We start from the raw sequence: 67249 nt of genomic DNA on the forward strand, positions 1-67249 counted from the left end.
GACGATGAAATCGATCAAAACTTGTGCCTTCATCGATGGACGTAGGTGATATTGAATATCAAACTCGCTGAATTTTATTATCCACTTCATCATTCATCCTGAAGTATCAAGTTGGTATAAAACCACCTTCAATGGCTGATCTGTCAAGATGATAATGGGATATGCTTGGAAGTATGGATGAAGTCGTTGCGATGATATGATTAGAGCATAGATCATCTTCTCCACCTTTGAATATTTTATTTCAGTATTATAAAGCACCTTGCTGGTGTAGTAAATAGGTCGTTGAATTTGATTTTCATTCTCTTGGATGAGTATCGAACTAACTGTCTCTGTCGAAGTTGCCAAATAGAGATACAAAATTTCTTCCACCTTCGATTTTGTAAGTAGCGGTGGAGATGCCAGATATCTTTTTAGATCTTCGAAGGACTATCGACGCTCGTCTGACCATGAGAAATCTTTTGCTCATCTCATGTTCTTGAAGAAGGACTAACATCTTTCCGCCGACCTTGAGATAAATCGACTAAGTATGGTGATTCTTCCGTTGAGTTATTGTATCTCTTTTTTGGAGCTTCAATGCTTCATATTGATGATAGCTTTTATTTTCTCGAGATTGACTTCAATTTCTCATTGTGACACAAGAAATTCAAAAAAATTTTCAAAAATTACTCTGAATGCACACTTGGTCGGATTTAATTTTATCCGATGTCGTCGAAGTATGCCGAAGGCTTCTTTCAAATCTCGAACACAATCAAAAGTTTGAGTATTTTTTACCAGCATATCATCCACATAGACTTTCATATTTCGTCTGATTTATACCTTAAATAGCTTATTGACTAGCCGTCGATAAGTAGCTCTGGCGTTCTTTAAATCAAACGGTATTACTTTATAACAGTAGATGTCTTTATCGGTTATGAAGGCTGTGTACTCCTCATCTTCAGATACCATCCGAATCTGATTATATCCTATAAAGGCGTCTATGAAACTTAAGAATCGGTGTCTCGAAGTTGCATCAACTAGTTGGCCGATCTTTGGCAAAAGAAAACTGTCCTTCGGACAAGCTTTATTTAGATTCGTATAATCGATGCAGATTCTCTATTTTTCATTAACTTTTCTCACCATCACTACGTTGGCGAGCCAATCAGAATAATTAACTTCTCTGATGAAGCCAGCCGCAAGGAGCTTGTCGACTTCTTCGTCAATGACCTTCTGCCTTTCAAAAGCAAAAAGCCTTTTCTTTTATCTCACCGGCCTAACTTTTGGATCAATATTTAGCCTGTAGGTTATTATCTCCGAAGGAATACCTGACATATCAATAGTCGATCAAACAAAAATATCGACGTTTGCTCTTAGTAGATTTATCAGTTGTTGTGGCCAATCCCTTGCTGCGCCCATTGTTGAAGAAGAGCACCTACAAAAGAAGTCCGCACTGATTGAAATTGTATCCGATGAAGACCTCCGATACTTAAGTCAATGGAGAGTGATGAACAACAGATAAAATATTAAAAATGACAGAGTATCAGTCCAGAATTATCTTATCAATACTATTCATTCACCTTCCTTTTATAGATGATTCAGATGTAACCGTCGAGCACATGGTCTCGCTTTTCATGGCACTAAAAGATAATTATCGGACTATAATCCTGAAGTTAATAAGCTATTTATGCCCACTAATGATCGTGATATATAGTTAATAACTGTTTATAATAGTTAGACACGTGGGTTCCGTACATTCCGGCATTATGTGATCATGGGATGGATGGTTACACCCACCACTGATCATGTTGTGACTATTATGCATTTTCTGCGCTGGTAGTTTCAAATAAGCCGACTATATATTGATAATAATAGTATGTCGATAGTTATGGAGATCCAAATGAGTATCAGTCAGTAACTCTGATATGCCGATAGTCATCAATCGGATATTAACCAAGTTGCTGTGGTTGTCCGTTGATGGCTGAGAATAGCCGACTGTCGGTCGGTCAACTGATTGTTAGTCGGCATATTGTGTTTATGAGAACCGTCTTCTCAGGATCTTTTTCTTTTAGCGGGATGGAAATCAGTTGTTCGGCTGGTTTATCCCTTTCTTCATTTTCTCTTTGGTCTAATTTATTGACGGATAAAAAGTCTTCAAATTGATTATTTTGTGTGGAGATGAGGAAGCAGCATCGAGCAAGCTATTGATCTCCATGCATTTTTCTGACTCTATTTCTTATTAGAAATCGGATCAATAAATGGTATGTTGAAACTACTGCTCTCAAGGCATTAATTCCAGATCATCCGAGCATGACATTATAAGCCGAGAGAACTCGGACAACTGTGAATGTCAAGAGAATAGTACTCTGTTGTAGATTTGTTCTTGCGATTAATGGGAGAGTGATTTCTCCTTCCACAGTAACTGCATCCTCAGTAAAATCGACTAATGGCGTTGAGACTCTTTTGAGTCGATCAATCGGTAGTCACATCCAAAAAAAAATCGAGTAAAAAAAAACATCAGTTGAGCTTTTATTATTAACTAAAATTTTTTTTACATCATAATTTGCTATCGTCACCGAGACAATGACAGTATCATGGAGAATTTGTATTCTCCGGACATTATCTTCCAAAAAAAAATTATATTATCAAGTCATCATTTCTTCGCCGACTCTTCTTCGAAAGTTGCCCTCTGGTCCTTCTATCATCCAGAAATTATATTGATAACTCCCGTCGTTGGTTGATTGTTGATCATTTTCTCAGCATATAATTGAGGCTATTGGTCGGTGAAAGATTGAGTCAGACGATCTTATCGAAACTTTTCGAGATAGCCTCATCGAATCAAAGCTTCTATTTCGTCCCTGAGTTGGATGCACTATTCGGTATCATATCCGTGATCATGATGGAACCGATAGTACTTCTTCCTGTCACGACTCCTCGGTGGCGCTTTCATTGGCGGGAGGTGTCGAATATACTCCTCTCCTTCAATCTCCATCAAGATCTACGCACTGAGAGCAGAAAGAGGAGTATAGGAGTCATACCTGCCATAGCTATTTGGCTTTGAACTCCGTCATCGAGGTGAAGCTCGTTTATTAGTGGTTGGCCGACTTGATTCGGCCAGAGCTCTATTTTTTTTTCTGTTTTTTTTTCTGATCTTTTTCTTCTATTTGGCATCGATCAGAAGTGCCCTCATCCATGCAGATATATTTATATGTGCACTCCAAAAGCTCAGCATAGATTTAAAGAAGAGTTTTATCCAAAGAATAGGAGAATCTGGATCCCCGCAGATCCCTTTTCATGGCCGATATAGCCATATCTTCATTGAAGTCCCTGACCTCAAGTATGGCCGCATTGAAACGAGCCACAAAATCTCTCAACGTCTTTGTCTCGTCTTGCTTAATGGAGAAAAGAATGTCTAATATCCATGGCACCTTTCAGCTAGTGTGGAAATGGGTCACGAAAGAATGCTCGAGCTGCTCGAAAAAGTTAATGCTCTCCGGTTGAAGTTCAGAATACCAAGCTCGAGCAGTCTTCTGAATAGTCATCGAGAAGCCGATGCATAAGAAGACGTCGGTTGTCCCCTGGATCATCATGAGAGCCTTATAGCTCTTCAAATAGTCGATTGGATCGATGGAGTCATCGTATGGCTCTATTTGCGGCATCTTAAACTGAGACGGAATCGGTTCGTCCAAAATATGCTCAGAGAGAAGTTGGGCAGTGTGGAAGTCATAGTCGTTGGAGGACTTCCGACCTTCCATCTGAAGTTGGGCAAGTTGGCGGTCGATCTCCTTGAACTTGCATTTGTAGTCATCGAGCCACCATTGTCGGGACAATCCGGGGGTAGAGTTCCCTAAAGAATTTGAGGATGGAGAAGCAGAAGGTGTACGCGGCATTTTCTCCTTCTTGATATCATGTACATGGGAAGGAGAGGGAGAATGCCGTGAAGGATGGGTGGCACGATGGGAGTGCTACGAATGCAGTTGTCCGTCTCGGTGAGAGTCCCAAGACGATCGCCGCTCTAGAGATGAGGAGGGTGAATGTCATAGAAGACTGCAGTTGTGTCTAGATAGCACTGAATAAGCCACCGACTCCTCCACCGACAGCTGTTGATGCTGTTGTGTTTGTTGCTGTTGGAGGCTGTAGACCGCCTCCGTTAATACCTTCATTTACTGCATTAGGGCAGCAATTTACGCGTCCATAATAACTACAGGACACGAAGAGCTGGGCTCTGCCAATGAAGGTGGGAGAGGAATATCTTTTCGACAGAAAGATTGTCTCGCAAATCCTGTTGAATATTGAGCTCTGATTTTTGCCATGGTTGCTCGTATCATCCCCTACCTGATGCGCCAATCTGTTGCGGCCAATCCTCTGTTGCGCCCGTCGTCGGAGAAGAACACCTACAAAAGAAGTCCGCACTGACCGAAATTATGTCCAATGGAGACCCTCCGATGCTTAAGTCAGTGGGGAGGGATGAACAGCAGATAGAATATTAAAAATGATAGAGTATCAATCCAGAATTGCCTTACCAATACTGTTTATTTACCTTTCTTTTATAGATGATTCAAATGTAATCGTCGAGCATATAGTCTCGCTTTTTATGGCACTAAAAGATAATTATCGGGCCATAAGCCTGGAGTTAATAGGCTGTTTATACCCACTAATGATCGTGACATGTAGTTGATAACCATTTATAACAGTTAGGCACGTGGGTTCCGCATATTCTGACATTATGTGATCGTGGATGGATGGTTATACTCACCACTGATCATGTTCTGGCCATAATGTGCTTTCTACACTGATAGTTTCAGATAAACCAACTATATGTCAATAATAATAATATGTCAGTTGTCATGGAGATCCAAATGAGCATCGGTCAATAACTCTGATATGCCAATGGTCATCGATCGGATATTAATCGAGTTGCTATAGTTGTCTGTTGATGGCTGAGAATAACCGACTATCGGTCGGACAACTGATTGTTAGTCGACATATTGTATTTATAAGACCGATCTAGAGTCAGAATCGAGGGTCGGTTGAATTGTCCTAACATATATATATACATACATACATACATATATATATATATATATATATATATATATATATATATATATATATATACATACATACATATATATATATATATATATATAACAATACTCTGTGAATGAGTATTGGAGTGTTGCCAACTCAGCTTCTCAAATGAGTTTTGTTGTGCTACCTGAAAAGAATATCTCTTTACATTAAATAATATTATTAATGTATAGTATTATTATATTTTTATAATTAAAAGTTATTTATATAGGTAGTTCAGAATATGAAACGATCCTAAAAATTTGAATGAATATTATTTTATTAAAATAATATTCTGTGAAGGAGTATTGCAGTGTTGCCAACTCAGCTTCTCAAATGAGTTTTATTGTGCCATCTAGAAAGAACACCTTTTTACATTAAATTATATTATTAATATATGATATTATTATATTCTTATAATTAAAGTCTATTTATATAGATAGTCAAGAATATGAAGTGATTCTAAGAATTTGAATGAATATTATTTTATTATTTATATATAATTTTTTTTCAATCTAATCAGATTTAGAAGAAAAATTATTTTCGTACATCCGATCCTGCACAATGCGTGGATCTTCGACTAGTTATAATAAATAGATTGAATCGAACCAAGCTTGTAATAACTGAATTAAATGGGCCATAGACGGATTAAAGAATACGAAATATTTGTGCACCGCGAGCGGTGTTGAAAATCCGATGTGGAGTGCACCATTTTATCCGATTGGTTCACATAGTCATCATTTTTCAATACGTATTTAATACCTGCAGATCGATTTTTTTGTTTATAAATTTTGTATGGTGAAAATATTTTTATTTTTTAAAAAAATTATGATATTTTATATCCATATTATGATATTCTGCATACAAAAAGTCATAATTTTTATCCATAAAATGTCATAATATAACGCAGGATGTCATAATTTTTTCAAAGAAAAGAGGTATTTCATCATTCAAAATTTTTAAATAAAAAAATCGATCTGCAGGTATTAAATACACATAGAAAAATGATTGAAAAAAATATCTCTTTCATATTATAATATTTTAGACCATATTATAACATCCTGGATCATATTATAACATCCTGAATCATATTATGCCACAGAATGTCATAATTTTTTTTAAAAAATAAAAATATTTTTATTATATAAAATTTTTAAATAAAAAATTAGTTTATAAATATTAAATATTTTTAAAAAATAAAAATATTTTTATTATATAAAATTTTTAAATAAAAAATTAATTTATAAATATTAAATATTAAATATTAAATATGTATTGAAAAATTATCGCCAACGGTGGATAAAGAATTCCACGAAAAAGCGAATTTGGAAACAGCACCGTGGATAGGCTGGATTCAGGACAGTCGGTGCGGGTCCGTAGGCCAAATAACGGCGAAAGTTCTAGGCTGCAGTGACGGCCGGGGTGTAAACCGCCACTCCGGCGAGAGCCGTTTGCTTGTCCCCTTCTACTGTTGCAGGCTTTCAGTGACGATTCCATCTTAACCTGGACCGATAATTGTCTCCAGCGGGCGAGAAGGTATCACCTCTGCCTCGCGCTATGTTTCCAAGATTTTGAGATTTTTTTCCGTTCTAAAAAGAAAAATTCTTGGATTTTTTTTTTTTCTTTGTCTTCTGTCTTGTGATTCAGATTTCTGTTGATGGTTTCTAATGTTCTAAAATTTTGGATTACTTGTATATTTATTCTTTTTCCTTCGTTAAAATCTAGAGTTTTTTTCAGTTGCAGCTATGTCTGCCCTTTTTGTTCCTTTTACCTTTTGGTATTGTTTAGTTTTAGATCGCTTTCTCCACCATTCTTCCGTTTGTGCCCTTTTAACCATTCTACCCTAACCCTAATTGTACCTGAAAAGGAACAAGGAAAAAACAAGAATTGTTTTGAATTGGAACTAATTTTACCGGCTAACCGCATGCATGATTTGCCAAAAGTTTTACCAATATATATATTTTTTGAACAATTTGGTTTCAGAATTTTTCCTCATAAGCTGCATTATAGTGTTCCTTAACACCATTGGTATATGGTAAGGTTGCTAACCTTGAAGGAAATGAAATGATCTCAAATACAAAATGAGTGCGGAAGACTTACTTGGATGGTTGAGTAAGTTAGAGGTTGAAATAGGATACAATTATAAGATCCAATATTTTTGAGCATTTGAAGAGCTGTTTGGAGTGCCGAAAGGGGTCTATACTATGACATATGCTTGATGGATGTTGAGCAGTTTCCATTTCTTGAGGATATTGTTAGTCTGGCAATGAATACTGATTGAGGCCAACAGATGATATTAAGTCAGGGAGGGTGAGTAATAGGTGACTGACTGGTCAAAAGGTTTTTAGAGATCATGAATTCGAAGAGCTCATTATTGTGATCTGTCTGGTGTGTGGGGTGGCACAAGTCTAGAGATTATAATGAAACAGCTGCCATATCATTGTGCGGTTTTGGCAGAAATGGGCTGAAGTTTATAATATTCTTGGTTTGATTATAGATTATGCTTAGAATGCTAAAAAAATTCTAGGAGTTTAGTCTGTGACTGCCAGGGGAATCATCACTTTTGTGGCTTAAACTTATACACTTAGGGGATGTTTGGTTGGGAGGAGTGGAGGTCTGGAATCGGAATCAGAATGGGTGACTTTCATTCCAACCGTTTGGTTGGAAAGAGTCCCATTCCGATTTCGATTCCGGGATGGAATGGGAATGGATCAATCTATATAGAACTCAATCCCCACTCTCCTCTATGGATTCAATTTTCTATTCCAATTCCGATTCCGATTCCGGTCACGAACCAAATGCTTCGGGGGATTTGGTCATTCCGATTCCGCTTCCAAGCTATTCCGATTCTCATTTCCATTATAATTTCGGTTACGAACCAAACGCCCCCTTATGTTTTCTTGCAAAGTTAAGGAAAAAGTCAACAACATACTGTATTTATTTACTGGGAAAATTTTGAGGGGACCATTTCAATCATTTGCAGTCATCCAAACAACTTATCATACCTTTGAACTTGTTGGAATTCCAACTAATTTGCTTCTTTACATACATGTCCTGTGCAACTTTCAAGTCAGCAACCCTAGAAACTAGAAGGAAAAAGAAGAAAAATTGTGAGGAGGAGGGAGATAGAATTAATGTTCACATCCTTTTAAATTTAACAGCTTTTATTTAGTTTTCTTAACTGGCTTGACAATTCAATGTCATAAAACTATCACTCTTCGACATTGTCCAAACAACATATGGATCATGGTATGGTCCAACATAGCTTGACAATGTTTTGGATCATGGTATGGTCCATCATAGTTTGACAATGTTCTGGATCGATATTTAATAAATGTGAATCCTCAGAATCAGTATTGAATTCCTCTAGCCAAGACAACTTTATGCAATAGAGGGTCTTGCCATTGAACATGAGGGCACTTGGCATACAGTTGGCAGATGCCAAGTGCATACTTAGTTAAGTTTCTGAAACTGAGGAGTAACATCCCCGGTCTTTTCAAAGTTGGAAGGAGCTTAGATGAGGGAAGCAAGTGTGGTATAGGAAACGGCGTATATGTTTGCAAGGACATATTTTAAGATCAGGTTATAACCTGATGCATCGAAAGGGGATTTCAGATTTGGTTAGTCGCGGCATTGACTAATCATGACAGATTTTATTACAGGCTTGTATACTTCACAAGATCCAAAGAGCACCCCTTGAACTTCTACTTCATCTTGAAGGATCTCTTTTAGCCAAGGGGGGCATGGTTAAGGACAAAAATGAACTAAAACCACACACTGTAGTTATATGGCTTTATTTCTTCTTATATTCATATTTTAAGGTTGCTGGTAAATTTATTGTTAAGTATAATTTGGTTCTGCCCATCAAGTTTAGGCTGTGGGTTCTTTTTCTGTTCAGTGGTGCCTAAAGTTTAGCTATTTAGGTAAAATCTTCACACAAGAAAACTTGCATCTTGTTTTCTCTTTTGCACCAAATATTTGATAATATGAGTGCATCTTCATTTAATATTTATATGCCTGTAATAGAATTAGGAATGATTGTAAGCTGAAGCATGATAGCTGTTGGTGATCTTCTAGGAGAAAGCGTAGGATAACTTGAAATGAAATTAATATGGATGCCTATATATAGAGAAGGTGTTAGAGTTGCATGAGCCATGCTGGATGGTGGACTTTGCTGCATTATATTCATCTGTATTTTTGGGACAAGTTTCCTTCTTGCATATGAGTGCTCATTTGTTATTTTAACAAATTTTTACTTTTAACTCCATAAAGATCAGGGACTGGTATTTCCAAAACCATCATCATTTTGTAAGAGCTCAAAGGAACTGCTCATTTTATCTTCATCCATTCTCATTTGGGCTCGAGTCAATTGGATGGCTGGTCTTGGTTTATCACCATTCTTCTGACTCCTTACTATTTTGTAGGATAGTTCTTTCATGTACCATTATAGCCAAACTCTGTTCCACAAGGAGGGCTGGGATGCTGTCCTCTTGCCACCATGGCGCACTGGTACATACTTCTCTGAAGAAATGAGCAAGTTTAAATTATCGAGAAAAATATGGCATGATAGAAAGTGCTATGGTTTTCGGTTTGCTATTCAAAGTTATTATCCGTAGTTCAGAATATGCTATCTGACGATTCGACATGGAAGGTTTTTTAGTCGCTTGAGATCGATATCCTCTCTTTTTTCCCTCCAAATGCTCTTATATGGTAGCCTTTGTATTTTCCCTTTCATTGACTCCTGTAGTCTCTTTTTCTTCCAATGAAAAAAAAGGTCAACTAAAACATTACTTCAAAGGAGAATAAGCATATAGCATTGAGATATCCATGTTTTGCTTCTGTCTTCTGTATCAAGTTGGCATCTTTTAGGATGTCAAGTTTTCATATAATTTATGTTATATTTATGTATCTGTCAGTTTCTAAAAGTTCGCTGGGCCATCATGTGTTAACATGGAAGTCCAAGTCCAGTCAAGCTGGTTTTGGAACCCAAACCTCTCGAACACAGAAAATCTCAACAATCAGTTGAACCTATTCTTTTAGTTCTAGAGGTGTATTATATCCTTCTGGTTTCTAAAGCGACTGTAATAACATGAATCTCATCTCTTCACAGGGAATAGAACCATGGCCCACTTCTTGGACTTGCAAGCTTTCATTGTCCGTGCTCGCGTACTGAAGCTCTATAGGCAGGCGCTCAGGACTGCTCGACGGGCCCCTATCCATTCTAGAGGTGAAGCTTTTGAGCCCAATCTTTCCTGTTTTTGGTAGTAAAATATGTCTGCAGCTTCTAAGACACTAGAGCATCTGCAGATGAGCTGAGACAGACAATAAGACAGGAGATAGAGAAGAATCGACATTGTGAGGATAGGCAGAAAATCCGCTTCTTGGTTAGTGAAGGATTGCAAAGATTGAAAGGTCTTGATGAAATGCTTGATATGATGGGTCATGGTTAGCTGAGGTGTTTGTTGCTGGTGAGGCATTCTTCTCGTTCCACATGCCTCTTGATTGTATCTTAGGATTGAGGATTCCAAGGTCCTGATATTTTTTCAGCCAGCAGAGGATTGAAGCAAATACCTCAACTTGGATTAGACCTTTTCTTATCAAGCCACTTGGTTTTACTAATTCAAACACTGCCATGCAGCTCTTGAGCATATTGTGCCAAAATACATGCATGAAAAATAGATTTGAGGAATCAAAGCCCAATTGGCACCACTGGATAATGTTGCTATTTGTCAGCTTTTGCTTTGTCATTTGTTTACCCCTTATAATTTTTGTTCATCTAAGAAATTCAAGAATAGCTATTGGATGTATTTCAGAATGCTCATGATCATTTGAGAATGTTTTCCTGGAATGAGGACGATCATGAAAACAAATGGGTCAATTGTTATTCACTCTAGAATACAAATATTCTTTCTGTCTCGCTCATTCATCTACGTTCTCTCAGCACAATGTTTTGTAAGTTTTTGTTTGAGTTATTTCAAAGTCCTTGTATTGTTTACTTATTTCTGTAATTTATTTCACTATTTAAAGATGCATGTGATCATTCAGTAATAGCATATGCCAAAAGTTTTGGCCAATGTTTGAATATTTGGTCAAATCATCAAATAAATATGATCCAGTGAAACATGATGTTTTGCTATTGTTTGAAGCATTATTTTTATGAAATGTTTATGCACATCACATGCATAAAAAGATTATTGAAAATGCATGTAAAAATTATTATTTTATAGCATCATAAAGAAACCATTCATGTTTGTGGTATTTTAAATTTTTCATTATTGTTTTTCTATTATATGCTTGCTAGCTATATAATATGTATAATTTTGTTAAAAGAGTTCAGGTTATATCTTTTATGCGAAAGAAAGATCGATCTTCTTTCGCAACATCAACTATTGTATCCCATCTTGTATGGATCTCAAAACATTTCTATCCTTTTTTTTTCTATTTATCTGCACATATCTCAAACGGACCATGGCACAATCTAAGGATTGATGTGGTAAAAAGTCTGAACCTGCAATGCACAAGAATTCGAGTTGTTACTAGTTTTTTTTTTTTTTTTTTTTTTCTTTTGAGTTTTGTGCATGTACACCCTCCTAAACATTTAAATTTGTGTGAATATTCTTTCAAAATTAATATTTACATATATACCTTCATAAAATATTTATTTTACATAAATATCTTTTTTTCTTATTTTACATATATATCTTTTTTTTTATTTTTTTGCATATGTACCTATATCATTTAATATTGTTAAAAAGTTAATAGTTTAAAATTTAAATGACTAAAATATCCTTATAGGTAGATGTGTAAAAAAAATTATAATAATATATATGCAAATAGTAATTTTACGAAGATATTTATATAAATTTGAATATTTAGAAGAATATACATGCGAAAAGTTCTTACTTAATTTTTATCTATTTAATCTAGATGGATTAGGACCATCTTACTCGACAACATAGTAACATATTATATAATAAAAATTTTTGCATGTATACCCTTCTAAACATCCAAATTTACATGGATATCCTTTCAAAATTGATATTTACATATATATTCTTATAAAATATTTGATTTACATGTATATCTTTTTTTTTATTTTTTGTATATATACTTATGTCATCTAACGCCGTTAAAAAATTAATGGTTTAAAATTTAAATAACTGAAATACCCTTATGGGTATATATGCAAAAAAAAGAATTATAAGGATATATATACAATTAGCAATTTATGAGGGTATATAAATAAATATTAATTTTGAAAGGATATTCATGCAAATTTTGACGTTTAAGAGGGTATACAGGCAAAACTTTTTAATTTAATTTTTTTTCTATTGTCTGTTATTTTAATGAGATGGAAAGAATTTAAACTCATTAATTAATGTCATAGTAAGGATGATTCAAGTACATTAATTTTTATCTATTTCTTCTTTGTTGGATATGATTTTTATTTTTATTTTTATATCATATTAATTTTTATTTCGTATATGATTTATCATGAATGGTTGCTTATTCCATGTCCAGACTTATTAAAATGGAGCAATCGCTTTTCAAGTTGAAGATGAAATTTGGAGATTATTTTAAGAAAATTAAGAATTCTATAAGAATAAAATATTATTTTAGGAGATAAAAACGCTGGTTAGTTGATATTGATCGCTATTCTTACATAGATCTATACGATGATATAGTGCACATATTCAATTTGAAACTTGAAAAGGCCATAAAGATTTGGTCTGTAGTTAGACATTTATCATCTAAGTCTTATATGATTCTACATATAGATCATAAACTAATGAGTTTGTTTGAAGAATATAAAGATTTGATGGAGTGCTTCTTATTTGTCACAAAAGAGAATAATGATATACAGTTTTCTCAATCAACACTAGGTAGCCATGACTAAAGTAGAGGTGAAGTAGCTGCAATAGGGAAGGTTCGAGTGGATAACCAAAAGGAGAACCAAAAATAGAATGAAATTGAGCGTCCAGCTGCATTAGGGACTGATATCTTAGCTATTGCTATTGAGAATCAAGACAATAGATGAACAAAATCTTTAACAAGTGAACCGTCCCTACTATAAACACCAATAAAGAAACAATAGATAAAATTAATGTACTTGAATCACCCTTACTATGATATTAATTAATGTGTTTAAATTCTTTCCATCTCGTTAAAATAACATACAATAGAAAAAAATTAAATTAAAAATTTTTGCCTGTATACCCTTCTGAATGTCAAAATTTGCATGAATACTGTTTCAAAATTAATATTTATTTGTATACCCTCATAAATTACTAATTGCATATATACCCTTATAATTCTTTTTTTGCATACATATCCATAAGGGTATTTCAATTATTTAAATTTTAAATCGTTAATTTTTTAACGGCATTAGATGACGTGTGTGTATATATAAAAAATATAAAAAAATATATATACATGCAAATTAAGTATTTTATAAGGATATACATGTAAATATCAATTTTGAAAGGGTATCCACGCAAATTTGAATGTTTAGAAGGGTATACATGCAAAAATTCTTATATAATATAACAATATAAAAATAATATTATATAATATTTTATATATTAGAATATGATATTATATTTTATTTTTAGATAAGATGGGATAATTATGTCTATCTTATAACAATATGATATTAAAAAAGATAAATTTGAAAACTCTTATTTTCATATAATTTTAGAAAAGATATATTTTTTTCATGATAGGTTTGGTTTTCTATATATTTTTAAGATTTTTTTTGAAAATTTTGAATAAAGCAGAGCTTTCTGTCTTTTATCCATTCAATAGATATAGAGCTTATTATTGTAATTTCAGGCATGTCTTATGTAAATAAAAGTATTTTGAGAATATTCTCAGATAAAGGGTTTGGGAAGGTTTGAAGCAAAAAAAAAAAAAAAAACTTCATGGATCATGCGGGTTAATATACTAATATTTTATATATTAAAATATTATATTATATTTTATTTTTAGATAAGATGGGCGACTATGTCCATCTTATAGCAATATAATATATCTTATATATTTCATAAATATATTTTTGATAAAAAATTTAAAATAAAATATAATAAGATTACAAATTTTTATTGTTATGTAATATTCAAATCCACAACTTTATCTATTATGTGTAAATATACAAACTATCCATCTATTATCAGGTTTAAACACTTTTCTCTTATACATTAGAGAAAATATTAATGGTCGTGATCTGTTTATTTTTTAGATAAAATAATTTTGATCTATTATTTGATAAAAAAATTATTTTATCTATATAAATTAGTAAATAAAATATTTTTATTATTTTAATCATGTATGTTAATTTTTTTTTATTAGAATAAAGAAAAAATTAATAAACCAAAAAAGATGTATTACATGTAAAAAATTTTAATTTAGATTTTTTATATGTATACCCTTTCAAATATTCAAATTTATGCGAATATTCTCATAAAATTATTATTTATATATATCTTTATAAAAAAAAATTTGTACATCTATCTATAAAAATATTTTAGTCATTTTAATTTTAATTTATTAATTTTTAACGATATTAGATATTGTGGGTATATATCTAAAAAAATATTTTATGAAGGTATACAGGTAGATATCAATTTTGAAACGATATTCATATAAATTGAAATATTTAAGAGAGTATGTATATAATTTTTTTTTTTAATAATTGAGCCGTTACTAGCTTGCATGGATAATATATGTGTGAGCCTAGATCAGGTGGTTGTTGATCAAACAAACAAACAAACCAATTTTATAGAATTGGATCTGGATATGGATTCGGATCCATTATCCATAGACTTGATCTCTTTTGTTTTTTGTTTTTTGTTTTTTTTATTTGGACTCTGGCTGCTTTTTAAAGAGTCATCTGTTTGTCACGTGTTCGACCGCGTCTCTCTCCCTCGGCGCAGTCAATTCCACGGGCGGCAGCGCGACGAAATCTTCTAGGTTTCCAGAGTCCTCAGAAAAACCCACTTCCAAATCAAACCAAACCCCTCGCCATCTTCATCCCCTACCCATCCCCTCCTCCCTCCCTCTCTCTAATACATCTTACCGTCATGGCCACCGTCTACCGGTAAGTGCTCTTCTCCTCTTCCTCTCTCTCGCTTTCTCACACGGATGAGGGGTGTTGATGTGGGTGCGGGTCCGCAGGTGCGCGGAGTGCAGGGCGGACCTGAATCTGAGCACCGCCCACCTCTTCCCGCCGGACGCCTACTTCGAGGCCGGGAACAAGGGCACGCTCTCCTTCTCCTGGGTGGACGACTCCAAGCTCCGGTTCTCCAAGGAGGACAAGATCCGCCCCTTCTTCGAGACCGTCAACTACTGGGGCATCCAAAGGAAGCGCACCCGCATACAGTGCGACTCCTGCGGCCGCCTCCTCGGCTACGTCTACGACGACGGCCCGCCCCTCATGCGGGGAAACGGCCAGCTCGGCTTCGGCCCCAGCCAGGCCATCCCCCGGTGCCCCAGGTACCGCTTCAAGACCAAGGCCCTCGCTGTTGCTACCTCTTGATGATGATGATCCTGATGATCTCTGGTTGCTTTTTCTGAATTCGATTTGAGCGAGATGAATGGGATTGTTGACTCTTTTGTGATTATTGTGAATATTTTTGTGATATGGCTCATAAAAAGATCGGATTGGATTTCTAGACATGTACTCTCTGACTACTGATAATTTATATGATGCAGGTAATGAAAAGATCGGATTTTTATGAGTGTATTCTGGGATTATCGTGAATGTATGTGATGACGGTGTTGAGAAGTTGGGATTTTTAAAACATCTATTCTGTGATTATTGTGATTTTATATATTGTGGACATTTCAAAAAGAAAGAAAGAAAGAAAAAACATTGGGATGTTATCAGTATAATTCTATTATTTTATTCTCTTTTACTGGATTGTGCTCAATGAATGTGTGCATTCTTTGTTTTTTGATGATTGTGAAAAATTATGATGTGGGTGATGAAAAAGATAGGATTTTTATGTCTATAATCATGGTATGATTTTTGTGCTTTGTGATTTTGTTGTTATATGAAGCTGTATTTCTTAGAGTCAATACAGCAAACAGTTGATGTGCAAGAAAAGAAAGCAACAACAACAAGAGAAAAATGGATTGAAATTCGTCACTTTTCATTACATTTAAACCGAACGTACAACAGAGATATATATAGACTAAAAACATAACTGACAGACTGCAAGAAACTACCCACTAATGCAGAAATTCAGCCACCACAAATAGAAGTTACATAGAAACTACCTAACTACATTAAAAATAACTGTAAATAACTGCCTATGAACTTGGAGAGGGATAACCCCACTACTCACAGGAACTGCTAGCCATGTTTAGCATTCAAACATGTTGCACAACTGCTCATGCAGTTTCTAAGACACATGAACAACACTCTTCCTTGCATTAGGAACTGCAGATTCTGAGTTTCTTCCTCAGAAACTCAAACCTACTGATAGGAAGTAGCTTGGTGAAGATATCAGCCATCTGGTCCTCAGTGCTGCAATGCAGCTGAGTAACTTCACCATTCCTCTGTACCTCCCTTAAGAAAAACAACTTAATGTTGAAATATTTGGTCTTTTCATGAAAAATCGGACTGTGTGAGATAGAAATAGCAGCCTGATTGTCTGCAAATACCTTGGTGCTTCCTTTTTGCTCCATATTCAGATCACACACGACCTTCTTCAACCATAAAGCTTGATTAACTGCAGCTGTTGCAGCTATGAATTCAGCTTCTACGGTTGATTGTGCCACGATCTCTTGTTTCTTGGAACACCATGAGAAAATATCTGAACCAAAAATGAAACAGTACCCTGAGGTACTCTTCATGTCATCTAGGGACCCTGCCCAGTCACTATCAGAATACCCAAGCAGCTTGGAATTTTGATATTTGCTGAACTTGACACCATAGTTAATAGTCCCTTTGATATATCTGACCACTCTTTTTGCAGCCTTTAAGTGCAACTCACTTGCACAATGCACGAACCGAGACAAAACACTCACAGCATACAAGATATCAGGCCTTGTTGCTGTGAGGTACATCAGGCAGCCAATTAAACTTCTGTAGAATGCCTCATCTACTTTCTTAGCTCCATCATCTTTGCAAAGCTTCTCCTTTTGATTCATAGGAGTACTCATGACCTTGCAATCTTCCATGTGGAACTTCTTGAGGATTTCTTTGGCATATTTTCTCTAACAGATGAAATTTCATTATGATTTTGCTTGATCTCCATTCCAAGGAAGTAAGCCATCAATTCGAGATCAGTATCTCAAAAGCCTTCATCATTTCCAGCTTAAATTCATCAATGAGACCTGCATTACTTCCTGTAACCAAGAGATCATCAACATAGAGTGAAATGATAAGAATGTCAGCACCATAATGCTTGACATAGAGAGTAAATTTTGAAAGGCTTTTCTCAAAGCCTAAACTCAGCAGATGCTTATCAATTCTGCTATACCAAGCTTTTGGTACTTGCTTTAAACCGTAGAGAGCCTTCTTGAGCAGATAAACTCTGTTCTCCTATCCTTTTACAGCAAAACCTTAAGATTGCTCGACATAGATCTCTTCTTGCAGAAATCCATTGAGAAATGCCGACTTGACATCCATTTGATACACTTTCCTGCCTTTATGTGCTGCAACAGCAAACAGCAACCTGATTGTGTCAAGTCTAGCTACTGGTGCAAACGTGTCCGAGTAGTCTACACCAAAGATTTGAGCATAGCCTTTCACCACAAGCCTTGCCTTATGTTTGTTGATAGAGCCATCAGCATTCAGCTTGGTTCTAAACACTCATTTAACTCCAATCACTTTTCTGTTCTGTGGTCGATCAACCAGCTTCCAAGTCTTATTTTTTTCGATCATGGATCGCTCCTTCTGCATTGCAGCTATCCATTTTGGGTCCTTTTCTGCCTCCTCATACCCTGCATGTTCACATACTACAATATTGCATCTTTGATAAATATCAGAGAGTAATCTAGTACCTCTGATCAGAGGTTCATCCACCAATTCATTTGAATTCTGCAAAGGATCAGCATTCTGATTCTCCTTTTGATTCTCCCAGCTCCACTGCTCATTCTCCATGAAATGCACGTCTCTACTTATCACCATGTTTTCTATTTGAGGCTGAAACACTTTGTAAGCTTTTGAGATTGTGCTGTAACCTACAAAAATATCAGGAACAGCCTTCTTATCTAGCTCATCATGCTTAACCTGTGGTACATAGGTAAAGCATAAGCAACCAAAGACTTTCAGGAATTGCAGTGAAGGTTTATACCCATGCCATGCCTCAAATGGTGTCTCTGATCATTCACTGTTCTTGTGGGAAGTCTATTTTGAAGAAACATAGCAGTATTTGCTGCTTCTATCCAAAATTTCTTTGGTAACCCTTTCTCATGCAACATACACTGGCTCATCTTCATGATGGATCTGTTCCTCCTTTCACTAACTCCATTTTGTTGTAGAGTATAAGGAGCAGTAAGTTGGTGTTCAATTCCAGCTTCATCATAAAACAGGTTGAATTATTCTGAGGTATACTCCTTGCCATTGTTGGACCTTAGAACTTGAATTTTGCAGCCACTTTGATTCTCAACCTTTGCCTTGAATCTCCAAAACACAGCTGCAACCTCTGATTTGAACTTCAAAAAGAAAATCCAACTCATCCTGGTTAGATCATCAATAAAGACAATGCAATAGAAACTACCTTTGAGTGAAGGTGTTCTCTAAGGTCCTGCTAAGTCTGTATGAACTAACTGCAGCTTTTGAGTAGCTCTCCAAGTTGATTTAGGAAATGGCAATTTGGTTTGCTTGCCATATTGGCAAGCTTGGCAATTTGGTAGCTGCTCTTCGAGATGAGGTAAGTCTTTCACCAATTCTTTCTTCTGCATATACAGTACTCCTTGGTGATGAAAATGGCCTAGCCTCTTGTGCCAAACCTCTGGGTTGCTTTCTGAAGTAGGGAAAGCAGCCTGCTCCTCCATTGGATCGAGGGAGAAGCTTTTGCCTCTCATCTTGACCTTGAACATCTCCTGACCAGCTGCGTCTTTGATGAGACAATGTCTGTCCTCAAAGAGTAATTTGAATCCTTTCTCGATTAGCTGACCAACACTCAACAGATTTTGATCAATATCAGGTACATAGAGAACATCAGGGATAGTTTTTGTACCTGAACAGCTTTCAATTGCTATTGTGCCCTTTCCTTTGACGGCAATATGATCTCCATTGTCAATTCTGACTTTTGTGATTGCTGTCCTCTCTAGCTCTTTGAAAAGCCCTATGTCATGAGTCATGTGATTAGTGCAACCGCTATCAATGAGCCAGCTCTCACTTGAGCTCTTGCTGGCGAAGCATGTTGCCACGAAAAGCTGATTCTCCTCTTCTTGATCTGCAATCTGAGCTTCAGCTCCTTGTTGGTGATTTTTGCCTTTGCAAATCACATCCTCATGGCCTAACTGATTGCATTTACTGCATCTTGCACCGGGTCTTCTCCAGCACTGGTAATGAGGGTGACTTTTGCGACCATAGTGTTGACGTGGAGGGAATTTTTTCTTCTTGCTGCCACCACTGCTGAAGTTGTTGTTTGCAGCAGATTCTCCACTTGCCATTGAGTGTTTCTTACCCTTCTCCATCTTGCCCTTGCCACCATTCTGATGCTTAGCTTGTAATGCTCCTTCAACGGTACCATCTTGCCTCATGAGCCTTCTTTGCTCTTGTGCCTGCAGAGCATTTAACAACTCTGCCAAAGTAATCCTAGACAGATCCTTAGCATTTTCTAAGGAAGAGATGATTGCCTCAAACCTTTCAGGCACTATAACAAGAATTTTTTGAACTATTCTAGAGTCAGAAAGTTCAGAACCTAACAATCTTACCCAGTTGACAATGCTTAGAAGTCTATCAGAATACTCTTTGATTGTTTCTGACTCCTTCATTTTCTGCATCTCGAACTCCCTTATCAAATTCAGCACCTGCATTCCTCTAATCCTTTCATCTCCTTGGTATTCCTCCCTAAGATAGTCCCAGATAGCCTTTGCTGAAGCAAGGTTCATGATTCGGGTGAAGATTGTTGGTGAGACAGCAGCAAACCAGCAGGCCTTTGCCTTCGATTTCTTTGTTTTCTTCTCCTTGTGATTTCTGATTTGAGCCATGGTGGGATTGTTTGGTAGAGGAGGAACCTTGTAATCCTCCTCTACTACTTCCCAAAGGTCCAATGCATGCAACTAAGTCTTCATTCTTACAGCCGACACCTGATAGTTGACTCCATCAAAGACAAGCGGAACAACAGACGAAAAATCAGCTTCCGCTTCCATGGCTTAAAGGTTTTTCACTGAATAGGTTTGGTTTGTGTATAGGTTCACTCGGATACTCTCACAAGGTCACTCACAGATCCCTTAAGAAGGGGGCTCTGATACCAATTGTTGTTATATGAAGTTGTATTTCTTAGAGTCAATACAGCAAACAGTTGGTGTGCAAGAAAAGAAAGCAACAACAACAAGAGAAAAATGGACTGAAATTTGTTACTTTTCATTACATTTAAATCCAACGTACAGCAGAGATATATATATAGACTAAAAGCATAACTGACATACTACAAGAAACTACCCACTAATGCAGAAATTCAGTCATTACAAACAGAAGTCACATAGAAACTACCTAACTACATTAGAAATAACTGTAAATAACTGCCTACAAATAACTGTAAATAATTGCCTACGAACATGGAGAGGGATAATCCCACCGCTCACAGGAGCTCCTAGCCATGTTTAGCATTCACACATGTTGCACAACTGCTCATGCAGTTTCTAAGGCACACGAACAACAGATTTGAATGTGAATTATTGGGTATTGGTGTTCTGACTCATTTGACTTAATGACCACTCTTCTGGTCTGTTTTTTGGGCATTGTCTTCAAGGTAAATGAAGGTGGGTTTTCCTATATTTTCTTATTATTGTTAATTTTTATATTTATATTTGGCTAATAGATGGATTGGACTTTTAAAGAAGAATTGTTGATTTTTGTGTTTGTTTGGTGTAAGCTGGATTAAGGTTATGATAATTGGTTTTATCAGTGGAGTTTTTAGAAATCGCTGATATTGATATGGTTGGTAACAGGAGAGGTTGAAGGCATTGTTTGATCTTTCTTTTTTCTCTCGTCTTTCGTTGGTAACCTTGGCCTTCTTCAATTATATACATCCTTGGTTTGTTTGTGGAGCATAATATATGTTTGTGTCATGGGGGTAGGGAATGCTTTGTCTTCTTCTGTTTTGAACATTTTGAGTTTTAAGGGATGTCTGTTATTGTAACATACATCTGCTTAATTAGTCATTTCTTTTATAGTGTTTATACTTGTAAAAGATAATGTGTTTTTGCATTGTTTACATTTTAGTGTCAAAAACTATATAATGAGCTGTTTGAGATGAAATTCTTGTTTTTCATTTGAATATTTTTTGTTTTTCCTTTTCTATTTGGGGAGGTTCATGTCAAATATTACATCAGTTATCATGGTATGTTCTGTCATTTCTCCTTATAATAAATAATCTTTATGCTACAGTAATTCAAAATTTTGGCAGCGTATTAAATATGGACTAGGTGATGTTTTGTCACTGTGTTAGGATCAATGGATGTTATGTTTATCTTCACCACCATTTTTATACAGTACTATGGGCAAAACTATAAAGCCATTTGACCTACTCAATGAACAAATTCACCACCTAGCTTTTGAAAATAGGTAAAAGTTACAAAATACATCTCGACACTCGACCATGCAAAGTGATCAATGATGTTATAGTAACGTTGTCTTGTTAGCATTTTCCTCATTTAGTTGTACTTAGGTTCCTTCCCACACATTTATTATCTGTCTTTGACCACATGCTATCTCTAGATGTGTCGAACTAGTTCTAAGTAAATGCACACTTAAGTTTGTTTGATAATGATCTTGGTATATGAGACTCAATCTGACTAGTTTTTAATAACAAATTGGAACCAAATTCGTGGGCTTGGAATCCATTTTACATAGATGAGATCGGTAGATTTAACTGGCAAATATTTTTTCTCTGTTTTGATACAAAAATACAAGAAGGAAATAAATATTTTGATGCCCAAATCTCAATATGCTTGAAATCTGGGTATTCTTCAACTCCAATTTTGGAATCATTAAATTGAAAGATGGAATGTGTGAATTACAATAGGAGCTATCTAACCAATTATGGATATAATTGATTTGATAATTTTGTACATGAAAATTCAAGGTTAGTTCTTTTCAAGAGGTATTGAATGTATTTGGGAGGCAAGTGGTTGAGCTGGAAAATTAGGACAGAGATGCCAAGTCTATGGAGTCCTAGGGCTAAGGAGTCTTGAGGTGTGCAGAAAGACTATTCACTTGATTGAGTTTCGCAAAGGAGGATGAAACATAATAGAAACCAAGGTTTTAAATCCATGTCTGGGAGCGGCCTGGTTTCTCCTTTGAATAAGAAGCCCCTCAAGTTGCCCCATCTCGACGGCTGTCCGGTCGAGCATCCCGGTAGATGCACTCTATCTTTTTCTCCTTTTTTTTTTTCCTGTCTTTCTTTCTTCCTTTCTTTATAAAGGATTGACATGCATAATTTGATTGTTTTGCAAGGATTTTGAATTATGGATGACTAATAAGATGGTCTATGATCTTTCTAAAATGAGTTGGGCTTAATAGACTAGAACACAAGTTTAGAGTTAGCTGGCTTTTGGGCTTTTGGTGTTATGCCATTGATTAACAAATGGTAATTGATTGCGCTCTTTTTCCTCAAAAGGTAGTTTAGTTTTCTGGAACCTAAAAGCTTCATGAGGGTATGCTCATGTAGGTCATCTTTAGAGGATTCTTCCTTATGACCATTTTCTATATAAGTAAGAGATGCAATTGAGGCAAGGGGATTAATCTGCTATTAGAGTTTTCATTGTTGCTATTTTTTGTAAAAGGTCTTGGAGTCATCGAACAATGAGTGGACGTTTGTTGCACTTCAAACATTGACTGCTTTGGTGGTGGACTGGGCTACTTCATCCCGTTCTTGTCATTCCAGTTAGGATAGTATAATCTGCCACTTTTCTTGCATACACTGTTACGAAGCGTGGAAAAAAGACAAGGGAGACTTCCAGTTTACTGGACAAGGTTAAGAGAGGACTTAGAATCTTATTTTAGTGTCAGTTTCTGGTTAATTTTTTCTGCTCATTGTCCATCTGAGGTTTCATTTAGGCTATGGTAGTTCCTTAAGGCTTGCCTTTCATTCTTTTGTGCGAAGGGAAAGAGAGGTGCGGGATGGTTTTCCTTATCAATTCCTGCTAGCTGTCTACTGACCGTAAGGAAGCCTAGAAGATAAAGAAGTAGGTCACCTGCTATGTCTTGCATGATAATAAACTGTACAAGCGGTCATGCCCATCTGAGGCAGATTATGTGCTATGGAAGGTCCACGAAGAAATCTGCGGAAACCACTTAGGGGGTAGATCCCTCTCTTACAAAATCCTTTGGTAAGGCTACTAGTGGTTCACTATGCAACAGAATTTAGGTGCTTTCGTCAGAAAATACGATCGGTGCTAGAGAATCTTCAATATTCAACATCAACTGGCAGCACTGCTAACTTCCATCAGCGTCCCGTGGCCATTCGCTCAGTGGAGGATGGATATTCTTGGTCTTTTCCCCTTCGTATCTAGTCAGCACAAGTTCCTACTAGTGGCCATCGACTATTTCACAAAGTGGATCGAGGTTGAGCTTCTAGTTCGTATATCCTAGGCCAAAGTGAAAGATTGGTTTGGAAATCAATCATCTACTGTTATGATCTTTTTCGAGTACTAATCACAGATAACGGTAGGCAGTTTAATGATGTCCGACTTCATGAATTCTACAGAGAATATGGAATAGAGCATCGTTTTACCTCGATTGGCCGTCTGCAGGCGAATGGAGAGGTAGAGGTGACCAACAGAACTCTCCTGCAAGATTTGAAGGCCAGAGTTGACCGAACTGGGGAGTCCTGGACGAATGAACTTCATCATATGCTGTGGGCTTATCGAACCATTCAGAGACTTCCAATGGACGAGACTCCTTTTAGCCTTGCATTTGGAATCGAAACAGTCATCTCTGTGAAATTTAGGCTTCCATCTCTCAAAGTCAAGAAATATAATGAAGATTCCAATTCTATATGGCTCTGAGCCAACCTCGACTTGATCGAAGAAAGCAGGGAGTATGTCGCTGTCAGAATGGTTGTCTATCGTCAGAGGGTGATCAGGTACTACAACGCACGAATCAAAACCAAGGAATTTGGAGTTGGTGACCTGGTACTGTGGCGAGCTAAAGTGTCACAGCCTAAAAAGTTATCATCTAACTGGGAAGGTTCTTATCATGTGGATGAAGTAGTATGTTCGGAGACCTATCGGCTTAAGCAACTCAACGGGACTCCACTCTTCATACCTTGGAATTCTGCCAACTTGCGCATATATCATCAGTGATGTTGTAATGTTGTCATTGTATATCAATACAAATGCTCAGATTCACTAATCCCTGCTTGTTCTTGCATCATAAATGATCTATACTTCTTTTGCTGAGGAATTTCTCTGATTGGAGCTATATCTAACAGATGAGGGCTAACCATAAAGATCCTTGGTGATCAACGACCAACCCTTGGTAACTTAGAGGCGGAGTTAACTTAGAAGACCCCATCAGAGCTCGAATTGCACGAGAAGTGGAGAGAGACCCTAAGGGACCTCTAGAGGGCTAACTTATAAGACCCTCGATCTATAACTTGACGAGCAAAATCTCGACGACTTGGAGGCGGAGCTAACTTACAAGACCCCATTAAAGCCCGAGTCGCACGAGAAGCGGAGGGAGATCCTAGGGGACTTCTAGAGGGCTAACTTATAAGACTCTTAGTTTGTGACTGTGAAATGAGTACACGCTGTCTATGGAGACACACTACCTCTCGCGTGAAGACGAGAAGTGCACACACTGCCTCTCGCACAAAAATGAGAAGTGTATATGCTGCCTCTCGTGTGAAGACAAGAAATACACACACTACCTACAGACATACGCTGCCTCTCACGTGAAAATGAGATGTGCACATGCTGCTCCACTCACAAGATGAGCCAAGCATACGCTGCTTCTCGCATAACAATGGGCACATGCTGCTCCACTCTCAAGACAAGCCGAGCACATATTGCCTCTACCCCACAGGATAGAGCCAAACCGCCGCCCATAGGGCCGAGTCAAGCTGCCGCCTACGGAGTAGAGCTAAGTTGCCGTCTACAGAGTAGGGCCAAAGTATCACTTACTGAGCAAAATCAGCGGCCCTCTGGATGGAGTCACCTTCAACAAGGTTCGTTCGGGGTAATTTTATCTCGAATCGGTACAAGCTTGTTTAAATGCCTAGGATCTTGATTGATCTAGATCGAAACAATTCTAAGGACCTTAGATCGAGGTCAATCTCTGCGTGTTGAGCTAAAATACGCAAACTTGTAGAAAATAAATTTTTATTCATTTTTGATATTTACAAGAAAAAGGATGATGCTTTCAGAGCTACCTTACCAAAAAGATGTTTACAAGAAGAAGGACGATGTTTTCAGCGCCACCTTACAAAAAAAAATTTACAAAGAAAAGGATGGCGTTCTCAGTGCCACATTATATAAAAAGAGAAGATTATATCGGTCCAAAAGTAGATCCTCGCCAGCCAGCAAAACCAGTCTGGAGCTCTCGTCATCATACATGACAGCAACGATCGGATAGCGGACACTCTCTTCGATCCCCAGTTCAAAGATGAGGAAGCTCAGTCCTCATCTGATAAGGAAGCTTCCTCGTCGCTATTCTCATATCGAAAGGAGTGGAGCTTCAAATACGGCATATTTACAGCAGGCGGGTCCTGCAATTCTTGAAACCATCGATAAATCTGCCGACGGCAATGTCAATGACCTCCCTCCTAAACTCTGCAAAGTTCTAGTACTTCTGAATGCAGTAGGTCCGGATGTCAGGACGAATCTGCTCGAACTAGGGGATGCCATAACCCCTGGGCCTTGACGGGGACCGTGAGGTGGAAGGTGCCCAGCAAGAGGAAGATGGACTAGCATTTCTGGCTCTCACCTTTCTCCATGCCTCTCTTATAAAGGCCCACCTCTCCTTTACTCTGGCCTGCACCAATGGCAAAAGAGGATGCAAAAGGGAGTGTGAGGGTGATGCCATCACGGCAGAAGGAAGGAATTTCTGCGAAAGAAGAAGATGAAAGATTGGGTTTCTCCATCCGTTGGTCTTTATTTATAAACACCAAAGCCTACATCAACCGCCAATCGAAAGCTGGAGTGGATACAATTGTCTACCAACTAATAAATTATGTTATCTTCCCATCGTTAAGAATAAATCCCAACAACGCTTCGAGAATCAAAATATGGCAACATGGCATCTGCCCACTGGCCCCACGTCTTTCTTTAGGCGTTATCCTAATGGAAGAGTCAACAGCCACTATTCCCATGACCGCTAGCATTGAAAAAAGGATAGAATGAACGTGCCTCTAAATATTCACTCCAGGTCGATGCATTCAAATAATTACCCCAGATCAGCTGGCGTAGGAAGTTATCTCAAATCAGCATGCACATCACAAATAAAGACAAGGTATGAAAGAAAATTAATTTTATTCATTCAAATTCAAAAAATTTTACAACAACCCCGAGGAATCCAAGGTACAAAAAGAAAAGAAAATAAAAATTTAAGAAGCCGCATTTGGAGCCGAGACACCTGTTGCAGGTTCATCGACTGCAGTAGGGTCCCAAACTTCATCTAAAAATTTTAAATTTAGTTTTAGATATCTAGCGGCGACCTTATCCCGAACTGATTGCCTCTTAAGATTATAAGTATCGGTAGCAAATTCGACATTCTAATCTTGACACTCTGCTGATGCTTGGAAGTCTGCAACGGCTTTGAAGGCGGCCTCCGCTGCATTCTTTTCGGTTGCCCCCAGCTAAGCTTCAAGCTCTTTTATCAATCCTTGTAATCGAGAGTTTTCTTTGGCTGCGATCGCACACCTCTCGAGCTGAGCCTCAAGCCCCTCTATTTTTTCTAACAATCGAGAGTTCTTGACGGTCTCTCTCAATGCCGCTTCAGCATCATCGGCTCTTCTTTCGGTGGTGTCGGCTCTCAGGAGGTCCTCTCCAACCTCCCTTGCTGTCTTGTTCTTGGCATCCCCAAGCATCTCGATGAGCTAGTACTTTTCGCCTCAGTCGAGAGGCACGACAGCTCTCAATGTACCTATTTAAATAATAAAAAAGCTGGTAAGAGGCATTCCTTGTTAGTAAGCACCGTAAACATATATGCAAGATAAATAAAATTGCAGGAGCCCTAACTTACCTAGATGATGCACTCCACGGCTCCTTTTCTTACCTCCTTCCACAGTACATTTAGTAGTTCGTTTGCATTGGTCGAAAGGAGAATCTCAAAGAAAAGCTCGCATGCCAGCTTGTAATCCCTCAAAGTCGAGGCCTCTGAGCATCAAATCGGCCAGTGCAGCTCCAGAATCAAAAACCTTGGGCACGATATCAGAAGTCCTAGCCTCTTTGGTTGGCTCATCTCCTAGGAAAAATTCAATGGCAGGAGGGGTCGGCAAACTCAAAATTACGTCCTCAGGAGCCCAGCTCGTTTGGCTCCTTCGATCTCCATCGGAGGTCGGAGAGGTCGAGCTGACTCTTACCATTCTGAGGTCATTAGCACAGGGAAGTTCAGAACCTCCTGATCCAGAAGCTAGCGGTGCTAGAGGACTTTCGATTCTGATGCAAATGCTCCAGCCGCCTGCAGACTCAGCTGTCCTTTTTCAACAGATCTTTTTATTTGGGTTATTCAGGGAGCCCGCATCTTTTTCCGCGGTCATCTCTGCAACAAAGACAAGTAAGTCATCAGCAAGAGCACAGTGAAAATCAAAGGGTGTAAGACCCTGGCAGTGGGCAGTATGCACCTTAAGGAGGAACCAGACTGATGCCGATGTTTAACAACGTCTGGACTGATAGCAGTTCCTTCAGCTTCGGAATCTTGAAGCCAGCACGGTTGCTAATTTCTATCTCAGGCGTTCGTTCATGAAAGGCTCTTTTAGTGAAGCCTCTTGAGATTCATCCCAAGCGACAAACCTCCAATCCTCGTTAGACGTCTGAGAGACAAAGAGGAATTATGGTTTCCAACCATAAACAATGGTGGGGATCTCCAGTAAAGACAGTGGGAGGACGTCCTTCTTCCTCCACGCATCACGTACCACCAGTCGTGGGACTCTGGATGCCTCTTGAGGTTGAAGAGGGAGTGGAAGAGCGCGATGCTAGGGTCAATCCCCGACCAACATGCATACTATAGTGAAGCCGCAGATATACCGCCACGAGTTCGGGACCACCGAGCATGGTGATATCCCAAGATATTGAAGGATAGTCGTGAAGAAGGGATAAAGAGGAAGCCGCAATCCAGTCCGAAAGTATTCCTCATAGAGACTCATCCGGTCTGAGGGTGAACAGCAAACTCGATCATCTGGCTCCGAAATTTTCAGCTGGAATGTCGAAGGGATTTGAATCTGCTCATGGAGTAGTACTATATCTCTCGTGATCAGTTTGGATCAGAATCCCAGCGATGCTTAGTTATGCTCTCTAGAGGCCATTCTTCTCACTTAGGAAGAAAATCGCGAAAGCGGAAGACAAAGGGCGAAGGAGAACCAGTGGAAGAGAAAAGAAGACAATCGAAAATCTAAAGAGACCTACGTCTGGCTTTGTCTGGGGCTTTAAATAGTCCTAAGTTCAGTAGAGCCTTCAAAGAACACCTCCCATCACAGTATTAATTGTAGGAGGCGTGAATCGATAAGGAGTGAACAGACGCTCGATACGTGGCAACCCTTGACGGCTATTATTTCTGCCATCGATTTGGTAGTTAATGCCAGCGGCAGGCAAATCACATTCTGCGTTACTTTCGAAGAGACGTACGGAGATGTATGATAGTACTAGCCATGCTGGCACGATTCAAATTTCTATTCCTTCAAGGCTTGCATGTAGGTACGGATCATATAGCTCGGATCAGTATCTGCCGCGTGGACATGATTTAAATTTTTATCCTTTCAAGGCTTGCACGATAGGTACAGGTCATATAGTTTGGATCAGTATCTGCCGCACAGATGTGATTCAAACTTTTGTCCTTTCAAGGCCTACGCGACAGGTGCGGGTCATATAGTTCGGATTAAAACTTAGTTCATGATTCGTACTACATTTTATTACTTTAATTACATTTAAACTCTCGAGTTAGCTCGAGATTTAACCATCATGGTCTAAAATTTGCATTCACATATCCAAACACTGGATGTTAATAAAGGTGAATTTTATTCATTTATATCAAAACAATTACAAAGTTCGGATTGCAGAAGGAAAAGAAAAGAGATACAAATTATCACCTCGGAGCTCCACCAATATGGCTTGTTTTCGAACGGCCTCCTTTAGCACCGATAACTTCTTCAGTTTGGATGGCCACGTTGATCTTGTTCGCCTCAGCAGAGTGGCGAGATGTCCTGATGAATTTTTTCACACTATCCACTGTAATGGTGATCAAGCTTTCATCCACAACGTCCGCTTGAAGAAGCCCAATGCTGTCAGCAAGGAGGTGCGCTTGGTCCATTCTTTTACACCTCTCAAAGCCTGCTGAGAATGTCGTCCTGCAGATCTGATTTATAGTCTCAACCTCCTTTTTCGCTAGTCGATCTGTCTTCTTTCGACATGCATGGTCAGAAACTTCTAATCTCTAAATTGACGCCAGAGGTGATCGTGATTTTTTTTTGCCTCCTTTAGTTCCTTCTTCCAATGCTCTGCCTCTGGCGAATCTTCTTGAAGCTCGACGGACGGCTCCAGGGTTGCCTGAACCCTTTCAGAAGCAGAATCTTTCTCCCTCTGAGGTGTTCTCTCGTTGTGACTTTCTTTTTTAGAGGATTGAGCCCTCTTAGCTGAGCTTTCGTTAGGACTCCTTCGAGAATGAGCCTCAGGGGAAGCATGGTCTTGACTTCTTTTCCTTCTGAGTGTCCTCCATAGGCACTCCAGGTCATCCCAAGCACGGTGTCAGTCTCTTTCAGCCCTAGACCTTTGCCTCTCAAGGTCTTTAACTCTTCTTTCAGCCCTCCTTAACTCATCATCTCGATGGTTGATTATCTCTTGGACTTCCCGACGGGCCTCCTTAGAGAAGCTGAGCTCTTTGGCTAATTCACAATTATTTCTTTCTACCTGCTCCAATTGATACTTCAGTAAATCAACCTCTTCCTTTGCCACTGTAAGCTCCAACAATGAGGTGTCTGAAGTAGCACCGATGAAGCTAGCCAAGTAGTGTCCACCTATGCAAAAAAATTTTGCAAACAGGCATCAAAATACTGCATGATACTGGAGATCAATAAAAAGATCCAAAAATTTCTTACATGCACGAGTGATCTCAGGGCACTAGCCATCCGCTCCTGAGCCCTTTGCTCGTCCATATTCAATTTTTCCGTAGGCGACAAAAAGTTCCTCAGAAAATTCACTATCGAATGAAGATTTTTCGTCGGAGACGGGATAGAAGATGTCAGTTCCGAGGGGCCTGCTTGAGAAATGGCGGGAGGAAGATGTCCAGCGAATGTCACCTGCTCCAAAGATTTTTCAGTTTTCGTCACCGCCATTAGAACTCCCTCAGGAAGGATAGTCGTGTCCTCCGCCCATATCACCGTAGTCGAAACTTTTGTAGGGCTACTCATTGCTTCCACCATCTGCGTCCTTTTCGCCGGCATTTTCTCTCATCAAAATTCCTTTTGGTGGATCTTTCCTCATATCCTCTGATGGAGCAATCGCCGGTTCAACAACTGGAGGAAATTTTCATCCCTCGCTGCCGCTGGAGTCGATTCGGTAGCCGAAGCTTGAGCACGATCACCCTCTAGAGCTGAAGGACCAACGGTCGGGGCCCTAGCCTGTTTCTTTTGGGCCAGCATCAGTTCGAGCTTTCTCATGAGTTCTGCGCTCATTTTGCTTCTAAGGGTCACAACAATGGGTTTGGAGCAGAAAAGTCTCGCGATTGCTTTTCCCTAACTAAATGTCTAAGAGCCTGATTTAAAAGGAGAACGAAGATGAAAATAAAAAACTATCGCTTAAGAAATTAAATTTTTGAGAAGACCCACCAGTTTTTGGGGTCCTATCGATTACGATCATTCTCAATGATCATGTTAGGATGATGTCAGCAGCTTTAAATATCGGATGTTCACAAAGGCATGAAAGCGCACATCCTTAGATCCGAAATACGACTTTTGGAATATTCATTTTGCCTGATTCTCAGACTCTAGAGTAGGGGGTAGTGTTACGGTGGTTACTGTGAGTACCTCAGGTCTTCAAGCTGTCATTAGGACTAAAGCATGAAGCTATATGCAAAATAGAGCTACTTATGCCTTGTCTGCTGCATGGTCTATCCGGTACGCCTTATTGTCTCGACGGACAAATGTCTTAGCACGTGGACTGTTCCTGTTATCACAGTCAGTTTACTTTATGATGTGCGCGACAGCTACTCATCCCAAGTGAATAGACTCAGACATAACCGACTCTCCTAATCTTGCGAGAGCAATAGAAAATTGAAATATCTCATCCGTTATAGCATGTTGAACGGTCCTGCAATCTCAGGATCGCACGATCTCACAATTGTTCAACCAGCTATCTATATAAGCAACCAAAACCCCGAGGACCAAGGTAAGTCAATCAATTCCTCTCAGAGAATCTGTTGCTGCTTCTTTGTTCTCTGAATCTAATGTGAATGTTGGAAGATCTTCGCTGAATCAAAAATCTTCAGTTTGAACTTGTTTTGTATGTCACTCCAGCACCACCTTCTCTGCACGAGGCTTACTCACCTTTTCTCCGATCTTAACCAAATCGAGCAGCAACACAATTCAATGATTGATATCATAAAAAAGATACAATCTAAATCCAACCTAGCCATATATGCACCCCAACTGCAACCCATTGATAGCTGATGAGTTTTGCTCGGATGCAGATCACAACGAATTCATTTATTTCTGCAGTTCTAGAATAATGGCAAGCCAAGAAACTACATCTCTACTTGTTATCAAGCCATGTGCACATAAAATTCAATATTCTTCGCAATCTCTGGGAGGAGACTGCATAGTTCCTTGGGCTTTGAAAGCATGACCATATGATCGGCACCTTCAATCTCCTTCACCACCACCCCTGGGCTTCTCTCGGTCATCCAATACTGGAAGTCCGCCATCAACGATCTATCTTCCTTGCTCACAATAAACACTCGGCTCACAGATCCATAGTTCTTCTCTGTGATCATGTCTTCGCTTGTTATTTCATCAAGGAATTGTCTTCCCGGCCTTCCTAGCAAAGTAGCCAGCGTTAAATCCTACAAACAAGGTTAGTATTGTTTGAGAACACCAAACAATTGATTTAAAAAAAGTCATGATGATAAAAGAGAAAAAAAGGAGGTCAAAATTTTGTTGCATATGTCACCTCAGGTGGGCTGAGCTGATACATGGTGGTTGCCATGTACTTAGGGCCGAAAAGGAATGAAGTAAATGGATTTTCAGGATCTTCGTTGACAATAATTTTGGAATCCATAGGTCCGGGTGGATTTCTTCTTGAGTACTGGTTTCACCAAATTGAAAGATAGTTAAGATTCTAATTCTTTCGACATTCTTTTTTCAAAACAATTTTATACAAATCGATGATGCCATTCAATTGCTTGTTTGTCCAAATGATTTGGATGTTCAGATTGACTGGTGATCCAAACTCAAGCTAGCTTTATATAAATTCTCCCCATGAAAGATTTGATTTTTTTCCTTTCTTTTCAACTTGTGGTCCAGCCTTCTACTGAATCCAATTCAATTTCCGATGAATCATGAATCAATCAAAAAAAGAAAAAGAGAACAAAAAAGACAGAAATGGTTTCAGTTTGACCAAACAAACAACCATAAAAATTCAGATTTTTTTTTATTTTTTCTAAACAGAAATTTCTTTTGTCCTACTTTTCATAAACAAAAACAGAGCGAAAGAGAACGTACCTCATGCATGAAGACAGACATGGGAGTGGAGATGCTCGGCATCCAGGCAGAGGCAAAGACCGCGACCGTGATCTTCTCAGGGAATTTTTCCATGGCAAGAGCGAGGTTGAATCCACCAAGGCTGTGGCCAACGAGGACCACCTTCTCATCGGATGGGATCGAAGCCATCGCCTCCATCAATGGCTCTGAGTAGTCGGCAAATCGCCGGAGCTCAACGAGACGCTTGGGGTTGATCCCACTGGCAGCGAGATCAAGCACCGTGACCCGATGCCCGGCCGACCGAAGCAAGGTGGCGAGCTGGTACCAGCACCATGCACCATGGCACATCCCATGAACTAGGATGTAGTGCACCATGGCGCATTCCACACCCATTACTGTTGCTCGAATGTGGCGTCTCTTGCGTCTCCTTGATGCTATATGTAACGACGTTTTTGTTGCTGATTGATGACAATTCATCGGACGGTTGCTAATGGCGTTTCGGAGCAAGTCTCTCTTTTTTATTTTAAAATTGCTTCCAACTTTGATAGGACTGATAATATTCAAAGTTTGCGTTGGGAGAATAAGTTTGCCTTCTGGCGAGGCCGAAGGCGTTGTTGCCGATTAAAAACAATATATTATTACAGGTGAGACCAAAGGCATCTGACCTGAAGAAGATAAGGGACAGATGTCGCACGCCGTACACGAGCGGATCCGCTGGTGATTTTGAATGGAATAATTAGTCTCCGAAATGAGAACAGCTGCAGTGAGCGGTGTAGCGACCTGAAAAAGGCAGCAAATACAAATAGCATTTTCCTAATGGCAGTTAGCAGCAACCCAGACACCGGAACCGTCCCAAACTTTAGCCACAAGTCGAAAGTAATTTGGAATACCATAATAAACCGAATCCAGTTATCTAGACTCCTAGAAAACATAAATACAGAAGCCACAACCTAATTAAATAATTTTTTATATATCTCAATCGATGCAGAAAAAATATATTATCCTATCTGATTGGATCACGTAATCACTCTTCAACATGCATTTAATAACTATAGACTTATTTTTTCAATTAAAATTTTGAATGATAAAAATTTTTTTTTTTTTCTGAAAAAAATTTTATGATCATATTGATTTTCTACACAAAAGATATCATAAAAAAAAAATTTATTATTTAAAAATTTTATAAATTTTTAATGATGAAATATCTCATTTTTATGATTTTTAAAAAAATAAATTATAACATCTTATATACAAGAACTCATAATTTGACCATAAAATATTATAATATGACTATAGAATACCATAAATTTTTCAGAAGAAAATGAATATTTTCATCATTTAAAATTTTAAATAAAAAAAAAATTACAGACATTAAATACACTATTGAGTATATGACTACATATTTAAATATGATTTGATGATGCGTTCTATGTCAATTTTATTACACCGCAGATGATGCACAAAGACTTTCTCAAACCCAATTTTCATGATGAATAAAGAAATAACATCAGAAGTAAGAGATTTGCAGACTAACATGTAAAACCCACCAGCAAGCTAGCAAATAGCTTCACCTGTGCTAGATGAAGGGGATGGCACGCTCACCCATACTTCCATCACTCAATATAATTAATTATTCTAACACCACATTCGCTACTCACATATCAAACAAAACACAAGGAGAAAAGAATAGAAGAAAAGAACAGCTTACAAAACAACACTCAATACATGGTTCAAATAAGTAAATGGCAACCACAGGGATGTTGAATTTTTGCCTTTCAGTATAAATTCTGTAACTTGTTGCGGATTCATGGCACTATTCCTCAATAGCGCTCAGAAAGGGATGCTGGAGCATACAGGAGAGTAAAATGTCATCAGAGGATGCGACACATCATGCTTTCTAGTCACACACCCTTAGATGAGCTAATACACGGAACTTAAGACATAGAAAGGATACTCCAGATATTGTCCAAGTTCTACAAAAAAGGCAAAATTCCTCCAAATGCAATATCTGTGGGTAAGAATTGTTTTCATTTGTGAGAGACAAATGTATCGTCCACCCTGTATGATGTTCATACAGACAACACCATCAGCCAAGCCCATGATCTTATACTACATATACTACATGAAAGATAATCTAAATAGAAATCAATTGCCAGAGCACGACCTTGATACTACATGCAACAATCGGAGTAGAAACTTGCCGAAACTTACCTTCATGAACAGGTTGTCGAAGTCAAACTAAACCACTTTCATGATCTCCGAAGTAAACTTGTTCAACATTATTACATGTTTTTCTTCTTTTCATTGGCCTGTATACAAAAAATGAATTTGCTGGTAAGCTCCGGAATATGAACAAAAAAAGCAGTTAGCAGCACAAACTAAACATTGGATGATGTCAAATCTACAAAATTTCTTGCCATATTCTGGATTGTTCGTGTGATAATATCCTTCAAATTTCAAACTTAATTTTCAAATGGTAACATTGTAACTTTATTGTTCTGAAATCATAGCAAATAATCTACTAATCTCATTTTCAACTCAATAGGAGGTTAGATCATCCTTTCAGAAGCATACCTACATGTTTCGTGCATCAAATATGGAAATTGGCATTTCACTTGGATTTCTTAATCAACTGTATACCACTTGAGCATGATAATACCGATACAAAAAGAATAATGGACTAGACTTTAAACAATTAATCCCCATATTTTGATCTGATCAGCATTAGTTCTGTATTACATATGGATTGTATGTTACTTTTCTTCAGGTGCAAAATTAGTTTTTATAAAGTTTTCTAGTTTAACGGTGGTTATACAAATTAGTCAGCAAAGCAATGAGACCTAGCAGCATTACCAGGTAGTTTTGAAATGGCAGTCAACCAAATTTGGGAAGGAAAAAGATTGCAATCAAATGTTTATTTGATATAAGAAAATCATTCCTCGTCCAGGTCCAGCATGATTCAAGGATCAACATGGGTTGCACAACCTGAATTGGTATTCAGTCTACAGTTTGGTCCCTGATTTAAACTCATTTCATTAAGGGTCACTTCTGCTTAGATCTGATTTGGATGAGGTTGGGCGGAATCAGAATTTTACAGCACAGGCCCAACTTCCAGATGTTTTGGGATGGGGTGCTTCTGCATTGGATTCAGATTTCCAAAGCCAAAGAGACCTGATTAGGGATAGGAGTCCAGATTCAAGGACTGTAATTAGCCCATAAGTTGCAATTTAGGTCAGAAGAGTGTTGATGTAGCTCTCTCGCACCAATAACTGTGAAATGAAATGTGATAAGATATTAATTTTGCAATACATTCTATGAAAGGGTAGAACTGCAATTATAAAACTACTATATTTTAAACTGAGAAATAAGGATGTCACCCATAAAACCAAATCGATTGGCTCTGGCATCTCATCTTTAAATGGGCAAACAGACAGGATGTTCCCAGTAGATCTTGAGTACACAATGATCAGTTCGACGGTGGAGTGCAAAATGATAAGGCCAAAGCAAGATTTTCCTATCAGAGATTTTAGACATTCGGCTTGTGACAGCTGGGTATCATTTTCATGAAGTCTCGGTTCCCATGGCTGAATTTTGAGGTGCTTGGGAAGGCATCATGGTGGTCGCTCAATTATTAAATGTTTCAAATATTTGGATTGAAGGTGATCCATCCACAGTGATCTCCTAGTTACAGGCCTCATACAGTGCAACTACTTCATATGATACATGTCCTGTAGACATCTTGATGCAGTGCAAAGGTGAATGGGGATCTGATCGTTGGAATTAAATTTTGCAGATCAGCACACAAATTGAAGATGGAATTAAAAAACCCTTCATATGGTGAATTAAGTTCTCTCCGAGAAATTTTGTTAATATATCAAAAGGCTGCCCCATGCAATACATTAGACATATACATAGGATATAACACATATACATAGGATATAACCCTTAACCATAATTCAGGCATTAAAACTAATACAAAATCATAATCAAAATAGACAATAATAAGAACACATACTAGAATCATTCTACTACAAAAACAGAAACTTGGTTCATATTCGATACTCTCTCCAATGAACAATTTATAAGAAAAACAGATAAAAATCTCCAAATCCTACTCCCTCACAGGATGGAATTAAAATCGAATACTTGCTTGTTAAAGTTGTGATTACGAATGTGCTGGCTTCAATGACGTTTGGCATGATCCAGCTAGTCATGATACCTGACGACCATACCCTATGTTGCAACATTCTCCCCAGGTTGGAGAGAATTTCCTCTCAAATTCAATTTCTTCATCAGATGTATCATCATGGTATGGCATGAGGTACTTGACATTAAAGACATCATGGGACACAACAATGATTCGGTAGCTTCAAATAGTAGGCATTATCATTAATTTTCTCTATCATCTCATAAGGTTCAACCTTGCGAGGAATAAGTGTTCCCTAGTAATGACAATCCACACAGTCACGGACCTTGAATATCACCCTATGCCTATGCTCATCTACATACTCGTCCTGCCTATTTGATGCCTCAATCTTCTCATGCACCTATTTGGTGCATATCTTGAAGCTGCTGCACCAAATCTTCAGTTTGCAAACTAGTTCGACCTAGTTGTGCAATTTGCACCAAGTCCAGAGCGCATCTTAGGTTCCAACCATACACAACCTGAAAAAGACTGAACCTATCAATCTATTGATAGATCTATTGAATGAAAACTCCACTTGGGTGAGAATCTGATACCACTGCCTGGGATTCTTACCAACCAAGCTCCACAGTATGTTGCCCAAGCTCCTGTTCATGACCTCAGTTTACCCATCTGTCTATGGGTGGTAAGCATTACTAAATGAAAGAATCATTCCAATCTCCATCATAAGTTCCTCAAAAAATGTGACATGAACTTGGAGTTCTGATCTAAAGAGATCAAAATTGGAACACCATGTAGTCGCACCACCTCTCGAAAGAAAGAATGGCCCTGCAATAAAAGATGCATCTATTGTCTTCCTGCATGCGATGAAATGGGCAATTTCGGAAAATGATCCACCACAAAGACCAAATCAAAACCATGCTAAGCCCACGGAAACCCCAATACAAAGTTCATGCTGATGCTGGCCCATACTGCATCTAGTACCAGCAAAGGCATGTATACTTTCGCATTGGACACTGTCCCTTTTGGCACCTAGCATGGATGACATCATTCGACATATTTCTCTATGACCCCCCTTAGCTTGAGAAAATAATATTGAATGGACACAAGCTGATATGTCCTCTTGTGCATAAGCGACCCTTGCCATACAACTCTTGTAGAAATTTATGCCTCAACAATCTGGAATACATAGGTGAGTCCTTTTAAACAAAAAGCCATCTTGTAATTGAAATTTATCTTGTTGTCGAGCTTGCACCTCATGAAGAACGCTAGCAAAGTATAAATCAGCAGCCAATATATCTCTCAGAATCAAGGATCGCTGACTCAGAATCGGACCCCATGCCAACTAGCCAACGGTACGAGTTGGTACATCCCCATACCGGAACATATCGAGCCTGAACAGACATAGAAACGAGAGATGAATCAGAGAGAAAGAGAGAGAGAAAGAGAGGGGAGGGAGGAAAAGAGAGGCCACCAGAGATGCCGATGATAGCCATCGGAGGGCCACCTAGGCCTCTTGGGCTCCGCGGTCCTCCGCAAGAGAAAATGAGAGCAGAGAGAGAGAGAGAAGAGAAAGGAGGGGAAGGCGATGGAGAGGCCACTGGAGGGCCATCGGATAGTCCAAAAATGCCCCATGGTCGCCACCGGTTCGAAATAGAGACGACACCCCTATTTCATCACGTTCGTTCCTATTTCATCAGCTTTTTTAAAAAAATGAAATAAATAGTGAAGCCGACAAACTCATTACCGGCTTCACTATTTATCATCTTTTAAATAAAAAAAAAACTGATGAAACATGGGTGTCACCCTTGTTTCGAACCTACGACAATCACGGGACGTTTTTGGACCGTCCGACAGCCATGATAGCCTCCCCGCCGTCTTCCCCTCTTTCCTCTTCCCTCCCTTTCCCTCTCTCTATCTCTCTCTCTTCTCGCATTTTACGGAGAACCACAAAGCCCCGAAAGCCTCGACAACCTTCCGACGGCCTTGACAGGCCATCGCCAGCCACCTCCAGCCTTCTTCTCTCTCTTCCTCTCTTTCCTTCTCTCTTGCTCTATTTTCACCAGTATTTCGAATCGAACATCCGAACTGCACCGGTTAGCCGTCGGTATGGTTTGGCATGTCCCAAACCATCCGATTCAAGTTAATTTGATGAATCCTACTTAGAAAATTAAAACCAACTATGGTAGCATGCATGATGATAAGCGAAGAAGTACGATGGCTCAAAATATTATCTTTCCGATTTTGTGCATTGAATTTTATACCGAAGAACGAAAATGAACTTCGATAGATAATTTGACCACTTAGCATAACATGAACTGAGCTGGTCCTGGCCACTAAGATATTTGTGAGCCTCATAGTTAGAAAATAAAATGAATTCCCGATATAAAAGATAGTGACACCAAAGCCTAAATGCCTAGACCACAGCATAAACTCAACAACATATGTAGAGTAGTCAAGCTTCGACCCACCCAACTTCTGGCTAAAGTAACCAGCCTTCCCTTTTGGTTCAAAGACTACCCAAAGACCCACCTTAAAGGCATCACAATCCATTTTAAAAACTTGCTCAAAATCTAGCCTTGCCTTAAGCTCCATGAAACTTTATCGAGCATCAGGAGCAAACTCAAACCGACCCACCTTCATCCTATGAAATTGTAAATGCATCTGCGATAGAACGAGGCTAATGTATGAAAACTCTACACCTCATGAAGAGTCTCAGGTTCTAGCCAATCAAAAATGGTATGCACCTTGCATTGGTCCATAATAGTACAATCTCCAGATATAACATTTTGCAAAAATAATACTTGATTAGCCATAGTGATGCACTTCCTCATGGTGGCATATAACTTCTCTATGTAGTGTCAATAGTATCTCAAGTAAGTGCTACACATGCACCTTTGCACTTCGACTATATATATATATATATATGTATACACACACACACACATATATATATATATATGTATGTACGTGTGTGTGTATATATATATATATATATATATATGAGTATACCCTCAAAATAAATAACCACATGCCTGCCAATATATGGCTTTAAAATGAATGTACTAGATGCATTTCACAGTCCAAATGGCATCCCAGCCATTCATGTAACCCCAAGCACATTTTAAAGGCTATTTTCTACTCATCCCCTAGCCTAATCCTTTCAAATGATATCATTCTTCGATCTAGCTTGGTAAACACCTTGACTCTAGACAGCTGGTCTAACATGCCATCCAACCTCAGAATTGGGAACCAATACTTCACCATTATTACGTTTATGGCCATGTTGTCCCCCCACATACAATAGGTTCTTCTTGGGAGTTAAGGAGTGTTGGAACCGCATAAGGGCTTGTGCTATCCTAAATATACCCTCTCTAAAAGCTCAATCACTTGCCTAGACAACTCTGCATGCCCTATAGGGCTCATTTGATGATAGGTTTGATTCAGAATACTAGCTCCTAGAACCAAGTCAATGCAATGCTGAATATCTCAAAGTAGGGTAAACTAGATGACAGCACCACCTAGAAGACATCATCAGACTCCTGAATAATAAGTTGAGCCATCTTCAAAACAGTACTATTTTCAATAACCTCCTTTCCCAATGGAACCAATACCTCACCAAACTTTGAAGTATTCTTAATAAGTTGCGCTTGAGATAGAAATTTGCTACTCTCCCTACTTGTAGCTTAGGTATCACTTCCTTAGTCGTAGCCTCAATAAGTTGTGCTTGAGATAGAAATTTACTACTCTCCCTAGTTGGAGCTTAGGTATCCTCAATAAGCAGCCTCAATACCTTGCTACCTTTCTTTAGTCAGGCCAGCTTATATGGTTGAGGGTGCTTTACAATGTTCAACTTGATAATAGCCCTTTTTGTCACCAAATTGTCATAATAGCTGCCACCATCAATAATCATCTTGTACACCGTTCCCCCAATAGTGTAGGTGGTATGGTGAAGGTAGGTCTATCGTACGACCAGAACTTCTATGGCATCTTCACAAACAACCTCCTCTAGTTCATCCACAAAGTCATCAGAAATATGCATGGCTTAGTGACTTACAAGTTCCTCCCCTTTTTCTACAATCAATAAACACCTCCCCTCTTTCCCATTTGACTTCTTGCAGTCTACAGCTCTATGGCCTAACTCTCCATGCTAGAAACATCATATCCGGCCCTAGGGAACTGTTGTAGAATCCAATCTTGAGTTGAATTTGATTCTGATATACCCATAGCAATAGCAAAGCTACCTCCCATAGTAAGCCATCCTACTGCTCAAACACCCTGAGACATCATCTTTTCAACCATTAGGTCACATTGATGCACTTCTAACACCGACCCTCAACCCCTCAGCAACAATTCACCTTAAATGCTTTGGCACAAACCCCCAGTATATCTACAAACTAATTGATCTTGATATTTTCAATAACCAATTCATAGAATTTTCCAAAATAGCGTATATCCTGTCTTAGATTTCGCAATCTCTAATACAGAGAGCAAACAAAATCGTATGGAAGGAACTCATAATGCATCTCTTTCATCTTTTTTTAGTCGATAATTTTTGGCTAGCCTCTATGCTCCTGCATGATTTTCAATTGGTAACACCATGCAACTGCCCTACCTTGCAACTGTGTTGCCACTTGCAGCACTTCCTTGTCTTCAGGAACCTGCTTGAACTCAAGGATATCCTCAACCATATAGAGGCAATACAACAACTCCACGGTCAAACTCCTCAAGAATCCAAGCATATCGGTTTTAAGGGCCATACTCGGATACTCCCATCATCCTAGATCCCCTGCCAAGGTCAGCCTCACCTCTAATGCCCTTCATGCAATCTCATGGAAAGGGCTGGATATGCCCTCATCCTCCTTGACCTCTTCAACATGTGAGAGGGCTTTGATTACATGAAGCTGTTGAATAAGAGCTTCCATTTGGCATCAAATCTCTGTTGCATCCAATTGCTTCCTTCCACCTCTCCTGTTGTAGCCGCCTGCACTATCTACCTCTTCTTTGGAGCCATCCTAATCAAATCAGAAACTTAGGCTCTCCTATCAAATGATGCAGCATGCAAGATGAAGGGAGAATTGACTGCTGGGACTTGATTTTGAAGATCAACACTCAAAATTTGAAGTTGGATTACAGAACCCTCTGTATAGTGAAGGAAGTTCTCTCCAAGAAATTTTATTAATATGACAAAAAGCCACCCCACACAATATATTAGACACATATATATAGGACATGACCCTGAACCCTAATTTCAGAATTAAACCCGATTAATTCGAGCATTAAATCCACTGCAAAATAGTACTCAAAATAGAAACCTACCCAATATCTGAGACTATCTCTAATGGAAAATTTATAAGAAAATCTAATGGAAACCTCGAAATCCTATTCACTCATCCTCACTCATGGGATGGAAATAAATCAAATATTTACTTGTCGAAATCTTCACTCACGAATGCAATAGCTTCTATGAAGCTTCACATTGTCCAACTCGCCATAGCATAAGCTTGCTGCATCTTGTGCTGCATCACATCTGGCACATTCCCACATTTTTGTATACTTTCACAGCATCTCATATACTTAGGGAAGGAAACAAAGCTACTAATTGGCTCATTTGGAAAGCAATGGAAGATCAAGAGGATTTCATGTGGTTGGAAAATTTCCCTACGACACTCATTGATAATACTCAAACAGATATAAAAACATCGCATAGAAGGGAGTTCTTGTCTCCCTCTTGCTTACCAAAAATAAATAAATAAATGTAAAGAAGAAGGATTGATATTCACTTTTCAAATGTATGCTTAATTCTTGCCGATCTTAATAATGGTAAAATATCAATATAGAAGATATGACAGCTCTTGTCTTGATCTAGCTCTAGTTTTTATATCATGATTTAAGGATTTGAAGTGTCTCTATATGGATGTGCTCAATAATTGAAATATTTATGAATTGCTCTGTGAGGACCCATGCAAGCATATATTATTTCTCATATTAGCTATGTGTTAGGGTGGTCTTAGGTAGTTAAGCAAGGTCTAGGACCCCAATTAATAACTCCTACTAGCATCTACTCAAGTGAGGTTCTACATCATTGCAGATGGTAGCAGAGCCAGTGAAGCCTATGGTCCATGTGGGTAGAAGGCACTACAACACAGACCCTTTTGTGGCAGACCATAAGCTAATCTAGCATTTGAGATTGGACCCCTACCTTGGCAAGGATGTCAAAGCTTAAACAGGAGGAGTGCATGAGGACCCACATGGGCGTTTGTTTAGCGGGGAGCTCTTGGTACTTAAGTAGGGCCAAGGACCCTAATTAATAACCTATCTAACTTCTTTTTAGATGATGTCCTAGTTTAAGTTGCAACATAAGATGTTCTTTCACTTATGGCCAAGGCTAAATCTTCAATGATTCAATTTTCATAAAGTCAAAGTTCACATTAGCCATGTTAGATTTTGCTAGATTCTATCCAATTGTAGAACTGTTCTTTTTCTCTTTTACATCTTAGACATCTAGAAGGTGCAGACATCTTGAATTTTTAAATCATTACTTTCATGCAAGATAATTAACCCTTTTAAGTCTTTAGAGTCATCATACATGAGGAGTTTCTTCATGAATGTGGATATATTCAGAGAACTGGTTGTTGCCAACAACAATAGTGCTTCATCTTCCAACTATTGGCTAGAATATTTTGATGGCAGTAAATCTCCAAACAAAGAGAAGAAAATATTAACCCGAACAGCATTGATAAAGCTAACATCAACAATCAAAAACATAAGCCTTCCCTTCAGGTTGTAGCTGGCTTTCTAAATTTTTTGCTTAAAAAAAGGGGTTGCATTGCCATGTGCCAATAGGGCCCTGATGCTTTATGCCATAACCCAATCACACATCACTATGACCTTATAAGCTGCACCAATCACCTAAACATGTTGCATAAATAGATTTTTATTTGTACTACAGTTTGGCCCCATAAAATTACTCTTTATGTAGGGGTGGGTCAAATGGAACCAAGCTCAAGTGGAGCTTGACCAAAGATATTCATGCTCAGCTAGTTTGTTAACAAACCTGAGATTTGACAAGCTTGTTACTAATACAAGCTAAGGATCTTCTATATGTTTTTGCAGGCCCAAGGCATTGAGACTCCATTCATCTGAGTTGAGCTTCCAATGATGTTTTAGATAGGTTCCTCCCCTAATCAAATTAGCTCAATCAAGCTATTTATCAAGCCAATTCAAAGTTACTTGTGAACAACTTGGTTCGTTTGTAGCCTGTGATCAGTGTGCATGCCAACGATTTAAGTACCGATGCATACTCTATGAGCCACAACAGATGGTACCAATATTGGCTCCCATATCAATACTACACTGTCACATGGTATTTCACCTCTATTTTGATGTCTTGGCGCCATAGTGTACCGTGTGTTGGCACTATACACTTCCATAGCATATTTCTAGGTTATCAATATGGATGTCGATATTTTCTATTATCTGATTGTATATTATGAGAGCCCTAGAGGGAAAGGCAAATAGTAAGTAAGAGCTTTTTTAGAATGAAGATAAAAAAATTCTGACCAACATAATGTATAGTTTAAAGGACATAATAATTTTTATCACCAACAAAGTTGAGAGCTTGGGCATTTTATTTTACTAAGGACATGATTAGGGATATATAGGAAAATATTCTGGACCATGCCATTGGATTTTAAAAAAAGAAATATGAAGCAAAATGTAGAACTCAAAAAGTGAACGAGCAAATATAAGTCAAAGAGGTTGGATACATAATTATCCTTATGGCATTCAACGCCAGCTGAATGTAATTGATGTAAGTAATTAACATGGAAATACATTGCATAGTGTCTTTGTATGTGACTTGAAAAAACTTTTGCAAGCACAATCAACCAGAAGACACCAAAAGGCACAAATTGAAACACTAATCTTTCCTAGAATTTGTTTCATCATATCTAGATATTTGATGTGCACCTTGATTGATGTGATCACCGTGTGCAAACAATGCTTGAATTGCACATAACAACCTTGATTATCGAATCATTATAAATCCAAGCCAGTGTTGGAAGATATTTGCCTCAGATAATCATATTAAAATAAAAGAATAATAAATAAATATAGAGTTGCAGAGCAAAGCATATAAAGCTTCCATGCAACATAATAGGGTGTTTGTAGTTTTGTATCAGGGTCAAAAACAAATCACATGGAATCAATTATGTATCTTGTTTAGCAATAGATAAGGTTAAGATGATTAGTAATAAATGGAAAGAGTATATATATGAGGGTTAAGATGTGATATCTTGCATATAAAAGGACCTCTTTCAACCTATTGTGTTTCCTTCTAGGAAAATTTTAGACAAGGCAAGAAAATATAATGCTCCACAAACTGGGGTTAACATTTAATAACTACCACTAAAAGCATACTTTGCAACATTTTCCTTTAGAAAAATCAACCAATGGTTGACTAAAAGAACATGGAGGTAATCTAGTTTCTCACTGCCTCCACAGTTGAAACATGTGTTGGCATTCTGTTGCTCCATCCTACTTACATCACTTTGGTCTTAATTAATAACATTCTTAAGACAATTACACATTTCTTCAATCATAATTAAGGCACCAGATGCTATCTGATTCAATGTTAAGATCACAGAAAACCTTAACAAACATAATAGTAGCAGTGTAAAGTGATTGAATGGAAGGAAGCAGTAAGATATTGAGTCCAAAATGGATCGGTTGATTGGGTTCAGAATCCAGTTCAGGTTTTTCTTATTGGTTTTGATTGAAACTTGCAATTACATAAAGCATGTCTTACTGTTGTACAACATATTTCTAGAAATCCATTCATGGCTCTCCTCAGTTTAGATCCAGCTATTTAGAAAATCCAACAATAAACTGATTAGTTTAGTTCTATCATCCAAAATCAATTCTTTCCTAATATCTTGCCAGGTTACTTAAGCACCACTCAAAAGAACTACCCCAAACACCTTACAACTTCTAGAATTTCCCCAGAAAACCTCCATGGCATTGTTCTAACACTTTTTTATGAGATAGCAGACTAATCAGTTCTGATATTTAGTTTTGCCAAAGAACTAAGTAATGCAGGTAGTTGACTGGTTTTATTAGCACAGGTGTCTTTGTAGTTTGACTGGTTTTACTAGCTGGTTTTACAAGCCAACTTAGCTCTCAACCTATGTTACCCAGACACTCTGTTGTTAAGCTACCTAAGAGTGTTGAGACTTTGGTCACTCGGACACAGCATGACCCAACATGACACAGCTGGAGACTTCACTTTGAAGTGTCCTGCTGACATTAGCAAAAAATGTCCAATTCTTTAGCACATTTTCTTGTAGAGTGTCATGTAGGGGACTGTCAGTTTTAAGTGTTGGTACATTAAGTGAGATGTCCTTAATGTTTTGTCGACACTTTGAAAACAGTGTCACTAGTTATCATAACTATATGAACACTTTAAGAAAAATATAATTATGTTTTGAATATCAGTGTATCATGATTAATTATCAATTTATCAATTTAATGCCTCATATATCTTAAATAACTTTAAATGAACCTAGTGAATAAAATTAAACAGCTTGCCTTGCAAACTCATAGTTATTCCATTAATTTATTTGTCAAATAGGATCGATAATTCTAAGTTTCTTCTTTTTCAGATAAGTATTAAAACACAAACAAGATACATATGTATGTAGGTTATTCGTATATATGTACACATACATACATTTATACATCCATATTACATGGACATATATGCGTACATACTTACATAGCCATGTCCCCATGACTAGAATTTTCAAGGCTGCCATTTCTGACACTAGAGGATACTTAGACACTTGGCACCTATGCCAAGCAGTGATTGCTGAACCGATCCAAATCGGGCAATTCAGCCCAATTCGGCTATATCACTAAGTTCGCATAATAACCCTTCCCCCACCCATAGTTTGACTATTAGAGAGCCTTTGAGGCTCTCTCTCTTTCATTCTCTCTCTAAGAGACAATCCCCCCTCTTTGATGCGAAACCCTCGCCCATTAGCCTCCCCCTCTTCCCCCTACTCTCTCCATCCAATGATGCTAAGCCTTCAAGATAACCCTCTTTGACATGAAATCCTTACCAATTATCCTCTTTAACATGAAACCCTTGCCTGTAAAGCCTTGGAGACTCTCTCTCTCTCTCTCTCTCTCTCTCTCTCTCTCTCTCTCTCTCAGATGATCCTCCCTCTTTGAAACAAAGCCCTCATAGGTAAGTGCCCCCTCTCTCCCCCTTCCTCCCTCCCTCTTTCTTCCTCTCTCTCTCTCCCCCTCCCCCCCCCCTCTCCCCATCCCTCCTTGTTTCTGTATGCCCCAAAATGGCATAGTACGAACCCATACTGTACCAAAATAGCTGCCAACCAATACACACCCCAATACTGGTTCAACAAACCTTGATGCCGAGTTTCTATCTAATACTACTCTTAACACAAACCTCCTAGACACCAATCCAACCTTACTAGATCCCCCACCCTTCCAGTCTTCAACAAATCAATTGGTTAGGTGTTGCAAACTAAACTTGCCCAAGCATTGCTTCATATAGACATCTAGATCAAAGCTGATCTTGTCCACCTCAAAAAGGGTTCATGACAGGTTGCTCAATCAGCCAAAGAAACATGAGTAACTTAAGAACTATAGATCCCCATGGTTAAACAATAAAACAAACAGTAACATTTAGTTAATCAATGTAGGAGTAGATGTAGAGGCAGATCTTGGTGTAGGTAAGCAAAAGAGATCCTCTAAAACATTTCAGCATAAAGAACCACATAAGAACAGAGAGATTCTAAAGTAGGTGCGACACTAATATGTAGAATTTTGCTACTGAAGTTACAGAACCTGACCTAAGTACCACATAATACAAGGGACAAACAAAGCCACATTTACACACCTATGGACCACATATTGCCCTATTCTGCAGATCCCATGACAAATCTCTACCAAAAGGTAGTTGAAAATTGCAGAGGGGGAAAAAGGATTGAGGAAGTGCATAATTCATGTGGCACATAGATTGAGTCATCCAACCCCATGTAGATTTAGCCAGGCTCAAGCATTAGCATAGAAGACTTTTTATTTGCTTGTCTTTCTTTTTGCCATATTGTGCTACCATCTATATGTTAGCTAGTTTAAAGCTTCATATATTAAAATTTAACTTCATTTAAAATGTTTTGTACTTTAACAGCAGTCATTTTTACACAAAATAAAATTGCTTACTGTTGAGGGAATATATATGTGTGTATGTGCATGTGTGCGCGCGCGTGCGCGCGTGTGTGTATCAGGGTTTGGGGGTGGGGTCCAAGGTTGAGGACCACCGGTGAGAGACAAAAAGGAAGGAGCGTTCCACTGGCGAGAGACAGAGAGAGATGAAGAAGGGTTCTGACAAAAGACAGAGAGAGGGAGAAAAGGTTTGTTCAGTTGTGTGAGAGAGAGAGAGAGAGAGAGGATGCTTCGGCCAGCGAGACAGAGAGGGAGGAGGTATCTGCTGGTGAGAGATAGAGAGAGAGGAAGGGTTGTTTTTTGTAGATAGAGAGAGAGAGAGACAGAGAGAGAGAGAGGGAAAGTGAGAGGATAGGCAGAGACGGAGGGTTTCAAAACGAGAGAGGGAGGGCGCGCGAGGCCTCCCATCCCATCAGCATTAATGGACCAGATTTTCTTTTTTTTCTTTTTTTTTTTTAATCTCCACATCATCCTAACAGAGGAAAAGGTCGACTATTATCTATCTCTGTCTGCATCAAGATCCACATGCATTGTAGAGATGGGGACCTAACCAGATTTGGGCCCAAATCTAATCGACCTGAGCCTAATCCATCTCTATATATATGTATCTAAGCATGTGTGTGTGTGTCTGTATGTATATATATGTATGCATCTCTATGTATATGTATATATATGTATATATGTATGCATATCTTATATCTATGTATATATTGTATGTATGCATGCACGTATGTACTGAGTGTAGACATCTAAACACAAATATTAACATGCACAAACAGCAACTTGCAAATATAGATATGCACGTCCATATGGATGATAATAAGAAAATTCAGGTCTGGAGATTACAACATTGGTAAAATCTAAATATATGTGCATTCTCCTGACTTTTCTTTTCTTTTTTTTCTTTTTTTTTTTTGGCTGCATCAGTATATCAAGTTCCATTTTGGTGACTTGTGTGCTTTGTAATTTAATTTTTATATTTTACTTTATATGATTATCGTGTTCATATACCATATGAAAGGAGGCTACCATCAATATATGGTAAGAGGAAGAATAGAATCATAAAAGAACACCAAACAACAAAAGTTGAGGATTACAATTAATCTTGAAAAATGATACATACCTTTTGAAGTTTCTTCATGATTGAAGCCTCATAATCTTGAAAACCAGCACCCACAATGTTGCCAAGTCTTGAGTTGATTGGTTCAGAAGATCTTGCAGGAGAGCTATTAGAAGCAGCTTGAAGAGGAAGAACTAACAAAGGATTTGAGAGACTGCCACTCATACTGTGTATAGCCGCTACCTGAGATAAAACCAGAATAAATGAGCATATACCATGTATATTGAGAATATTAGCATACAGATACAACCCAGTAGCTTAGATCTAGAAAGCATTTTTTTTTTTGAATAGCAAATCAAAGTTCAATTCAGAATTAGCACAAAAAAGACTTGCTTCTGTGGTTTAGGCTCTAGGTATTATATATCATTATATGAAAAGGTGGGAGAATGTACCAAACACTTTTTATGTCATTACAAAAGAGATGGAATCAACAAATAGGACAGAAAAATTCAACATCCCAGACAGAGGAAGCACACAAAAAAACCCAAACAGCAAAAGAATATGAGCAAATACATGAAAAACAGTGGGAATTAAGCATCTAATAAAACTATGGCAGAAAGCTATGAAAGCATGCAGGCCAAGTCATGACCATGGGGCACCCCAAGCCAAAGAAAAAGACCACCCAGGAATGCCACAAACTAAACTTGGATGCCTGCTAGAATACTGCCTACCAAACAAGGAGCTTGAAAGGGAAAGAGAGGCACCACAATAAAGTGAAAAGAAAAAAAAAAAGAACAGAACCAAGAGGGCAAAAGTAGAGGGTTATGGAGAGAGGACAGATAGAGAAAGTAGGGAGAAAGCTATGTTTCATATATTTCTTTTTATTATTCTATCGTTCAAGACATGCCTTAGGGACGATCATAGTTCTCAATGTTAAGCCTTCCATTCTCTCTAAGTCAAGGTACGGGAAAATTATGGAAGAGTAACCCCTGTTAGAGAAAACCAAAACTACGTAAAATTGTGAACCATTTAGATACGCCAAATGGCTTCATAGGTTTGATGGCAGAACCCTCTAATGCTCGAAGTGTCCTTGGCTACTAATGGTACCAGTTTCACAGAAAACTGACATCAAGTTACAGACCATTACTGATTTATAAAGACAGAATTAGATAAAGTAGAAGCTATATAAGCTTAACGTTTCCATATTTTAAAAGTGTATTGAATATTCTAATCTGTATATAAAAACAGAGAAAAACTTGATTTACATATATGGACCCCCAATACACATCTAAATTGCAAACTTTACATGTTACAATTCGAACACCACTTCTATCACAAAATTCTGCTTCATGAACAAAGAAAAAGATATTTGAATCTACATACTGGCCAAGACCAAATATACTGTATGATCCTGATCTTTATCTGAATTGTAAATCAGTTATGTTTGAATTAGAAGGCAACTTTTGCAAGAAGTGCATTCATCATTATATTCTCATTCATCAATGAACAAGGAGACACCTATATTTATACAAATGGCCATTACCAAAGCTACCATATCAATATAAACTTGATCTGAACTGAGCACTACTTATGTGCTAGTTACATAAGAAAATTTACCTAAGAAGTGTAGACTCTTCCAATATATTCATACCACCCACTATATAAGAAAACTATAACCAGCCACTCGGGAAACAGAATATGACAGACTATTTAAAAGACACTATCACAACCTATAAGGCTTGATGAATCAGGTACCAAGAACCAAAACTAAAAGCCAAATCAAGAAATCCCAAACAAGGGAGCATAGTAGGCTTTCTTCAAGGCACCATCAAGTTGACCAGGAAAACACATTAAAAAACAATTGGTCAAAACACTTATTTTCTATTAACATGGGTGACATCTTCATTGACAAGAATTATATTCTAGAAGGATTCTCAACTTAATTAAACCAAGGCATAGATCTTTATAGAGCTTTTGGAATTCATTCTTCTACTTTCAATTACAAATAAAAGAGACCAAAACAAGGAATGTTAATTACTATGCATTCAATGTAGAAGTGTCCTCTTGCTGAATATAACAGAAGTGTCAGACAAGATCTCTTAGTAGTGTCTCTGATATTAACTCAAGTAATTCAGAAAATGATGAGCTGAATAAGATTTTTATATTATTCTACAATATTATTTAAGGAAATGGTTTAATCATACATATGAGCACCGAACATGATGGTGTAGAAAGAAATTGTTAGGCAAAATATCAAAGAAGACATAATCTCATAACCATACTTCTCTTGAAGATGTTCAACCTGCCTACTGAACTTGCATTAGAGATAATCCATAACTAATAATGCCCCCATTTTCTTCATTTGTGTATTCATGCAAAAATTATGATATCCCTGCTATTAATTAACATCAAAATTACTAATACTCTTGGACATTTAATGACTTTTCAATGAAACAAGTTGGTTGCGTGCATGATAATTAATAATCTCCAATATCTACTAACTCATCATTTTCTAGGATTTTGTCAAATACTTAAGAATTTTAACCTCCTTGTTGTGTAAACATACATAAGTACATACACAAAATGACTACATGTTTATTCAACTATACATACATGTAATGACATACATTTCCTCACAAATGGTTTATATATGTGTGTGCACATGTGTGTGCAAGCAAATATAATGGGTAGAGACTGTTCAAATAGGTAGCTGATAAGACTAGGATGGAAAGACTGAGGAATGAGAATATTGCAGGAGCTATAAGAGTTGCATCAACTGCAGACAAAGTAAAGAAAAATAAACTGAGATGGATACAAACGATTCCTATTGCCACATACAAAATATTTTATTTCCATACTTAAAAGTTAAAATACACATGTAGCATAGACTTTTCTTCTAATTTTGTATGCAATGTGGTTTGTGAATGCTACGCCTTCTAACCCTTCCCTTAAAATGAAATGCTTGCAGAAGAGGAATTGAACCCTGGTCTCAATCACTTTCCCCACCTTCCTCCAACTTCAAGAGCCAAAGGGAGGTGCAATTGCTTTCTTTCTTAATGTCTTGTTCAGCCTCTCCCAAGAGCCAAACAAAAAGAATGAACTATAATAATGTCAGATATTATAAAGCAAGCTAGGAAGACATGACTCAAAAAAAAAGAACTTGTGCAGGAAGATATCATGAAAGAATACAAAACAGAAATTAGAAGTGTGTACTAGGACATAGCCAGAAGAGCTAGCAAGGAGTTTAAACAGAAGATTGTTTTTTTCTTAGGAACAAGAGATAAAAACTTATTGCATAGATTTGATAACATTTTAAAGAATCTCTTAGAAAATGGTTTGTATATTGTAAGAAAGCATTAAAAAATCACAGAAGCATGTTAGTAATTAGCAAGTGACAATAAAGAAAATTATGGTGATTTGTTTTCTCCTTTTTTAAGAGAGGAAGAAATTGTATTGATTTGAATACATATTTTAGCCAAGAACCTCTAAAACCTTTATCTCAACATTAGATGTTTAAGTGATACTGTTTTATTCAATTAAAATACCAATATAATGCAATATACAACAACCGATAAGTAATAGAGGCAAATTCAACCTATGTTCTTCTTTACATCTAATTAGCCCCTCTCCTAACTTCACATGGCCAGTCATTTTTTCCACCAGGACTATCAATAATCACAAAGTCCTTTATACTATTAGGTTCAATTAGGCCAGTGCTTCTGCATATCTATAGATGTCTTGCCTAAATTCTCAAATACAACTTCACTAATTCAACATGTAAAGTTCAAATAATCTCAGGGCAGAAGATTCATAAAGATTTTAGGGAATGGATTGCATCTGCAATATGAGTACAGCTAGTGTTGAATAATCATGTTTTTCTTATAGAAAGTATTTCAGTTTTCAATGCTTTTGATGAACCCATCGCAAGGGCAAAAAATGTAGAGCAATTGTCACATATCCATAGTCATACATACTAAAATGCTAGAAAAGGAACAGAAACTTACTGCAGCATCCTTGGAAGACATGACGACAATGGCAGAACCCCTCTTTTTTGATCCTTTTGTCCTTATCACAACATCTTCAACTGCTCCAAACCTTTCAAACAGCTCTCGCAGCTTGACAGCACTATAATCCCCCAAGTCTCTCTCCCAGGAGACCTTCAATATCCTCTCCTTATCCAGCATTGCCGTCCCACGATTCTCCTCTCCCTTCTCCTTCCCCATTGTCTGCTGAAATTATACACAACCAAAGTTATTCATTTACGAAATAAGTCTAACCATAAATTTCCTGTATATGTATGTTTCTGCATCTAAAAGCATAAAAAATAAAAGGAGCCAATGCTTTCAATCCATTGAACGAAATATGTTTCAAATCCGAAGTCATATATTATAGAAGTTATTCTAAACCAAAATAGCAACATTCAAATGACCTTAAAAACTAAGATCTAGGAAATTCACATGTTCTACATTAAAAAAAGTTATTTTCAGGAGGAAGGAAGAAGAAACAAAGAACAAGAAGCAGAATAACGATAAAAGTTTTTTCCGAGGCTAAATTAGTCACCAAATAGTAAGCAATTATGAATTCCTACGTTACATTAATTTGACGAGAAAAGAAAAGGAAGCTGGGGAAAAAGATCATATCCTTCAGGAGGCTACATGTTCTACATTAAAAAGTTACTTTGACGGGGAAAAACGAAAAATAAGCAAGAAAAAAAAAAATTATGAGGATGGCAATCATTAGCCCATTCCGTTCCTAACAATCAATTCACCTTAAAACTGTTGGAATTCACACGTTTTCTACATTATAAAAGTTAATTTGAGGGCAGAAAACAAGAAAAAAAATGCAGGAAAAAGCTAAATTTCTCCAGGAGCAGGAACCATTATTAGCCATCAGAAAAGAAACCAAAAATTCGTTCCTCAAGTAAAACCCTAGAAACCCTCATCTGAGCGACCCTCGAATCTTACCGAAGTGGAAGGGGGAGCGGTCTTCTCAGAGACCTTCCGGGCTTGAAACGCTTCCATTTCCCTCTTCAGCTCGGCAGCGATCTCCTTTTCCCGGCGCTTGGCCTGCTCGGCTGGGTCGAGGACCTCCTCCTTCCCCTCCCCCGCCGCCGCCGCGGCGCGCTCCCTCTCCTCCAGGTCGGCAGCGAGTTTGCGGCGCTTGCCGCTGAGGACGGAGTCACGAAGGGCGCGATCGCGGCGAGCGCGGAGGCGGGCGTCGAACTCGCGGCGCTTGGACTCGTCCTTGAGGAGCTCGAAGGAGGACTTCAGGCGCTGGAAGTCGGCGGTGGCGTTGGGGTCGTCGGGGCGCTTGTCCGGGTGGCGTAGGCGCGACTGCTCGCGGTAGGCCTTCTCGATCTGCTTAAGGGTTAGTAAGGCGCCTTCCTCGCCGGAGGGGAGACTGAGGACTGCATAGTGGTCGACTTCGTCCTCCTCCACCGCTCCCAAGCCTCTTCCACCGGCCATGGTGAGGAATCGATGCGGAGGAGGAGGAGGAGGACGGGGGAATCGTTGCCGCTGTCACCGGAGAGGAGGAGCGGCGGGAGGAGACCGGGGATGGCGGTGGGCTTGTTTCTTGAAATAAGAAGATCTCGTCGCCCGTTGGGACATGGAAGGATGTTTCGTTCTGTACGTCGGTCAATCCTTGAGATTCGCACCTCAAACTAGATTCCCAAAATATTACGTAGAACAATAAATTAAAAAAAATATTGAATAATAAATAAATACTCCTCAAAAAATACACAACAATAAATGAAAACTATTAATATTAAATTAGAGTTTTCTTTTGCATTTCATGTGCGACATCAATTGGATCTCTTTTAACTTGTAAAACAGCACCTTTTTTTTAAAAAAAAAAAATTACTTGCATAAAGTCCTTTTTAAAAATTTTGATTATCTTGAAATTAAAAAATTTACCGTCAAAGCCTTATGAACCGAATATGATCTAAAAATTATAGGTGCAATCAAGAATCTTCTTAACAACATGCGGAAAAGCAAACTGATTTGATCTTGAACCTAATACAAGATTAATGCATGAAACACGAATTAATTGTTAAGTTAATTTTTAAATACGATGAAAGTTATAATATCAATGTCATCTTCATTGGTAGCATTTAATTTATATCTGATAAAATATGATAATTTTTTATAAATTTTGTTTGACAAAAATAAAGTATTTTTGTTTGAAAATTTTTTTTTAAAAAAATTATAGCTTTATCATAATATTGAAGGCTCATCGTTCCGACTGCACTGATTGCATAAAAAAGCACAATCATAAGTCTTTACTATAGACTTGCAACTAAAACAGGCTTTATACCACTGGCCATATGAGATCTCAATAGTTTTTAGGTTTACTTTATATAAAAATTTAAAAATTTTTACATATATACCTTCTAAATATCTAAATTTATGTGGATATCCTTTTAAAATTGATATTTATATATATATATCCTTATAAAATGCTTGATTTGCATGTATACCCTTCTTTTTCTTTATTTTTTGTATATATACCCACATCATCTAATGCCGTTAAAAAATTAATGGTTTAAAATTTAAATGACTAAAATACCCTTATGAGTATTTATGCAAAAAAAAATTATAAGGGTATATATACAATTAGCAATTTATGAGGGTATATAAATAAATATTAATTTTGAAAAGATATTCATGCAAATTTTGACGTTTAGGAGGGTATATAGCCAAAAAATTTTAATTTATTTTTTTCTATTGTATGTTATTTTAACGAGATGGAAAGAATTTAAACACATTAATTAATATCATAGTAAGGATGATTCAAGTACATTAATTTTTATCTATTGCTTCTTTGTTGGATATAATTTTTATTTTTATATCTGTTGGATGGATGTCTGGTCAGGACACCACCTCCCAAGATCTTTTTAGTACCACACGATGCAGCAGGAAGAAAGAAGAAATAAAATAAAAAATAGTCAAAATATGTAGTTCAGCCACAAAAGAGCTCGCCTCCACGGGACATGCAAACTTCACTATGAAAAAGAAATTTTACAAGATGAGACCTCACCCTCAACCCTTGTACACCCAATTCTCTCTCACAGGAAGTTCTCCCTCACAAAAGCTCTCTCTCTTGGAAGGCCCCCCTGAACCCCTGAAGTACCTGGCGCCCGCTATCCAGAAGCCCTGCTCCTTCTCTCTCAGCAATGCACACTCCTTTCTCTCTTCACGGGTTCCGTACGTCCATAGCTTCCTGCGGCAAAACAGCAGACCACACAAAAAACTCACTGTTCCTGGCCCTTTATAGGCTTAAAACATGATTTAGATTAGGTTTAGAACTCCTTGATCAACCCAAATCAAGTTCCTGAACCGTTGGATCATCATCGGGAACTCCTTGAGCCGTCTGATCGCGATCGATCCATGGAAAGTGCCGTGGACCGTGAGAAATATATGGAAAACGCCCACGCGGTCCACAGGCCCAGCCGTGGACCTCTCAATCCATGGTGGACCGGGGTATAGGGCCCAGGCAAGGCGCCTGGGCCTGGGCCGGCCCGCGCGCGCAGGCTTGGGCTCGGGCCGCGCCCCGTGGGCCCGTGCGTGGGTTGGGCCGCCCGCCCGCCTCGGCCGTGCGCCCGTCTGGGCCGCGCACCTGGGTTGCGCATCCCGCATGTTGGCCCCGCCTGGACCGTGCTCTGCCGCCTGTGGCCGCGTCGCCGCCAGCCACCGACCGCCGGTCGTCCTCCGCTACCTCGGCTTACGTGTAATCTTCAAAAGCCCATATTTTCTCCATCTGAGCTCCATTTTGGATGATCTTGATCTCGTTGGACTTCGTTTTTCATCGCGAATCTTGCTGTGGACTCAATATGAGCTGAATCTCGAGGCATCAAATCTTAACAATATCATATTAATTTTTATTTTGTATATGATTGATCATGAATAGTTGCTTATTCCATGTCCAGGCTTATTAAAATGGAGCAACCGTGCGCTTTTCAACTTGAAGATGAAATTTGAAGGTTATTTTAAGAAGATTAAGAATTCTACAAGAATAAAATATTATTTTGGGAGACAAAAAAGTTAGTTAGTTGATGTTAACCGCTATTCTTACATAGATCTATATGATGATATAGTGTATATATTCAATTTGAAGCTTGAAGAGACCATAAAGATTTAATCTGTGGTTAGACATTTATCACCTAAGTCTTATATGCTTCTAGATACAGATCATAAACTAATGAGTTTGTTTGAAGAATATAAAGATTTGATGGAGTGCTTCTTATTTGTCACAAAAGAGGCTAATGATATATAGTTTTCTCAATCAACACTAGGTAGTCAAGATCAAAGTAGAGGTGAAGTAGTTGCAATAAGAGAGGTTCGAGTGGATAACCAAAAGGAGAACCAAAGACAGAATAAAATTGAGCATCCAGCTACATTAGGGACTGATATCTCAGCTATTGCTATTGAGAATAATGACAATAGATGAATAAAATCTTTAAATAAATGAACCATCCCTACTATAAACACCAACAAAGAAGTAATAGATAAAAATTAATGTATTTGAATCACCTTTACTATGATATTAATTACTGTGTTTAAATTCTTTTTATTTCGGTAAAATAACATACAATAGAAAAAAAATTAAATTAAAATTTTTTACCTGTATACTCTCCTAAATATCAAAATTTGCATGAATATCCTTTCAAAATTAATATTTATTTATATATCCTCATAAATCACTAATTGCATATATACTCTTATAAATTTTTTTTGCATATATACCTATAAGGGCATTTCAGTCATTTAAATTTTAAATCATTAATTTTTTAACGACGTTAGATGACATGGTATATATAAAAAAATAAAGAAAAATAAGGGTATACATGTAAATCAAGTATTTTATAAGGATATATATGCAAATATTAATTTTGAAAGGGTATCCATGTAAATTTAGATGTTTAGAAGGATATACATACAAAAGTTTCAAAAATTTTATAATCTTAAAAGATATTAAATTAATTTCAAATTTATATTTGAGAATAAAATTAAGCATAAACAAATTTCAAATTATATCCAAAAGTGATCCAATTCTAATTCAAGCAATTCTTTAATTACCTTTTTGTTAGTGTTAACTTCCTATTGATGGTCAACAATAATTTGTTGTTCTTATTCTATGAATGTAATTAAAACAATCGGTGTTTCGAGCCTATACAAGAATTTTTTTGATACATCGAAATGGTGATATATAAATTCACTATTTAGAAAGAACATTATTATAAAGTTATATTTTATAACCTATTTTCATAGTTAATGATTTCTAATATTTATCGATTTATATAATATCTTGATGCAGAAGATGATTGATCTGTTAGTGCTGATAAAAAAAATACAAAGAGAGAAAAAGAGAAAGATAAATTATCTCTATATGTCCTCGCAATCATGCCCATCAAAATGATAATAACTGTACCTTCTTTATTCTTTCACAAATAGCATTTTCATTAAATTCTCCAGCAAATGTACAACAAAATATAATTGAGATTCTTTTCATACTACAAATTAAGAAAAATAATCATGGATGCCTCATGATACTATATTATATTACACAAAAATATATGAATAATGAAACATTTATTTCGAACCTTAAATGTTCTATTTTTAAATTTTTTTTGTAAACCAATTTTTGTCTACTATGAATTTGATCAAGAGATCAAACAAAAATAATATGTCAATGACATCTGCAAAATACATAGAAAAATATGATAATATGATATTTTTAATTATTATGAAAAATGGTACATGAATTTTGCATATGTCAATATAAAAGGATATAATAATATAAATGGTTATATATGCAGCTATTTCATACCCATCGAATAAAGATCATTATAATTTCTAAGTAAGAGTTCTTCAAAATCAATGCAATTAAATTTTTGAAGGGCAATCAAGCCGTCATTGTTGTCAATTTGTTCAATAATAGTCCATCGATTGATATAAATAATATACTAATAAATGATAGCCCTAATTTTTTATTTAAAGTAATATTAAAATTTTGAAAAATATAAAATATTTCTTCAATGAGCAAATTTTTGAATTGCTCGGCATCTTCTTTTCATATTAACACTCAAGTTGAAATTTTCTATATTAAAAAATATATATATATATATATATATATATATATATATATATATATGTTTCATAAAAATTGCTAGTAGACTATAGAAGAATAATGGATACCTTTTTGCTAATCAATATTCAATCAATGCTTATCAGTTGATTTTCATTGTTAGAGTTTATCGAGTCCCTAATATTCTTGCAAGCCTAACTTTGATTTTCCAGCTATGCTTTTCCAATGATAAATTTGCTAATAGATTATATTCTATTCCTTCCTTTAATCTGCTCATAAGAAAAAATAATAATAAGCTAATGTGTATAATAAAATATAGGTTAAAAAAATTATTAAATTATTATATATGTTTCGATAATAGGAAAGATACCTAAAGGAAGATCAAAAAAAAATATAAATAATATTCTTTATATAATATTCAAATCCAATATACTCATTTCAATTAAAAAATTTTGAGTCTGTAATGTGATTTCATATGTGAAACCACTACACAAAGCTCACCGTAAGAAAACACAAGCTTCGGTATGTATATCCCAATGCTCTTCAATATTTGATCTCAACATTTATTGATTATTATGACATAGCAAAGTCTTACTAGAAACTATCATCTTTTAAAAATAAATGATTATTTCATCTTTATTATTTACATTATAATGCATGAAATATAAACTTTACTTTTAATATGACCATCAATGATGATTTTTGCCTAAACTATCTTTACACTTAATCAATTATTATCAATCTGGTACCATTACAAAGATCTACACTTTGATTGATATTTTGTAGTAGCATTGTAAAAGCACCTATTTTCAATTTTAAATTATAATATGATATATCATTAAATATAAAGAGTTAAAAAATTTGATAGGATAGAGAATATCCTCAATAGTAGCATCCGTTGATATTTTGTATATTGTATCAAAACTCAAATATATTTTTTCTTTTATCAAAGTCAAAGAAAGCATGTGCAAATTAATTTTGTCAATCATTTTATTTATAGGCATGATAATAACTCTTTTTTTTTTAAATATGAAGGACTGTCATAGTTTTTTATAAAATCAAAATATACAGAAGAAGTAATTTTTTGAATGCGGTTATCATCATCCTTTATAAATAAATTATTCAAAATTTTTATTCCAATTGTTTCTTCCTCTCCTTCATTTAATTAAATGGCAGACATCTTTTTATCATTGATATCCAAAATCTATTTACTGAAATTAAGCATGGATGTCCTTGCTTCTTCATCCATATTATTATTTAATAGTCATATATTTTTTTAAATATAAATTTATAATATTTTTATAAATACGATCAGTTTATTAATGCATCGATTATTTCTCCTCTATTTCCTCCAATAACAGTCGAAAGAATCTATCTAAAATCTCCTCCAAGTAATATAGTCTTTTCATAAAATAGCTTCTGTTCAGTATTTGAATCTTGTTTATTTAAAATATCTTGTAAAGATCTATCAAGAATCACAATTTCTATAATTTATTAGAGATTCAATCCAAACTATTAATATTGTAAATGTGATTAATTCTATAAGATGAATTTGTTTTTTTAATTCGCATGTAAAATGCTCATCAATCTGAATCAGTATCTTAAATCTTAAATATGGTTTTCATTTATCGAGTAATAAAAGTGATACTATTCCAAAAGAAGCAACAACAAGCACAATATGTCCTTGAAAGTGAATTCTTGAAACCATCGCTTGCCAAAGATATGTTGTACTAGACTTCATGACCATAGACAAAGAATAATCCATCTCTTCTTTTATTCATGACATCCAAAATAATATCATAAATAATTTTTTGTTCGCTATTCAACCCCTTAAATAGTATTGAATATTCCCGCTACAGTTCATGGACATTGTAATCTAAGTCATCTCTCAACAATCAGTAATTGATGTTTTCTATTATAGTTCTATCAGACATCAAAAGATTATAATCAAAAAGAAAAGAATAGCTTTTGTTAAATAATTTCTCCAACTTGAATAGAATATAATTTTTTTTAGCTACAATCTAGGGATCTATAAATCAAATAGTACAAAATATCTCATAATCTACGAATGATATTATCTCTATATACTTTGTAATGTATTTCTAATATAAATTTTGATTTCATCAATTTGTTCATATTGTTTATCTCCAATGTTATTATTGATCAAAATATTTTTCATTATTACAACCCTTATTCTGTCAATACTAGGGCTAGAAACAGATCGGGTAGGGCCAAACCACACCCCTATTCGAGTCCGATCTGAAATATTTTTTCGAACTTCAAATCGGACTTAGGCCTGAAAATATTTTAAAATTTAAGCCTGAGTCTAAGCTCAAGCCCAACCTAAACCCATCGGGCCGATCCAACCCCAAGCTTGAGCCCGAGCCCGAGCCCAAGCCTAGCCCCTTAACTTTCCTCCTCCTCTTGCTCTTCCAGTCCTCCTTTAATTTGGCCAAACCCAATGTCTCCTCCCATTTCTCCCCTCATGCGCTCTTTTCCTCTTTCCCCTCCATCGTGAGTATCCAACCCGATGTCATCATCATCGACATCAACCTTGCCAGCCTCATCACCACAATCCTGTTAGAAAATGTATCCCAAAGCTAATCATCAGCCTGTTGACGATTGTGCTCATACTTGTAAATATATATGAATTTTCATTAATAAAAATTATTTAATTTTTTCATCATATTTTGTCTATTTTATTTGAACTCCTATATTATGATGAAGTCCTTAAGACTATATTTAATCGATAAAAAAAAATTTATTTTTTAGCCCTTAAAATATTTACGATCGAATGATATGCTGTTAATAGGATGATAGCAATATCGAGTATAGATCGTTGTGTGCCATATGAGTTGGTTGTCTTCTTAACCAAAGAATATGGAGACATTATTATGGCATGCAGATAGAATGTAGGAGTACATTCGCATCGAATGTGATCATTTATCGAGCACTCTGCTGTCAAAAGTAGCTCGTGAAGGGTATGGATATAAGTATCCTTCAGACTTAAGATCATCACGATGATTTGTAAGCAACACACTGTGCTTTAGTGTCGAACCATTTGAGTTTCTAATTTAGTGACGGAAGGATACTGGTGTTGGGTGGATGTCTGGCCTGGACACCACCTCCCAAGACCTTTTCAGTACCACGCGATGCAGCAGGAAGAAAGAAGAAATAAAATAAAAAAAAAAATAATCAAAATATGTGGATCAGCCACAAAAGGGCTCGCCTCCACGGGGCATGCAAACTTCAGTATGAAAAAGAAATTTTACAAGAAGAGATCTCACCCTCAACCCTTGTACACCCAATTCTCTCTCACTAAAAGTTTCCCTCACAAAAGCTCTCTCTCTCTTGGAAGACCCCTTGAACCCCTGAAGTGCCTGGCGACCGCTGTCCAGGAGCCTCCTGCTCCTTCTCTCTCAGCGCTTCTGCCTCTCTCTTCCCTTGGGTTCGTACGGCTTTGTACGGCGAGAAAACCCGAACCACCTCTTTACTATTTGTCCACAGGCCCTTTTAAAGGGTTAAAACCTAATTAGATTAGGTTTAAGAGTCCTTAATCAATCCAAATCAGGTTCTGAACCGTCGGATCAAAAAACAGATCAACCCATACCCTCCGATCGTGATCGATCCACAAAATAGTATCGTGGACCGTGCGAAACGTATGGAAAACGCCCGTGCGGTCCATAGGCCCAGCCATGGACCACCCGATCCACAGTGGACCGGGGCAAAGGGCCAGCAGGCCGCTGGGCCTGGGCAGGCCCGCTCCCGCGCGCGGGCCTACGCGCGCCTGGGCCGCGCGCCCGGCTAGGCCACCCGCCCGCATGGGTCATGCATCCCACGTGGGCCTGGGTCGTGCGTCCCGCGCGCCGCCGCCTGCGGCCGCGCCGCTACCGACCGTCCTCCGCCGCCTCGAATCTCGTGCCGACTTCAAAAGCTCGTATCTCCTCCATCCGAGCTCCATTTTGGATGATCTTGGTCTCGTTGGACTCCATTTTTCATCGTGAACCTCGCTGTGGGCTTAATGTAGGTTGAATCTCGAGACATCAAATCCTAACAATCTCCACCTCGACTCGATATTCGACCTCCTCCAAACTCTGAGAGCTTCTGGATCTCCTCGCCCCTATGCCCTGGGGCAATCGCCTGCTGATCATGGATGGGCAAACATGGGAGTCGAGCCAGGCTGCTCGATCCCATCTCCGTCGTATGCTGTGCTCCTCCTGACTTGAGACCTGCTCGGGGCATCATCCTGCGGTAATAGGAATCTTACCTTGCGACGTCGCCTCTCGTCCTCCCAAGTCTCCTGTCTCGTGTCCGATCCGCCTCCTGGAGCTCCACCTTGCTCTGGGCTCCGCCTGGCTCCCGAAGCTCCACCTCCCACTGGGCTCCCTGCCAGGTAATAATGTCCTCTACTCTCCTTCTTCCCCTCCAGTATAATCCTATTGCCGCGTAGCACCCTCAGGATTCCTCCACCAGCTACCGTCCTGTAGCCTCTCGAATCCAGTCTGCTAAGTGAGATAAGATTCTGCCTGAAATCGAATATGTATCGGACCTCTCCCAATCTTCTCACTGCACCGTCATGTGTCCTCCAGCTGACCGTCCTAATGCCTCTGATCGCACAGCTCGATCCATCCGGCAGATATACAGTGCCCTCACTGTTCTCCAAGGAGTCAAACTGCTTCTCTCTGCAACACACATGATAGAGGCATGCAGAATCTAATATCCACTGCTGGGAAGAAGTAGATACCTAGTTAGATATCTCCAGGACATCTCCATCTAAATCGCTGTCGGCCGTCGCTACAGCAGCCACCGTCCGATTTTTAAGTTGAGGGCAATCTCTAGCTAGATGCCCCAACTCCTCACACCGGTAACACCTGATTTTGCTCAAGTCCCTCCTGGACTTGGACCGCCCTCATTGCGATCTCCTGTGGCTCCGTCTACCGCCTCCTGCTCCTCCAGAAGCCACCAAAGCTGAGCTACCGCCACCTGAGCTCGAAGCTGGGTTCTCCCTCCTGAGAACCTCGTTCTGGAGTATCACCGCGGTGATCTCGTCCATCTTGATAGTGCTCTTCCCCACTAGAAGAGGACTCATACGAAGGGGGAAGCGACGCCAGTAAAACCAGCGCCCTGGTCTTCTCCTCAACGTTCTTGCCAACGCTGAGAAGGTTGGTGAGGATCTTCTGGAAGTGGCTGAGATGCTCCTGCACACTCTGTCCCTCAGTCATCCGTAGTTGGTAAAACTGCCTCCAGAGGAAAAGTGTGTTGGTGAGAGACTTCGCCATGTACAACTCCTCGAGCTTCGACCATAGCACCGTCGGGAAAGTCTCGCTCAGTACATGGATCACCATCTCATCCGCCAGGTACATGTGGATGATACTCACCACCTGCATCTGTAGCCGTTTCTAATCTCGCACCTCTATGGTGGTCGGCTTCTCATCGCATAAGAGAGCATCAATCAACCCCTGTTGGATGAGCACGTCCTTCATCCTTGCCTGCCACAAGGAGAAATTGCTCTTACCATCGAATTTGTTGATCTCCATCTTGATTGTTCCTGTCTTCTCCATCTTCAGTCTTGCTCACCACCACTGCAATCTGCATCCTTGTACCGCCATGCTCTGATACCACTTGTTGGGTGGATGTCTGGCCTGGACACCATCTCCCAAGATCTTTTCAGTACCACGCGATGCAGCAGGAAGAAAGAAGAAACAAAACAAAAGGAAAAATAATCAAAATACATAGATTAGCCACAAAAGGGCTCGCCTCCACGAGGCATGCAAACTTCACTATGAAAAAAAAATTTTACAAGAGGAGATGTCACCCTCAACCCTTGTACACCCAATTCTCTCTCACTAGAAGTTCCCCTCACAAAATCTCTCTCTCTCTTGGAAGACCCCCTGAACCCCTGAAGTACCTGGCGACCGTTGTCCAGGAGCCTCCTGCTCCTTCTCTCTCAGCGCTTCTGCCTCTCTCTTTCCTTAGGTTCGTACGGCTCTGTACGGCGAGAAAATCCGAACCACCTCTTTACTGTTCGTCCACAGGCCCTTTTAAAGGGTTAAAACTTAATTAGATTATGTTTAAGAGTCCTTAATCAACCCAAATCAGGTTCTGAACCATCGGATCAAAAAACAGATCAACCCACGCCCTCCGATCGTGATCGGTCCACGGAATAGTGCAATGGACCATGTGAAACGCGTGGGAAACGCCCGCGCGGTCCACAGGCCCAGTCGTGGACCGCCCGGTCCATGGTGGACCGGGGCAAAGGGCCAGCAGGCCGCTGGGCCTGGGCCGGCCCGCTCCCGCGTGCGGGCCTGCGCGCGCCTGGGCCGCGCGCCCGCCTGAGGCCGCGCCGCCGGTCGCCGGTGGTCCTCCGCCGCCTCGAATCTCATGCCGACTTCAAAAGCTCGTATCTCCTCCATCCGAGCTCCGTTTCAGGTGATCTTGGTCTCGTTGGACTCCGTTTTTCACCGCAAACCTTGCTGTGGGCTCAATGTAGGCTGAATCTCGAGGCGTCAAATCCTAACAACTGGGTGCAGTTAAGTACTTATCAAGTTAGTGTGTAAGTCAAGATGGAATTGACCTCTCGAAATTAGTAGGAGATATGCATCAGTGTATTTCAATTTAGTAAAATCTTGGGTAGGATAATCCATGTGATGGATTTGAAAGATTGAAATATAATGTGGTCGACTATATTAGGGTTGACAGTCAAACCCTAGGTCACTTTGAGTATTAGGATCAAAAGAATGAATTATACGGTAACCATATGCCAGTAGATTCTAGAATGTTGCTTTGCAATCCTTCGACCTATCCGGACGTCCGATCCCATTGCTAGATGGTTACATCGATTAGTATAAAAAATTATTCCTATACTACCGACTTAGGTTCGAACCTATGGGGTCACACACATTAGAAAATTCGATCGGATCTAATGACTGAAGAGTCCAATTGGATTGTGACTCTGGTGAGGAGTTCCACTGGGACTAAGACTCTGGAGGAGCGTCCCACTGGGACTGAAATTCTACTATTAATGGAGAATTAATTAGTAATTAGATTACTAATTAACTCAATTTGATTGAGTAAAGAGCTTTGGATCAAGTCTAATTAAATTAGATTCAATTTGACTGAGATTGGGTTTGATATGATCAAGCCTGATTGCAAAAAAAATTTGATCCTGATTCGATCAGAATTTGAACTCAGCTAATTTTTAATTGGGTTAAAAATTTATTGAGATAATTAGACTTCTAATTTGATTAGGTTTATTTCTATTATTGGGTTCAAATCAGATTTAATTTGATCTAGAATTAATTTAAAAATGAAGAGTCATAGTCGGCAGGAACTCTATCCTTGTCTCTTGCGCCACCTTGGACCCATACACCTATTCTTAATGTCAAATTCGATTTGGCTTGAGATTTTTGGTGTGATGAGAGTGGGCCTAAGGGTGGGTGGCATAGCATAATGAGTCATAATCTTATCTCCTGCCTAATTCAAATGCGATCCGAATTAAAGATAAAGAGATAAGAAGGAAAAAGATTTTTCAAGTTAGGAAAGAAGGTTGGCACCTAATGATTTTTTTCTTAATTTCTATGAGGTGTTTTTAGGCATGTGAGATATCAGATCTCCTCCTCACACCAAACATTATTT

The 67249-nt window shown here is 38.0% G+C and overlaps 4 protein-coding genes across 10 annotated transcripts; 2 read left to right on the forward strand and 2 right to left on the reverse strand.

Moving 5' to 3' along the window:
• Positions 1-6365: 6365 nt before the first annotated feature.
• Positions 6366-10969, forward strand: LOC105042564 (uncharacterized). 2 transcript variants are annotated; one of them, XM_010919845.3, is made up of 4 exons: positions 6366-6579; positions 9468-9552; positions 10154-10270; positions 10351-10969. In XM_010919845.3, exons 2-4 carry the CDS (start codon positions 9480-9482, stop codon positions 10491-10493), a joined length of 333 nt encoding a protein of 110 aa, XP_010918147.1. In that variant the 5' UTR covers positions 6366-6579; positions 9468-9479; the 3' UTR covers positions 10494-10969. The 2 variants fall into 2 exon arrangements, with proteins under 2 accessions (XP_010918147.1, XP_010918148.1); XM_010919846.4 differs by having other exon boundaries at positions 9473-9552.
• A 3971-nt stretch (positions 10970-14940) lies between these two features.
• Positions 14941-33243, forward strand: LOC105042563 (uncharacterized). 2 transcript variants are annotated; one of them, XM_073256827.1, is made up of 3 exons: positions 14941-15139; positions 15217-15534; positions 33079-33243. In XM_073256827.1, exons 1-3 carry the CDS (start codon positions 15123-15125, stop codon positions 33104-33106), a joined length of 363 nt encoding a protein of 120 aa, XP_073112928.1. In that variant the 5' UTR covers positions 14941-15122; the 3' UTR covers positions 33107-33243. The 2 variants fall into 2 exon arrangements, with proteins under 2 accessions (XP_073112928.1, XP_010918146.1); XM_010919844.4 differs by lacking the exon at positions 33079-33243 and having other exon boundaries at positions 14944-15139; positions 15217-15896.
• Positions 32050-33551, reverse strand: LOC105042561 (probable esterase PIR7A). Of its 2 annotated transcripts, XM_029263856.2 has the most exons (3): positions 33096-33551; positions 32545-32679; positions 32050-32437 (listed from the first exon to the last, which is right to left on the reverse strand). In XM_029263856.2, exons 1-3 carry the CDS (start codon positions 33549-33551, stop codon positions 32138-32140), a joined length of 891 nt encoding a protein of 296 aa, XP_029119689.1. In that variant the 3' UTR covers positions 32050-32137. The 2 variants fall into 2 exon arrangements, with proteins under 2 accessions (XP_029119689.1, XP_073112927.1); XM_073256826.1 differs by lacking the exon at positions 32545-32679.
• A 188-nt stretch (positions 33552-33739) lies between these two features.
• LOC105042562 (uncharacterized) lies at positions 33740-55121 on the reverse strand. 4 transcript variants are annotated; one of them, XR_012141055.1, is made up of 5 exons: positions 54493-55121; positions 53533-53757; positions 49592-49771; positions 35286-35383; positions 33740-33854 (listed from the first exon to the last, which is right to left on the reverse strand). XR_012141055.1 is itself a non-coding variant. In XM_010919842.4 (4 exons), exons 1-4 carry the CDS (start codon positions 54991-54993, stop codon positions 35357-35359), a joined length of 933 nt encoding a protein of 310 aa, XP_010918144.1. In that variant the 5' UTR covers positions 54994-55121; the 3' UTR covers positions 34764-35356. The 4 variants fall into 4 exon arrangements, 1 of the variants encoding a protein (XP_010918144.1); XR_003800531.2 differs by lacking the exon at positions 33740-33854 and adding an exon at positions 34764-35132 and having other exon boundaries at positions 53533-53754; positions 54493-55120; XR_002164621.3 differs by lacking the exon at positions 33740-33854 and adding an exon at positions 34764-35132 and having other exon boundaries at positions 54493-55120.
• Positions 55122-67249: the final 12128 nt, after the last annotated feature.

This window comes from Elaeis guineensis, chromosome 4 (genome assembly GCF_000442705.2).
Source record: "Elaeis guineensis isolate ETL-2024a chromosome 4, EG11, whole genome shotgun sequence".
NCBI classification, from domain to species: Eukaryota; Viridiplantae; Streptophyta; class Magnoliopsida; order Arecales; family Arecaceae; genus Elaeis; species Elaeis guineensis.

Excerpts from the sequence above, each read along its gene's own strand:
- LOC105042564 (XM_010919845.3), top strand. The coding sequence starts at position 9,480 with ATGTACCATTATAGCCAAACTCTGTTCCACAAGGAGGGCTGGGATGCT. Across the intron at positions 9,553-10,153 it reads CTTGCCACCATGGCGCACTG|GGAATAGAACCATGGCCCAC; the intron begins GTACATACTTCT and ends ATCTCTTCACAG. Across the intron at positions 10,271-10,350 it reads GGCCCCTATCCATTCTAGAG|ATGAGCTGAGACAGACAATA; the intron begins GTGAAGCTTTTG and ends GAGCATCTGCAG.
- LOC105042561 (XM_029263856.2), bottom strand. The coding sequence starts at position 33,551 with ATGAATTGTCATCAATCAGCAACAAAAACGTCGTTACATATAGCATCA. Across the intron at positions 32,680-33,095 it reads TGTCTGTCTTCATGCATGAG|TACTCAAGAAGAAATCCACC; the intron begins GTACGTTCTCTT and ends TGGTGAAACCAG. Across the intron at positions 32,438-32,544 it reads ATCAGCTCAGCCCACCTGAG|GATTTAACGCTGGCTACTTT; the intron begins GTGACATATGCA and ends CCTTGTTTGTAG.
- LOC105042562 (XM_010919842.4), bottom strand. The coding sequence starts at position 54,993 with ATGGCCGGTGGAAGAGGCTTGGGAGCGGTGGAGGAGGACGAAGTCGAC. Across the intron at positions 53,758-54,492 it reads CCGCTCCCCCTTCCACTTCG|CAGACAATGGGGAAGGAGAA; the intron begins GTAAGATTCGAG and ends GTATAATTTCAG. Across the intron at positions 35,384-49,591 it reads TCATGAAGAAACTTCAAAAG|GCCAATGAAAAGAAGAAAAA; the intron begins GTATGTATCATT and ends TTTTGTATACAG.